Genomic DNA, 71,105 nt, shown 5'->3' on the forward strand with positions numbered 1-71,105 from the left:
TCGATTTTTTAATTAATTTTTAATTAACTCAGTTGAATAGGCCAATTTGATTACATTATCAAAACCATACCTAAATTAATATAATTAGTCGAATTTGAGAGAATTTATTCCCATATTCCATTCTTAGATGAAAAAGAAATGAAAATTAATGGTGGCCCTACAGGAGGCAATGGTGATATTGGTAAGGTAGGAAGTAGGAACCTCGAACTTGCATTTGGAGGGAGGCTGGAAGGGTGCTATGATTAGTTGATTACAATTTATTTATGGAAAGTTGGTAATTTAAAAATAAGGAATGTTAAGAAGATAATAAAAGATCACAGTTAAATCATTCTAATTTTAAAAATTAATAAATATTAAATAAAATAAATTTAAATATTTTTTATTGTCTTTAAAATATTACCGTTTGAAAATACCTTTTGATTATTGCCCTTTATTCCAAGTTTTCTTTTTTATCTTTTAGGCATTGGATAAGCATCAGCTCGGTTGATAAAATTTGTCCACTGGCATTTGCCATCTGGCAGCGGTGGGAATTAATAATGTTGAAGCTTGGCTCGTCTTTTATTGTGTGCATCCCATCCATCATTTCACTCTCCTTTATCTTCGGTCAAAAGGATTAAAGAGAAAACCAAAAGAAGTAACGCTAATTAAATATTGATTAGCGAACTTAGTGACATAATAAGGAATTGATGATTGATGACCCACCAAAAAGCATATTTAAAGTAATTGAATCCATTGCATTTGCGCAGGTTTTTCGTTACTTTCACATGTGTGTTTTGCTACTATCTAGTTCAGTTCTAGTTTCCAACTCTTCCCAAGTTAGATTCAACTTTCACATTCACATTATTTTCCCCGTAAAACAAAGTGGTGCTTTTGAATATTGCCCAAAGGCCATTGAAAGTATGTGTGTACATAGTTTCTGAAACAAAATCATTGACGTCTTTGAAAGTTAGGTGAATATCATGTACTGAAACGTGGACACGGCTGAAATTCTAAAACAATATGGGGCCTCCCACATGAAACTTTCTCCAAACACCTGGTGTTCAACCTGCAAGTAAACATTCTCGTCTAGTTCTCTCGTTAGGCTTTCAGATCAGTTCACTTCGATTCTTTACTTTACTCCGAAGAAAATAAAGAGCTAGCGCTTTTTACGTTAAATCTTAAATTTTAAATTCTAAATTTTAAATCTTAAATATTAAACACTAAATTTTATAATATTAAATTTTAAATTTTAAATCTTAAACTTTAAATTTTTAATTTAAGTTATTAATATAAATATAATAAATAAAAAATTAAAATTTATTTAATTAACAAAAACTATTTAAAGATGACCATGATTCAAGTCCTCAAATTCATAGTTAATACTCAAATTTGTTCATAATTAATTTTTTGAATTTGTGTTTTAAGATTTTTTTTAATCATATTAGTCCTTTAAAAATATAATTATTAATCATTTTTTCAGTTAAACAATAATATATCATGTTAAGTATTACATATTACAGATATTACAGAATAATTAATTGATATATCATATCTTAAATTTTTATAACATATTATTTTATGACACGTAATATTAATAATATATCATTATATTATGTGACACTTAACATAACATGTTATTAATTAATTAACGAAAGAAGCAATTTGACTTACAATTATATTTTGTAGGGACTAATTCGATTAATAAATTTTTTCAAACACCAATTTAAAAAATAATTAATTTTTTAGAGACAAATTTGAGTATTAATACTTAATGAGTTTAATTAGTTAATATGTGTTTTAGAGATAGATGTTAAATTTACAAATTAAAAAAGTTTTTATTAAAAATATAAAAAATTTAAATTTTTAATATAGTTGTTTTGCATTCATTAAATAAAAATATTTAAAATATTTTACTAATAATAAACTTAAAACACATGTTAGCTAAACTCGTTAAATTTGAATAAAGCTCTACGTCCAAGTAAAATACTTAACAAAATCTAATCTTAAAATTACGAGCTTTTTTCTCCTTCTCTTTTCTGTTTTCTTTTCTTTCTCCTTCTCTTTTCTATTTACTTTTCCTTCTCCTTCTCTTTCTCCTTCTTCTTCTCCTTCTCCTTCTCTTTCTTCTCCTTTTTCTTCTAAATTTGCGCATCGCAGGTTCTTCTTCTTCTTTTTCTTTTTCATTATTGTCATCACCAATAATACAAACATTTTGCGAATATCTTTATTAGTTCGGATTTTCTCTGTTGCCATTATTAAATAATTTCGGTTCATTTCTTAATTTATTTCGGTTGATTTGTGTGTTAATTGAAGTTCACTTGATGTAGCTGATAAGTGTGGACCAGATTTTTTATTTATTAAGTAATTTCGGTTTATTTCTTAGTTTAATTGAGATTCATTTGGATCTAAAAATGAATTCGATGTGTTTTTGTTTAATGATTGAATTTTTTTTAGCAAAAAAGAATAAAATTATTTATCATCACTTTATTCAATTGTATTAGATTTCATTCCATTCCATTTATTTGTCTTGAAAGACATTCCAACTATTGGGACAAATTATTCATCGACAACACACTTGAACTGCAAATAAACCGAAAATATTATTAAAGTGAAACCATTGTATAATACTAAATGAACTGAACATTTGTTCATTATATAAATTTGAATTCAGAAACACCTGCGTTTAGAATGAACCGAAAATATTATCAAAGCGAAATCACTGTATAATACTAAATGAACCGAATATTGTCCATTATATAAATTTAAATTCAATTCAAAATGTTGGTTTTTATTAATAAAATGTTGGTATTATTGATGACTACCATAAAGAAAAAGAAAAAACCTACGTGTGCAAATTTAAAAGGAGGAGGAGGAGGAGAAAACGAAAAAATAAAAAAAAAAAGACGAAGATGAAGGAATTGCATTATTAAAACATGTGTGTGATACACGCTGGTGTGATGAAAGTAATTTTTGTCAAGTTTAGACCAATTTAATTAAATTTAGATACAAAATTATTTGTATGTATAATTAGGCTGATTTAATTTATACTTGATGTTACTTTTTACCTAATGAAAAGTAATAATAACTAAAATCGTATTCGTGAACCGAAAAAAAAAAATCGTATTCAACAGTTTTTATTTTAAAAATATTTTTAACATTGTAATAAGTTTTTGAAAGTCAATCCAATTTGTCCAACTACAAAATAAAAAAAAAGAAAATAATAAACCCTTCATTCCACCCTAACCATCACGCTATTACTATCACCCCTTCAAACTCATTGCAATTTGCGACCCACCCCTTCGTATGACTTTAGTGACTAGATATAATCTCGCGAAAAGTGTTTCTGTCGGTAAGATGTACACAAAAGAATTAGTGAAAAAAATATTTTTTTAGTCACACTTTCACATAACTTTGTCTTTTTTTTCTGTTGTTAATTTAATTGACTATAAAATTTTATATAACTGATTTGCAAGTTTCAACTCCCACCGAAAGCCATAACATTTTTAACTTTATAATTATCATTGTCCTTTTCTGTTTCATGACTAACTTTTATTAGGAATAATTTTGACCTAAAACTCATATTTTTAACAGGAAAAATGACTGAGAGGACTAATTAGTAGGCCTAATTATCCTTCTAATTCTACAAAATTAATACTTATCAAAATTATATCCAAATGTGTATTTTTTCTTATTATTATTAATTTTTTATGCCTATTTTTCCCACAATTATCAATTACAATATTATTAAATAATCAATTTTAATAAAATATTAAAAATAATAATATTCATTTTTTTAAATAATCAGGTTCAAAATCTTAATATAAGGTATGAGCGAGAAGAGTTCAACATTTGAAAATGTTGTGTTTAATTTCTTAGTATTTTTGATATGGGCCTTCTTTGTAATTTATTGTTTTTATTGCGTCTGATATTCTTGATGGCGAGATCATAAGGTCATTTGAGTTTGTCTTGTTAAATTAGGAGGTGATCCGCTAGTTATAAAGAGGAACCTATAAACTTGAAATCCAAACAAAGTCAAATAACAAGGCGCTAACCCTATGTCACCACAAAAATTTTTCTGCAAATCTCTCTAAACAAACTCAAACGGAATCACTAAAAGGCAGTTACTGGATGATTAGCTAAAGCTTCCTAAAACAGCCTCGAATATACTAATAACCGCCCCAAACAAAACACAAACAACTTTATAAATACAAGTGACTGTCACAGGTACGCTACTTACTTTGAATAATATTATATTCACCTTCTATTCTCATTAACTTGAGCGTCGGAGTATTTTACAGGTGTCCGCCCCTGCCATTTCTCTTGAAACCCGCGTATACTTCTTTCGCCTCAGGCAAAAGAGAACTCAATCTTTGAACAAGACGAATTATACCTCAAGCCCGGCTTACTATGCAGGAACAGGAGGTATTTTGCTTCTGTTTTGTTTTGTGATGTGGTGTTAGTTTTGTTTGTATGATGTAAGTCGTCGTCGTTGTTTTGTAAGCTCAAGTTGAGTTCTTGAACTCTTCTCCTATTTTCTGGTGGAGAGCTTTAATCAATGATCGAAAAAAAATTCAAAATTTCAATTCATCCTAGATGTATAAAAGAAGGATAAAGTAATAATCTAATGTATAGAACAAAATTAAAATGGCCAAATCAATGATAAGGTGATAACATAATAAAAATCTTCGCCATGTCCATTTTAACATTCTAATAATTCAGAGAATCGTGTTTTCATAATTTTCTTGTAAAACATGCAGATGTATAAACTAAATATCATACTCAATAAAGTTTCATTAAAACAAGTTTTTCTACATTTGATGATTTAATAATATTGTAATTGATAGTTGTGGGTAAAATAGGAATACAATTGATGTTAAAGAGTGAAAAATACGTATTAATGAATTGGATAAAATTTTAACAAGGGTCAATTTTATAAAGTTAGAAAGATAATTAAACTTATCAATTTATCATTTCTCATTAAATAGAATGATTATTTCAAAAATTTATTGAAACATTAAAAATATTTCTCAAATTAAAAGATACTTGAGACGATTTTGTTTTCAAACATAAACCCTAAAAGACCAAAGTCCTTTACCCTAGCAATTTGTTTGTATTCCTTTAAATTGCATATATATTAAGAGTTTTTACTGCGAACTGAATCTCTCTGGTATTACTAGCAATAATTTAGGAAGCACGGACACTTCGCTGAGTTGCTGTGTCTGCGTGTCAGACACATTTCGGACGTGTCTTAATAAAAAGTAAAAAAAATTTTTGAACACGCTTGAACACACCTAAATACCATCATGTGTCAGCGTGTTCAATCTTATTTTTAACATATATTCTTGAAATAAATTTAGATATAGTATATATTATTATTTATTAAAATAAAAAATATTTCAAATACTTGATATAATTAAAATAAGACATTAAAAATAATTAAAAAATTCATTTATATTTTAATATCAATAAAATATCAAAATATCACTACGATTTATCTAAAAAATACTTTATACTTTATATGTATGCATGTTTCCGTATTTTATAATATTTTAAAATTCGCGTGTCGGCGTGTCCCATATCCGTGTATCATAGGCAATAACGGATCTAGCTTAGCCGTGTAGTTACAACTTACAACTTACAAGGTATCTTAATCTTTGATGGCAAAGTCATGTAGAATGTTCCAAGATTTGTGACGCAGATTTTTCGTGCAATTTAATGCAACCAAGGATCACCACTATACGGTGATCACCATACGATTTTTCGTAAACAAAATGTAGAAGATACGTTCTACAAACGTGCACCACTACAAAAAGAAGCTCAATTAATGCGCTAATAATGCCAAATCAAACTTTACATACACAAACGACTAACCTATCCAAAAGCCACAAGTTTACACTCATACAAACAAACATAATGATACAAATATAATATGCTACATTAAGCACCAATCTTTTTCATCCATTTTTAAGTAGAATTGAGGATGGCGAGGAACTACAGCTTACTTAAGAGATTGAGCGATAGAAGATGTGGTGACTAAACTCGATAACAGGCCAACTATTACAGCACTGTTATATGTGCTTGGTTCTGTTTGCATAGAATTGTTCCTGGAATCAATAAAAGTCTCATTCAAGAATGGTCCACCAACAAGTGCTCCAGTAGCAACATTGGGATTAGGATCAGCTGAGTCGAGCCACTGGAAGCCATCTTTGCAGCCAGTTTTTGCATCAGCAGGAATCGAAGCACCCCTGTGATGTACAAATTGCGGGTATTTATCTCCATATCCCACTAGAAAACTCATATGCATAGGGTTCTTCCCCAGTACGTAGTCAGCCTGCAAGTGTCATGAGATTTTCAATATGGACACGCATCAACTACTCTGGGATGGATATCTGTGCAAATAATAATGGATATGTACCTGAGATTTGGCAAAGTCTCGAAGATCTAATGGGCTATAGGAACTGGAATCACATTTTAGTTTTGCGGTCTGTGATGTAAGCATGTAGTCACTGTAAATAGCAGCCAAGAATGCAGAAGCAACAGGATGCTGCAGAGCGTTCCACTCACTGACCCATATGAGGCCCTCTGTATTGAAGAGAAATTAAATCACATGAAACGGGGATTAGAGAAGACATAGCAGCAGAAAAAGAAAGAGAGAAAAAAAGAAGTATTTCAATAGTTTCCTCTAATGGTAGTGTCGCTTCCTTGCTACTACCATCAAGTATCCAATAATATAGCATTAGAGATGGAAATTACTATCTGTTCTGCTTTGTGTGGCTGTTGGAGAATCTGGAAGAAGGCCACACATTACAGCCTCAGCTGATTTCCTGTAATTTTGTAGGCCAGAGCCGTATGAGCTTGAAATGTCCTTTGCCTTAAAGAAGCTTAATCTGGATAACAAAACCTGCACCAAGATCATAGAGTTATTGCTCAAGCATAATCCTTTTTCTATAGCAACATATATAACATCTAGTGATTGTATTCAGTTATTAAAAATCAAAATATTCCTTATTAGTGATTTAGTGAAAGATACTTGAGTTCCAGCAAGCTTGTTGTCCCAACTGAACCAGGTTGGACTTCCCCATTGTGCATAATCTTCTCCATTTTGACCAGTCACATACTTAAGGTAAGAATCATCATCCGTAGCATGATAGAGCCAGCTAGCTGCCCATAAAAGTTCATCACCGTATCCAGTTGAGTTATAGTATGTTGCAACATCAGGTATAGTCTCGCTATATATTCCTCTATTTTTATCTGCAAAAGTAAACAATTCCTTTGCATGCTTGAGGAGAGTGCTTGAATATGTAGAATCACTCTTTTTGAAGACCAAAGATGCCGAGGCCATTGCTGCTGCAGTTTCAGCTGCAACATCTGATCCAGGGCTAGATGCATTAATCTGTGTGAGAGGCCGTGGTTCAGTCATGGATTCAGGCCTATCCCAACATTTGTGATCTGAAACAGGATTTCCCACCTGTACCACCAATGATTTTGGGGAACTGAAACTAGTTAGGAAAGGGTTTAGCAGAAGCTAGTTGTGTATTAAAATCCTGAGAGTCCTAATTACAGAAGACAATGGTTGAAGGGGCAAAACATAACAGGGACAAAGAATTCTCCAAATTTATTCATAAAAGAATTCTCCAAAATTTATTCATAAAAGAATTCTCCAAATTTATTCATAACCATATGCCTATCCAACAGTCTAGAAATCAAGGGATATACAGTACACAGTCTCGCAAATCCCAAATCAATAGACTGTCATGAACAAGATCTCTTACCAAATCTCATGGCCTGTCCTGGCATTGGATCTGGTTCTTCTAAAGTTATATTGTCACTTTAGAGAAAAAAGTACATTATTAATCACCTTTGGATTAAGATAGTGGGGCTCACAAATAATAAATGTTGCAAATTTAAAGGTAATTAAAGTATCACTTTACTATTTTACTAGCATTGTTACTTTAGAGGATCTTTTTCCCCTGGCATTAGTACCACAAACAACAATTATGTTGGAAACTGAAAACCATAATGAAAAAACAATCTAGTTTTCATTTGAAAGTTGATCAATGTTTTTAAACTATAGGAAAACACGAATGTAGCTACATCATTGTTGTACTAAGAAAGATTTACACTTCCAGGTGAAGCTTGTAACTGTTTTCCAAATCAGTGGCTCCATATGAATTATTGACACTTTAAAATGTTTTCACCATGGATGAATTAAAATCGAATTCTAATGGACCAATGATACAGTCCAAGAACCACGAGGTATCCAGTGTGCTCATATCATTTTTAAGCATAGAAGATAGATAAATATAATAATTAAATTATGCGGGTAAACCAGATAACTAGCATATAAAGCCAGGGCATCAAATGGGGTTTGTTGAGCACAGTAGTAACCTGAATATAAAGAACATTGGGAGAAGGATGAGCATTGATAAGGTAATCAGTGATCCACTTGAGGGAATCTTTGGCCGGTTCCAACTGGCCAACAGCATCCATTTGATCTCCATATTCGAGAATAGCCCAAGATAACACAGTAGCAGTAAAAGCCATTGGAAACCCAAACTTCATGTGATCCCCAGCATCATACATTCCTTTTGACAGATCCAAATTTGCTTGGCTTCCATCCTTTAGAGCCGAATCCCCTCTCCAAGATATTTTGTTGTCAGTTAACTTTCCAGCTGCATCACGAAATATGATTGTTAACTCAAACATATAGAAAATCCAAGATAGTAGGAAAATAAGATCAGCAATACACCCAATAAAACAAGTAAACAAAATATGAAGCTTGTTACATTCTAGATCTCATAGTGATATATACATGCAACGCAAGATGCAACAAGTAAAACAAAACAAACAACATCAGCTACTATTACCAGTCTTTTCCCATCGATTTAGATAAGAGTAAGACGATAATATTTAACACATTAAAATCTAGGTACTTTTTAATAATTGCATCTCTTTCTCTTGTCGGTCTCCACCTCTTAACTACTTTCAATAATTTAAGCCGAGTCAAGAGTCAAGATGAGCAAAAAAAAAAAAAAAAAAGATATAAATAATCTGCAACATGATAAATCTGATAGAAAAGAAACAATAAATTGATTACGACGCATCGCAAACAAACAGCATTGTAAAATCCAAATACGAAAAGAGCATACATTTTTGTATATCAAAGAATTGCATGGAAGTTTTGAGTGCAGAGGAATATTTCTGGTCGATGGCGCCGGGAGGACCAGGTACCGGAAGTGGCTTATCGGAATGGGAGTGACCGATCTTCTTCTTAACGGTGTAAACGATAGCACCGACCACCAGAGCGAGAATCAAAAAGGCTATAAACCAGCCACAGCACCCTCCTGACTTCGATTTCTCTCCCATTCTGCAAAATGCGCTTCACAATGCTGAAAAATGAGAACTCCACCGCAGAGTTTGGGGGGAAAAAGGAAAACTTGGATCTGTACGGAACAAAACCACCCCCAAACTCAAGGCATTGCCATTTTGCTAACTACAATGCCGGTTGTTCCCTCTTCTTCAAAGAGAGAAACAGAATCCAAATTTTACTATGACCAATAACAATGGCAATGCCTATCTTCGGTAACAATTCAGTTTCAGATTAACAAATAACAAATTAATTAACAGAAAGGGGGAAAAGAAGTAACAGCCTGTAATAATACAGTGTGGAAACAGCGTAGCTGAATGGATGGAAACAATGCAGAAAATTGGGAACGTTGATTGAATTGGAATGGAATAGAATAGTCTACGACGACCAATGTTCCCGCTAGAGGATCTCGTTGGAGGTAGGCGTAGTTGAGATCTTGTGGTTTTGGGTGGTAAATGACGATTGTGCCCTTGCTGCTGCGTCGGTGGGTATTGGCCTATTGAGGGGCATAAGAGTCAATAAAGAGTCAAAACCATGTGACTGATGCGAGCTTCGTCGGTGGAGTTGTTATTGAATTTGGACCGTCGAGTGGTTATAATGAGAAGGACCCTTCATCTTAAGCAACCACATTAAAGCTTAAACCATTCATTTTACTTAAACCTTAATCAAACACTTAATGCAATTCCTTTTTTTTTTTTTCATTTTTTCGTTTATTTCTGCAAACGGTGGGTAGAAGATGCATCATTTGTTTTATGGTAGTAGACACTAGTATTAGGACATACTTGTTTCCCGTGTTGCTACTTATCTTATGGCATTTTTTGCACTTTCTATTTGTAGTTTTGATGAGTGGTGGTCTTCACGTTAATCTCATATTTGCCTTGTGGATACCACAAGAACTATTCTTAGGGGGAGGGGTTCGTGTCAATTTTCAATTCCACATTATAAATTAGTGTTGTTGAGTTGTTCCTATTGTACTCATCATCAATCCTTTTCCTTTTGAAAAAAGTAAAGCATCACAGAAGTCAGATCTGTAGCATGAAAAAGGATAACATATCCATTTTAACTAGGGTGTTCAAATCCAAATCGATCCAAATTAAACTGCTCATCTAATTCAATTCAAACCGAAAACTGATTAAAATCGCACTAATTCGGATTTGATTGGATTCTATTTTTTGCAAACCGATGGATTGGATCGGATTTCGGATCTACTTTTTATCCGATCCAATCCAATCCAAACCGCACAATGTGCTATAATATTATTATTTTATTATATATTTACAATTATATTTATAACATGTTCAATTTGTTATACATTTTTCTATTATTCATGTATTATTATTATTTAATAAATATTTTATGTTTAAAATATTATGGAAAAGTATACGTTACCAAGAGAGAGTCTGCCAATTATTACCAACACGTGATAAATTAGAATTAAACCATGATTAACTTAGATGTGGCTTTATTTAGTAGATGGGCTTCATGTCCAGCCCAACTCAAGTTGGCAGATTTTGGCAGATAAAAAATTGGTAACGTAGCACTACTGAAATATTATTTATTTATTTATTTTAACTAACCTATAATTTTATTTCTATTGTTATGTTATCATTGGCTTTTTAAGATATGTTAAGAGTTGTTATGTCATTGTTGATTATTTAAAAATTTGATGTTAAGATTTGTTATATGTATTTAATTTTTTTATTTAAAAAATCGCAAGTCCAAACCGATCTAAACTGCTTGTAATCGGATCGGATCGGATCGGATTTTCAAAAAAAGTTCATCCAATCTAAACCGCACTGCACATAAATTAAATGTTCGAATCAGATGACTTTTTCCTTGAAACCGAACCAAACCGCACCGCGAACACCCCTAATTTTAACAACTTTCATAATAGTGATTTATCAAATCAATGTATGCGAGATCTATGGAGTCGGCGGCTTGGCGCTAATTGCATATGGCTTTTGTGGTTCACGAATCTGGGTTCATTATCTAGGCCCAATAATGTATTTTTGGGCTTATTGTCCTTCGCTGTTCAATAAAAGTTGACCCAAACCAAAAACAATTAAAAGAATAAATGATACAAATTGAGTAGTGAGAAACTGAGAATGGGGGACGCTAGGGCAAAATTCTGTTTTGTTCTAGTTCTAGACTTGTAAGAAAACTGTTTTATTTCCCGTGCTTTAAATTATAATTTTAAATAATAAATATTATTTAATAAGAATATAAATTAAATTATTTTAAAATAGTTGATAATATATATATATATATATATTATATTATATAAATAATAATATTTAATATGTAATTTATTAAGAGTTAATTTATTTTTTAATTCTTTTTTAAAAATATAGTATGAGAAGATAATAATTTTATTTTTTTGGTTAAAGAATTTTTTGTATTTTTTATTATCTAATTAATTTAATTAATAATTTTTACTATTACTTTTCTACTAAAAAAATATATATTAACTTATATTGTTTTTATATTTGAATTGAGGTCAATTATTATAATTTTTATTTTAAATTTTACATTTTAATTGGTGAATTCTAAACTTGATATGATTAAGCTAACCATAGTAAACATTAATCATATAACAATTTTTTTAATTTTTTAATATGTGATTCATTACTTATATTCTATATGAATATTAGTGCACTCTAAAAAAATGCTAATTTAAATATTAAGATCAATTAACTTATCAGTTATATTCATTTTATATGAGTAAGTTAATAACCGTAAACATTAATCAGATAACGAGTCTTTTATTTCTTTATATGCGGTTCATAATCTATATTCTATATATATCATGAATATTGGTACACTCTTAAAAAATTTTAATTTAAAGATGAAGGTCAATCAATCTAACACTTATGTTCATTATAAACCGTCTTAATTAGTGAACCCTAAAATTTACATGAGTAAACTATCATAAATACTAATCGCACAATAACTTTTTTATATCTTGATACGCAATTTATCACCTACAATTTATAAATACTATGAATATTGGTAAAGTATAAAGAAATACAAATTTAAACGTTGAAGTTAAATATAATAGTGGCTTAATGTTGTTTGAATTATTAAATCTACATATATCCTAATTGATTAAATTATTTTTCTTAATCAATTATTAAATGTGAACATTTTACTGTCTGAATTCAAAATTTAAAATATTAAATTTTAGAGGTAAAGGCTAAATTATTCAAAAATAACTTTAAAAGATAAATTTACAATAAAAATAATATAGCTTGTGAACACCATGTGGAATTTAAGAAAAAAAATATTTAAAAACAACTACCATACGTCTTAATTGATGAATTCTAAAATTTACATGAGTAAATTAAATTACTGTAAATACTAATTACATAACGATTCTTTTATTTTTTTATATGCGATTCATCACTTGTATTCTATATATATAATGAATATTACTACACTTTAAAAAAATGCTGATTTAAACATTGAGGTCAATTAAGGCAACATTTATGTTCATTATAAATCTTACGTCTCAATTGACAAATTTTAAAATTTATATGAGTAAGTTAACAACTATAAGTACTATTTTCTATATGGTGATTCTTTTATTTTTTTATATGCAATTCATCACCTATATTCTATTGATACTATAAATATTAGTGAATTATAAAAGATGCTAATTTAAACGTTGAGGTCAAATATAATAATGGTTTAATGTTGTTTGAATTATTAATCTACATATATCATAATTAAATTATTTTTCTTAACTAATTATTTAATGTGAATATTAAATCCTTGAGTTTGGATAATACAATTATCCAAAGATACTTTAAAGGATAAATTTATAATACAAATAGTAAAACTTATAAATAGCATGTTGAGCTTAAGAAAAAAATCGCTTAAAAACAAAACTGATAATGGCAAACATAAGAAAAAAGTTTATACTGATAATGTCTAACAAAATAAAGCATCAAAGTAAAAATTAAAAAATTACTAACAAATATTTTTGTATTATTTAAGATATATTAAATTATAATATAGAATTAAATACTATGTAATTTAAATTAATAGATACAACTCTAAAAATAAATGTAAAAATTTAAAATTTGTTAGTTTGAATTTAGATTCATTTAAATAAATTAAAAAATTTAACATCATATTTAAAATTTAAAATTAAAAGAAATTATTTTATTTAAAGTTGTCAAAATTTAATAATCAAAATGAATAATGTAACATTTGAAATGCAAGGTATAATAATATTTTATTTTAAATATTAAATCTTAATTTAAAAATTTAATATAACTTTAATTTTTTTTTTGGGACTTGGTGCCAATAAAGCTGACCCAAAACGAAAAAATCATAACATGCATCGAAATCCAATCCACTTGAGACATAAGCTACCTTAAAATCTACCCACCAGTGATTCTGCATCTTAAGTTCTTAACTAAACTCCCTGCTGGGAGAGATGCAACAAACTCAGATCCAGACGACCCAATAGTCTCGACCATCGAGTCTCTCCGTCTCGAGCATCGCCACCTTCGCCTGGACAGCGTCGCCGCCCACCCACCATCCTCTTCTCAAAGCCACCTTATGAATAGCTATGTTATGTTCTGTGTCATTAGATTTATATTTTCGTTGAGACTTATGTTATTGTTGATGGATGGAATTGCTATGTATGTTGAAATGCTGGATTGTTGATGAGATTGTTATAAATTTATGTTTTCTTTCTTGAACTGCAGCATTACAACACTTTGTTTGCATGTACTTTTAAATTTATGTTTTCAATCTAATGGTTCTTACTTCAATAGATTCAGTAATGTTATTTACATATTACATTTTTCTTTGCTCCACCATGTTGTGTTGAACTTGTTGCTTAAAAAAAACATATTACATTCTGTTACTGCGTTGTGATGTACTTAATGTCATTTAGAGAGTGCTTATTCTTTATTTTTTTGTTTCTTTTTTTTCCTTTTATTCTCGGACACCAAAAAATACATTACATATTACATATTCAGATTAATTTAGGTTTTTATACTTTGGATATTGTAGTTAGATTTTTGATAAGTTATCCTTGTTAAAGTTTCTGACATAATCCTTGAAGATAGGTGATTTCTAGCCATTCATGGTTTTTACAAAAAAATAAATAAATAATAAAAAAAAATGTAATGCATTGTTGTTTTGGACTATTGCAGTGAGCTTGTTCTATTTTAATCATGCTTACTTGGCTCAAGTAAAAAAATAAATAAATATCAAAGGACATGTGATATCTTATTTTTTGTTTAAATCACATATTTACTAATAACTTGGGGAGGGAGAATTTGATAATGAGAACGAATGGAGACTTCAGTCAAGGGGGGAGAAGGAGAGAGGAACGGCAGCTCCATGATTCATTCATGTAAAACTTTTGATGACACACCAACCTTAAAAGACAGCAACCACATATTCAAAATCAAAGATAATCTTTTATGTATACTCAATATATGTTGTGACTGTCTGAATGATAATGAAGTAATTGTGTGTGATAATAGTGATGCTTGGACAAATAAAAAATTTGTAATGCATAGAAAATAGGTAATAAAAAAGAGGGATTGGATGAATTAGGTTCTTTTGCTTAAAAAGATTTTGCCTTTCTGATTAATGAATTATTTCTTTTTATAGGTAAAATTTACATCAATGATATGTTACAGAGTAGATTTTTAGAACATATTGGCCAAATTTTAAACACACTTGTTTGATGCTTTGAATTTATATTTATTATTTTTTTGAATTAACAGGTACTTTAATTAGGTATTGAAACTTTCATCCATGACCAGCATGTGGTAAGACTTTGGCTGGTAAGACTTTGGAGACTTCTATCTTTCATAGTTTCATCACATTTGATGACTTTTCAACGCCAATAGGAAAAAACAAACAAAACCTTCATGAAGAAGGATATGACACGTGGAGCTACAAAATCGAATTTTAAGATATTAATAACTAAGGATAGGACCTTTCTCTCTTAGGAGAGCAGCTTTCTCTCTTAGGAAGAGCGAAGTAGAACTCTAGTTCTAATCCTTGTGAGTTTAGCCTCATCAAAAAATCTATTCCAAATCCAACATTTCTATTTTACCCATGTGCGCACACCCACATGATCCATTTTATGTTAAAATTTTTTTTGCCTTTTTGTGCGTACGCACACACCTGTATGTAGGCACACTTTCAATTTACGTCCCTACCCGGAGCATTCGCACACATAAGTGCGTACATACATTTTTTTTCAAACATGCCTATCACGCGTACGCGTGCGTGCCTTCCATTCTCTCCCTATCACGCGTACGCCTGCCAGACGCGTATGCATCGCTCTCCATTTTCCTCGAGTCCCAAGTACGTGTGACTCACGTGTACGCGTGACCCTCCCCTGTTTCACATACTTCTTTTCTTCTCTTCTCTCTATTTCTTTTCTTCTTTTCTCTTCCCTTCCTTTCTTTCTTTCCTTCAACCATCATCCGTCATTATCCTTCACCCCCTACCATACTCTCCTTTAGTTAGTTAGTTAGTTGGTTTAATTTTCTATTTTAGTGATAAGTATTGCTTTATTGATTTGATTTGCTAATTCTGTTGAGATATTGCTACTGCATTATTGTTGCTATTTATTGTTGGCTATCTTTATTGAGGATATACTTTGTTGCTTGGCATTGAATTCTTCATGGTTAATTTTGTGCATACCAAGTACTTATGACATTGACTTCATAAATCTTGTTGGATTTCTAAATTGCATGTTGTAGCTAGCCACCATGTAATTTGAATTCACTATCTATTATTAGAAAATTGTATGTAGTTGATGCATTTTTTGTTAGGTGATGCTTGTTTAAGATTGATTTTTATTTAAGTCACCTAGTAGCATTGAAATTAAGAAATCATGAAATCGGATCATAAGCTTACCTAGTGACATTTTTTGTGTTTTTTAAGCTTTGTGGACTATGCTTGCTATGTTTACCACTTCATGTCAATTAGGTATTGCAAATAAACTTTAAGGTGTGTCATTGCTTGATGTGCAAGTTTTATATTTTATTTGGATGATTCACCATAGGCAACAAAGAAAACAGGAAGAAGAACACGCAGCAGCCGGTTGATCCACCAGCTGAAGGTGGCAATCCATATAGTCACCATACCCCCTTGCTCATCTTTCAATGCACCAAGGACGGTGCAAACTTTTAAATGTGGGGAGGTCATCCAACCGATCGACAATCTTGGGTGAAAAGTTCTAATCCCAAACACTTTTACATTCTCTTTGAATTCTTAATTGCATTTTCTTTCTTGGTTTGTATATATTTTTTGAGATCTATTTGCATTTTTCCTAGTTTTTTGCATTTCTTTTCATATATACATATATAATAAGCTTAGTTAAAATAATGAAATTTTCTAAGAAAAACATTCTTAATAGGGCATAGATATCCTAATTGATTTGAGTTGATATATATTTCATTGAAACTTGCTTGAAATATATTGTGAAACATGTTTTTGAGCTAAGAACACAAAAGCATGTGAGTTTTGAGTCTAATTGTGTGGTTGCATCATATAGCCACTATTTTCATTCTTGTGTGTGTTATTCTCTTCCTATGATTATAATCTTGGATTGGTTTAATTCTTTATGTCTATTGTATGAATGCACTTATATGATTGAGGCCTTTATTTCATTTGATATCACTTACCAAAATTGGCCTTACCCTTTTATCCATCTTTGTTAACTAATTTTATGCCTATTTAAATTTCCTTTTGTTCTTAATTTTAACACATCACTACCCTTAAGTGAAAAACAATAAATGTCCTTCATTTAGATCTTTGATTAGCTTAGACTAGTAAGAGTGTGTATCATCTAAGTGTGGAGAAGTTTGGAAATACTGGTAGACATAAAAGTGTATTTTTGTATTTTCATTGAAATCTTGGGAATTGGGTACATACTCATGCATTAAATGTTGAACCCTATGCATTAGTCTATCTTGTATATATTATGCTTAAAAAATAAAAAAAAAGAGAGAAAAAAAAAGAAAAAAAGCAATAAAAAGGGGACAAATGTTAACCCCAAAGTTTGAGAAATAAAAATAATGCATATGGGACATGAATTGAAAGAATGCATGAGTAGGGGTGGCAACACTACCCAAACCCGCTCCTACCCGCTCGGGGCGGGTAATTATCCGCCCCCGCACCGGGGCGGGTTTTAACGGGACGGGTTCTTGGGCGGGGCGGGGCGGAGTCGGGTTTAGGTTGAACCCGCCCCTACCCGCCCCGGTATATATAATATATATGTAAATATATATATTTTTAATATATAATATATGTAACATATATAAAATAATTAGTAAAATGATTAATAATATTATATCATATATAAATTTTTACTTTAATTTATACTATGTATGTAAATGGTGGTTATATAATTTTTAAAATTTAATTTTATTTGTTGGATTTAATAATTATAGGGGCGGGTAGGGGCGGGGCGGGTACCCGCAGGAGCGGGTTAGGGTTTAACATTTTACAACCCGCGGGTAGGACGGGGCGGGTTTGATGCGAGTTTTTTGTAGGGCGGGGCGGGGTCGGGTAGAGCAAAAATCCGCCCCTACGCGCCCCGTTGCCACCCCTATGCATGAGTGTGTGAAAAAGTGAAGAATTGGTAGTTAGGTTTGCATTTGAATTGTATAAGTTGTTATGTGTTAGGTGAGAGTTTAAGTTAATCAAAGATTCAAATTTCAAACTCACTTGACCATATATATAACCTTACCTTGACCCTAGCCCCATTACAATCTATGAAAAGTCCTCGTGATATTTGTATGAATGCATTAAATAAATGTCAATTGTTAGATGAAAAGAAAATCTTCGAAAGCATGATTAGAGGAGAATTGAGTGGATCAACCCTAAACACTTGAGCGATTAGAGCGTATACACATCCGGTGAAGGGTTCGATTGCTCAATTCTATGCTTCCATCTATTATTATTACTTATCTTGCAAGTTTGTAAATTTTTTTGTAAAACTCAGTTCAATTGTGGATTTGATTTGATTATTATTGCCTTATCCCTTATGTTCATATATGTATTTTTGAAAATTGATTTATTCTGACTAAGTAGTTGCATGTATTTAGGTAATTTGCATAGAGGTAGTTTACTATTTTGAATAAATGTAATACCTTTTTTTGTTTTTTTCTTGAGTTTAGCATCAGGACATGCTATTGTTTAAGTGTGGGAATATAATGAATCTATATTTTATGGTATTTATTTGCTTTAATTGAGTGGATTTTATTGACTTTTTTCATATTTATTCACCAAATTAGCATGATTTTGTCAATTCCTCCTAATTTGTGCTTAATAGTAAAAATATGCTTTTTAGGTCTTATAATTGCTAAATTTTATTCACTTTAATCCAATTCAATGCCTTGATGTGTTTGATGAGTGATATTAGGTTTAGAAGACAAAGATTGGAATGAAGGAATGAAGAAAAAACATGTAAAAGTGGAGAATTCATGAAGAAATGAAGTTTGGAAATCTGCCCAATCCCGCGTACGCGTAACCCACGCTTACACGTGACCAGAGACTTCATCAAGCAATGTGTACGCGTGACACTCAACACATGACTTCATTTAATGCAATACACTGGGGGAATTGTGGGCTTCCAGAGCCCAATCCAACTCATTTTTGAAGTTATTTGAGGCCGAATTCAAGAAGGACCAAGGCGAGAGTAATTAGGTTTAGATAGAATCATGCTTTAGGTTATATTCTAGAGAGAGAATCTTTCCATTCTCTCTAGAATTAGGTTAATTTCTCTTATATTTAGGTTTTATTTCTTGTCTTAATCTAGTTTCCTTTACTTTTTCTTGTTCTATTGCTTTAATTTTCTTAGTTATTCTTGTTAATTTCTTATTTTGATCACTTTAATATTTATGAACTCTTAATGAACTCTTAACCAACTTGAGTTGGTCGAGTGGTCAGCTCACTCGTCTGCTTAAGCAAGTGTCGGGGGTTCGAATCCCACCTTGTGCATGCAGCAATTCATTGGCTAGCAGCAGACCCTTAAATGAAGCTCAGATCTACGATGGATTAGTTTTTGAGCTGTCAGGTTGGGGGATACCGTGGGCAACCAAAAAAAATATTTATGAACTCTTTGTTGATTTTAATTTCCATTAATGTAATTTGATGTTTTTATGTTTATTGATGTTTAATTGAGTTGTTATTATTAATTTGTTGCATTTGGTAGCTTTAGATTTTATTTTTATTGCAATTTAACATGTTTTTATTTTCATGCACATCAAGTGTTTGATAAAATGCTTGGGTTAGTTTTAGTGTAATTTTTCACACTCTTGGATTGAAATTGAAGACTTTGGTGATCTTGAGTCATTGATGTCCATTCTTGATTGATATATTAGGGTAGTTAGTTGATTTGGTTTCCACTAATGCTAGTCTTTGACTAAGCTAATTGGTGAGTAGGCTAGACTTGTGGATTGAGATCAATTATGCCTATTTGACTTATCCTCGATGTCAGGGTTGACTAAGTAGGATTAACTCTTCATAATCATCATCTATTTGTGGTCAATGGCTAGGATAGGTAACCTTAACTCTCAATCCTTACCAATAGGTTTCTTAGCATTTGAATTTTCCTTTCTCTTGATTAATTGCCTTGAGTTTGATTCCTCTTGATATTTAGTTATTGTTTGTTTCTTTAATTTCTTGCTATTTATATTACTTGCTTCTTGCTATCAAACCCCATTCTCTTCATAGCCAATAATGGAGTACTCTATTACAATTCCTAGAGAGAATGACCCGGGATTTAAAACTCCCAGATAATTTGATTTGAATTGTAACAATTCTTTGAATTAAATTTTGATTGAGGGTCAATTGTCGGTTTGGAACTATACTTGCAACGAAGAAATTCTATTTTGTGAATTCCGAACCCACCTTTGGCCTTCATCAATGCTACGAACAGAATCATGGCAAGCTCATCCTTAACAGTAGAGGCAACATCGATTAGAAATACAGTAATCTTAGCCAGAAACCTTAACTTAAATAAAATTTTAATTGAATCGGATAGTCTTCTCATGGTACAAGCACTCAAATCAAACAATATAGAAGGTGAAGCAGAACCATTCTAAGACATATTCTAGATTGGATGAAAGAAGTGGAGAATGGTGGACTTACCTGGACTCCAGGGAGGGGAACCAATTGGCACACATGGCGGCAGTAATAGAAGCTGAGCGAAAGCTGGATAAGAATTGACCAGGGAACCCTCCTAATCCGTTACAAGACATACTTGAGAAGGAGGCTTGTCTAGCGAGCAGGATTGGATCAAATCCATTTGCAGGTTGGGCACAGGCTCCAACCAAAGTTGAGCATCAAACAAATCAAGGAAAGCAGCTTACATTGGGACTTCGGGGTAGAAGCTCATAAACCTACTTGGGATGCACAATCAACATTGGTTTCAACCACCCAACCTTAACCATTCAAGAAAGCTCCGCGAGATATCAAATTAAGGAAAATAGAACAAAGAAGGAGCAACAGATCCACATGGAGAATTAGAGACAAGATGCAGGCCAGCTCGCATTAGAAATTGGAGAAGCAGGGATATCCGTCCTCGAAATTGCTCTCTTTGCCTTGGATTTAAGGGGCAGGTCCACAACACAAGGCGATGAGTTTAAAAGAACCGTTCCGAGCTACGACAAAGGGGAAGCAAAGACGAATCATCACTGAACGTCTATGGTCGCAATTGAGGTTCCAAAGCATTTCCATGAGCTGTGAAAATGGCTTCAGATACCATGAAAGAGAGGTCACCATGGGTCGTCAACCGTTTCATCATCTTCGTTTAGAGCATGACTTCAACGTTGTTGTAAAATCAGAAAAGGTCTTTTCAATTCGTTTTTTTAGTGGTCTTAAGCCCAAACAAAAAAATGAGTAGTGAGAATAAATCTTTAAATTTTTTTCGATTAAAAAAATAAAATATAATTTCTAACTCTTTAATTTTTTTTTATATTTTTTTTATTCCACTAATATAATATATGATAAAAATTTACACTTTACTCAAAATTAAGTCCCGTGAGATAACTGATAAAATTTTTGGTAAGTGTGAGTAGGAATGGAAGGAGAGAGGAGCACAGAGAACCCTTGAGCGTGTGATTTTGCGTGTTTGCTCTTCGAAATAAAATTTCGATACATGGTTGCTTACTGCAATTCAGCAATTCCACTCCTTATGCAACCCTCTCACTCCCACACCGCCAAATTCCAAAGGTAAACCCAATCTCACTTCGCTGCTCTTCCTCTTCGATTATTCTGGTTTTGGAATTTGAATCGCTAGCCCCCGCAGGTTTCACTTTCATTCATCATTCATTTTCGCCTCAAACCTCCAACTATATTTGATATTCCTGCCTTGCAATACTTCTCTTCCTACTCTCACGCGTAAATTGATTGATGATTGAGATCCTAACTACAAACATTACTTGATAATTTAGGATTATTCGGCTCTTCTTCCATTATTTTTTAACAACATTTTAGTTGGTTATAGGCTTGCATTTGTCACGTACTCACGTTAACATGAATATGTTTTTGCACTGTTTCTGATCTAATAGGCAAGAATAGCAATTTCAGGTTAAAAGGTTTCCTTATTCACCGGTTCATCTATCGTTATTCGATTTGCTTTTGCTGTAAATCATTACAATTTTCTATAAATCAAAGTATACATGGCATTCATTTCAAAAAGATGTAAGCAATTATCAAAGTGCAAGTCGATTTTTTTAGGTTCTGTTGCACATGGTCTGTTCTACTTTTTAATTCATTTTTTTTGCTTGTGTTTGTAGGAGTAAACAGAATGATCATAGATTCATAGTAACATTTAGTGCCAACTCCATTTTTATTGAACTTATGTTACATTTCTCATTAAAATGCTCTTCCAAGATGATTATGCCTAACAATGAAATTGTTCATTGAAACTTGTGCAAGCTTTCAAGAAAGGGTGTTTTCCATAAGAATTTTATTAAATTAAGTGTTGATTTATGAACATTTCAATAGGTGTAGATGGACGTTGAAGTCGGTAATCAACCCAAGCAAGAGCGTTCAAGGACGAGATGGACTGCATCTCTTGACAAGATATTTGCAGATTTGGTTGTCGAGCAGATTCAACTCGGGAATAGACCAAACAATGTTTTTGACAAGAAAACATGGAATCACATTCGTGATGAATTTAATAAGCAAACAGATCTCAACTTCAATAATAATCAGTTGAGGAAGCATCTAGATGTTCTTCGGACACGCTTCTACAATTTGAGATCTGCATATGATCAAAATAATGACTACGTGATAGATGATTCCTGTTGCATTGGCTTTGAACTATGGGATGACATTGGGGTAAAATAGTCTATTAAAAATAGCATTGGTGTTATCTATCTCTATTTTCATTATGAAATTTTTATAGGTTTTGTCTGCAGGAACAACCTAGGCCTGAAACAGTTAAAGTGAAAGATTGTCCAATATACGAGCAACTCTGCACAATATTCACAGATTCAGCTGCAGATGGGAAATATGCCCAATCTAGTCACTACCAAGAGTTCAACAAGTCTGTTGGGATCGATGCTGCCGGCTCAATTTCATGTCCGGAAGCTGGGGTTTCACATTATCGGAACCCATCATCAATGAAGTCCTTACAAGGTAACACCTCAACTGCAGAGAAAGTAACAAAGAACTCGTTAGATAGGAAGAAGAAACGTCCATCTCAGACGCTAATTCCTAGTCTGGATCAAGATAGCTGCGATGTTATAGCAGAAGCCTTGCTAGAGATGGTTGCTGCTTCAAGGTTAAGGACAATTGTTCCAACTGAAAATGATGATAAATTCTCCATAACTAACTGTATTAGGGCTCTGGATGAGATACAAGGCATTGATCAACTTCTCTACTTTTCTGCATTGGACCTTTTTGAAGACCCTAATTTAAGGGAGACCTTCATTTCTTTAAAATGTGATAAGATACGTCTGACATGGTTACAAGGGAAGTGTGGTAAGAGTGCCTTCCGTTAGATTTAGGCCAGCTTTAGCTGTATTTAAGCATATTAACATTGTCCATATCTTGCGGATATGATTCCATTATTATTCTTTCCAATGTGATTATAGCTAGCTATTTATACCTGACCTATTGTGTTAAATACTTACATTTGCTTATAAATTAATGCTTGAGCGTTGAAGTGTGATCAGTAATCAGTTAATTTTGACTTGAATGTATGTGAGTTTCAACATTTCGATAAACCAACGAAATCTGCAATCATTTTTGTTTCAAATGAATTTTGATTCTAATGCATTCTAATGATAGAAAAATTGAAATAACTATTTGATTTCTTCGATAGGAAATTGATCAATGACAAAGTTTCAATCTGTCAATATTGATATGAGATTTATGCTATATAAAAAGGTGAATTCTAATATGATTATATTACAGTAGCTATGCAAGTGTTGTTGACATTAAAGTCACACTTATTAAAAAAACATTGTTTAACAATAAAAAGAATTACTTTAACTTTAACAACACTTTTTTAAATATCATAATTACCGTAACAACCGTAGAATAACCTCAAGTCAATTCAGCTTTTAAACCCTGGACAGCTGGACTTGAAAACAATTCAACTAAACCATCTCTGATTCTTTAGCCATGCGTTCATTCTAAAGCATAAAGTGAGAAAAAAACAAAAATCCAAGTGTCTAATTCTTTAGCCTGTAATGAATTCAAATTCCACATAAACTTCGACTGTAGAAACTAGAAACTCCACACTAACAAAAATTCAAAATTTGCAAAATTCAAATGTTCCTGCAACCTTGTAAGTGGTAACTAGGTCCTACATCTGTAAAACTCGAGCATTTCTTCCTCTAATGGATGGGTATTGCCTGTTATGACAAGGCAGTGTAAAGGGGCTCCAAAATCAACCATCTGCAGCTGCTTCATTGTTCCAGCTATAATCATCTGATCGTCACTTCCTAGCCGAGCAAACCCAACACACTGGGTATCTTCAGTGTAGGCTGCATGCCAAAGGGAGGGAAAAGTTGTATTTAGCTTGTTAATAATATTTCTTATGAGGGTATCAAAGGGAATTCTACAACTATGATAGTAAAGAAGATTTGTTCTTAACCAGCACGTAACAACATATCAAAATCAATTAAAAACATTTTAGCATGCCAAAGTGAAGAAGCATAGCATTTATGATTGAGGAGAATATTGAACTGACCAGGTTGTTGGCGCTCTTGCACAACCTCCAAGAGCTGCTCAATGGCTGTGTTTATGGTCATATATCTGGGGGGTTCATAGGTTTTTCTTCCTCTGAAAAAAAAATGCATCAATAATGAATAAAACCAAGAGGAAGAAGTTGAGTAAACCAAACCAAACCAAACCAAACCCAACCTTGCCAGAGATTCGAGGGTGGGCTCCTTCACACGAATATCTGCAGTGAACCCATCGAATTTGAAAACCGAAGTAGAATTTGTCAACACAGAGAAATAGCAGAGAAAGTAAGAGAGTAGGTGAGTGAGTGAGCGAGTGAGTGAGACCTAACAAGCAAAGTGTGTGGAGTCCCATGGTTCGATTACTGTGAATCTTTTCATAGAAGCTATCGGGCCTCCAAGAGTCAGTGAAGAACGGAATGGAAACAGTTTCGCCATAGCGATACAGTTGGAGACCGCAGATGCCAATAGCATTCATGACAGAGGCATTGTGCACACTCTGGACATGAATCCCCATCTTCTTAGCTCTAACAACAAGGTCAGTGTGGGTTGTGGCCCCAAAAGGGTCCCCAACAACGAGGAAGGCGACATGGGAGTGGCGAGCTTCTTCAAGAATGTGATGGGCTTTCTCTTCCACCATCTCTCTGTCTGCTAGAGTTATAGTTTTCCCATACAGCTTTTCCAGGTTGGAGAGGCCATGAGAGTCGAGCCCAAATGAGAGGAGGGAAGTGTAGGATTCCATGTAAACTTTTTCGCAGCTCTTCACTGCTTCCAACCCCCTCAACGTTATGTCTCTCTCATCTCCCAATCCTAATCCAATTATGAACAGCATTTCTTCTTCTTCCTGTCTCTACTTTTTTCCCAACTGTCCACCCTCACTTCCTAGTTTAGTCTCAACTTGTCTTTAAGCCATAAAACCCCTAAACGCCATTATCCAAACCTCCATTAAAACTGAACAAATCAAGTATATAAAATTACTCAAGAACAAATGCTATGCCTAAAAAAGTGATATTCTCGAATCAAGTAAGACAAAACTTCAGGTCCTAAAGAAGGATTAAATATGATATTAAAAACTTATATCCTTAAAAAAACATGACGGTGGATATTTCTTAAAATGATTTCGCTTAGTGAAAAAAATTGAAAGCTCACCTACACTCACTGCAGAAGCAGACGCAAAGTCAGGGACGGACTGGGTACCTGGGGTTGCAGCACCGTTGCAGAGGCAGGCCACCGGCGAGGAGGGTTGGCCGCACGCAGAGCTTCGGACGACACAGAACAGCGGACGACAGGCACACAGTCGAGGCACAGGGCACGGCGGAGTGAGGTAGAGAGGTGAGACTTGAGAGTGAGTGAAGCTGTGCTCAGTTGGGAGACTTGGGAGAGAGTGACTTCAGGTTGGGGATCAGGGTGTCGTTAGGAGACGAGGGTTTTTGATTTTTTTTGTTCTGTTTTCAAATTCATAAACCAAACCACATTGTAGTGTAGGATTTTTTTTTTAAAAATAAATAAAAAACACTATCATTTTTACCCACAAAAGTTTTAAATGCTAACAAATTTACTTGTGAAAAAAAAAGAAAATTATAGTTATACTCGTAAAAAAGAGTTCTATACGATAAAATTATCCACATATTAAAAAATCATCTAAAAATTTTAAATTATCATTTTTCTAATCCTAATGTTAACATCTTTCTTTTAAATCTCAACATTTCTTTTTTTTTATGAATTTTTTTACTTTTATTGTCAAGACTACTACCATCACCGTTGTTACTAATTATCAATCTCACATTCCTCCTCCTTCATTGTCACAAGAACACCACCACCACTACCACCACCAAAGCTATGGTATGCTCTATGCGAGTGAGAACATTCTTGAGTCTATGACATCTAAATTCTTACATAACTTCACTCGACGTCCCAATTTATTATGAGTCTCTCTCTCGCTACTGACGCATCCAAGTTTCTTTCTCTCCCCCATCCTGTTCTCTCTTTGTGAAACACTCAAACAACGACCACTTTTTTCTCTGACTTCACTATCCTCTCTTTTTGTAATTTCTAGTTTGTGTTCTATTTCTGCTGTTGCTCTGTAATCTCTCTCCGGCGTGACTGTGATATCTGTACTCATAGTCATCACTACTACCTCCAAGATCGATGATGGAACAGTGGTGATGATTGTAGTTTCTCAAGAGGTGGTGGATTTGGATTTTGACATGGCTGATTTTGGAAAATTCTAACCCTCTAGCTCATGATTTGAAAAAGAAAATGATTGCAGAACAAGATGAAGAAGAAGAAGAAGAAGCTAAGATCAAGTGAAACAGGTGCTGCTTTGCTATTGCCATGCTCGATCATCGTTGTCGTTGTTGTGACAGTGGAGAAGGAGGAAGGTGAGGATGACGGTTGGTGGCAGCAGCAGCGGTGGTGTTGGTGAAGGAGGTGATGAAATCCATGAAAAGAAGATTTGGAAGAGAAGTATTGAGATTAGGGTTAGGAAAAGGGTAATCTGAATATTTTAGGTGATTTTTTAGTTTTGGTTAATTTTGTCATACGAAACCTATCTTTCCTGAGTATAACTATAGTTTCTTTTCTTTCGTGGGTAAAAATGGTAGTTTACTCAAAAATAAATAAAGCACATTTATCATAACTGAACCGGTAATTAATTCGGTCATACGACCGAATCACTGGTTCAATCGATGGGTCATTGGTTCACTTGATTATCAAAAATTAAAATGCATGTCTTCACAAACATTTTAATAACAATCAAATATCAATTCTTAGACATAACTAATAATACAAAAATAGATAATAAACTAGTCACTAGTACAAAATACCTTCTCAATTTAAATGAACAAGAAAAATAAATCAATAAATTGATGATTAACAAACTAACCAAATTCAAATCTATTCCTATAGCAACAAATTCATCTCATCGATAATTTTCAACAACAAATTCAACTATGATAATTTTCAGCGATAAAAAAATTGAGCTAAGTGATTATTTCAGTAAGACAACAATAAATTCAAGGTTCCGTGATAATAATTAGTAACAAATTCAACTCAGTGATAATTTTTAGTAACAAAAAAATCAATTAAGTGATTATTCAACAATACAGCAACAAATTCAAGGTTCAATTAGTAACAAATTCAACTCAATGATAATTTTTAACAACAAAAAAATCAATTAAATGATCATTCAGCAAGATAGCAACAAATTCAAGGTTCAATTAATAAAAAATTCAATTCAATGATGATTTTCAGCAACAATCAAATTTAGGTTAAGTGATTATTTCAGCAAGACAGCAACAATTATAACATTTGGAAGCATCAAGCATGGCTTATGATCCAAAGTCCAAACTCTCGAAATGGAGCACCATCTAGATCCATCTAAAACACCTGTAAGATATGTAACACTCTACGACACAGAACTTTATACCTAGGACGTAAATCAAAGGTGGTGAGGCGCCACGACCTCTAAAACAAAATACGTAAATAGATATATACAAATAATAGTTTAACGAGGAGTCTTGAAAAAAAAGTTAAACGAAACACCAATAGAAAAGCACATCACTCTCAATCGGGTCAACGCAGAAATAGCAAAAGCCCACCTAACCCGCACCGCTTAAACCCAGGATTGCCTCTAGCATTCCCAGGACTTTATATCTGAGTGACGGCGTTCTAGGATTGCCTCTGACATTTCCAGGACTTTATATCTTATGTGCGTGACACCTTTACCATACTGAGAACCTTTGGTTCTCACCCCATACTGTATTGTTGTTTTTCAGATGCAGGTCGAGAGGCTCCTCGGTAGGCGTCTGGACTTCTATAGTAGAGTAGTTTCTGGGTTTTATAGTTTATATTTATATCTGTACTTAACTCTTCGACCAACTACTTTATTTTGTACCTCTTAGAGGTTTATGGAGAATTAGGGTTTATCTTTGTATTTTGGATTCTTTTTAGGGTATGTATATATGTATGTAAATAACTAAATATCCTCCGGCCAGCCTTAGCTTCGCAGGCTGAGTCAGGAACTTGTTATTTTGTACTTTTGGTCCTCTATTCCCACTTTTTGTTTATTTATACTTAAGAATTTTAGATTTCTTCGCACGCAAGTAACCCGATTTTCTGAGTGTTGCGCTTTTCGTCTTGCGAATTTGTTTTACCCGTTTTTCAAGACTCCCCGTTTATTGTATTCTTTTCAATATTATTATATATATATTTTGTTTTAGAGGTCGTAATATTACACCACCTCTACTTTACGGCTTAAGCATAAAGCTCTGTATGGTAGGGTGTTACATGTTGGCACCTTAAACTTTCTCATTTGATTTTACATAATAAAATTGATTATTAACTAGTTAAAAACTTTAAAATTCAGTTAGTTTTAACTGGTTATAAAAGTAAAAATTAATTTTAAAATAAAAATACGATTTTATATCAAAAGATTAGTTTTTACACTAAAATGTCGACTTTTATACTAAAAAATTGGTTTTTACACAAAAATTATTTTTTTTACATAGTAAAATCGATTTTTACACACCAAGCCAAATTTTTACCTTCTTTTTAAATTGAATTTTTTAATCTAAAAATTATATTTTTTTAATTTTAAATAATATACAGCAACCAAAAGATTTTAATTTTTTAATAAAAACCAAATAGTTTTAGAATATAACGAATAACAGGATAAAAAAAACTGAAATAAAAACAAAAATAAATAGTTAAATTCTACCAAGTTATTTGAAACATCTGTCCATTATGTCTAATATCTAGAATGTTTAGAACATGACTAAAGAAAATATAAACAATCATTAGCTAGATTTTATAGTCATCCTCAAGCGCAATTAAACTTTAAATCCATAGAACAAGTAATGTCTTCTGATAAAATTAAATTTGCACAAAAGCACTATATATATCAAGCTAACTAACAGAGAAAAACTATAAAATAGATATTTGGAATCAATAAATTATCATATGATATATTTAAGAGACATTTAATACTCAATTTATCTTATTCAACCTTTTCAAGCTCTTTGAAATTTTCAGGTTTAAAAGAAGAGAAAAAGTCTTCATTAAGACAATCTTCGGTGCATATAAGTACTTCTACTATTTTGGGAGTCAATGAACTACGATATTGATTAATGATTCTTCCTCCCATATTATAAACAGACTCAAAAGCTACTGTTGAAACTATTATAGCCAATATGTCCCGTGCCATATGCATATTTGTCAGGACAGAAAATCGATTCAAGTTAGCCTTCCACCACCCTAAAATATTCAAAGGCTTATTATCTAGCTCACAATCTTCATTCAAATAACGATCAAGTTCAGATTTAAGATTAAATTTGTGATCGGTTGATTGGTGATACAACCCCATATCATAAATGTCTTTGGTTTTATCACTTGTACTCGGTTGGAAGAGCGTATCATCTTGATTTTTTTCAACTGCACCTTGATATAAATTATAAAGTGAATGAAGACAAAAAGATAACTTTGTCTTCAATTCACTGCCCACTTCTGCACTAGACACCACTTAACATAATTCAATTTATGACAAGAATCTAGAACTACAGCAATTAACAACATGTTAATAGTTTTTATATTTTTCAATACTTATTGTGTTTTGCTTCCATCTTACTTGCCATAAGATTTATGCTCAAATCATCATCATTAAGATATTGTTAAATCCTCCTTTCAAGAACAAATATATTTTTTATGTACAAATTATTGGTGACATAAGAGGATCCAAAAATACAAAAATAGCATCATAAAATATCTCCAAAAATAGTAAGATAGACTTGGCACGCATAATCCCAATCTTAAATTGAAGATGTCCCTCTTCTCTTGTTTAATTTTACAACAAATTTTTTTGTCTTGCATTTCTAATAGTTCAAATGCCTTCTGATGTTTTAATGCTGCTACTAACATCAAGTATGTAGAATTTCATCGCGTTTTAACATCTAGGTAAACAAGATTTTTATATGGAATATTCTCTTGTGCAATGCATGCCTTCAACCTAGTTAATCTTGAATTTGAAGATCTAACATACTTCACAGCATCTCAATTTTCGGTATCCGAATTATTAATCTCCTTCCGTCCATCCTTCACAATTAGATTTAAAATATCCACACAGCACTGCATATGAAGATGCTCTCCATTCAAAATTGAACTCTTCCAAGAAATCAGCCTTCTTTTTAAATACATAACTCCTACATCATTAGACAATACATTATCAACTGTGAAACTCAAAATCTTGTTTGAGCCATAATCTCTCCAGTGTGGTTGGCGACTTGGCAAAAATTTAGTATTTTCTTCTGCAACTTTCAATCCACATCAATTAAATGAGGAGTCAAACACATATCCGCCATATTCTGATATGAACTCCAATTATCAGTCTTAAGATAAATACTTCCACTGCATTTGAAAAAGTATTTTTGAAGTTGAATCCTCTTTGTTTCATAGAGCATCAAGATGTCACGTGCCAATATAATACATGAAAGAGTATTGAATCCTGGTTACAAGGCTGCCGAATATTCCTTAAAACTTTCACTTTTTACAAATAAAAAAGAAAGTTTCTCGCGAGCAAACATTAATATCATTTTTTTCCTAGCATATTCTACATCAAACCTACCCATTTGTGCTTTTGGGCTAGATGTGTGCTAGCTTTCTATCGTTTGCCTCTATCTGATTCAGAGTTACTTATGCAAATCTTTAAATGTAATTTCATGGTTTTTTTCTGAAATAAATAAAAAAAATATTATTTCCAAAAACACGTTATTTTAACTTTAATTTTTAATTTTTGGAATGCGCCTTTTTTTTATTTTCGGAATGCGCTTTTTTTTGTTTAGGATGAGTTTGCCCAACCCCCAACGAACTTCTATAATTTTATAGAGTTAGCCGCACTCCTTGGCGAACTTCACCCAAATTCTCTCGGTTGAGAACGAAATTCAAATTTTTAAGCCATTATTATCGTCTCCAAAGTACACAAACTACAAGCATGACTTTTTCAATATCGTCGGCGCCAATGACAACCATTATCATCATTTCTAGAAATACACAAATACACTAGAATAAACCATATTTAACAAGAATTTTTTATTATAAATTAAAAAATCACTGTTTTTAAAAAAAATACGACTTATTCCTGTGTACTCTTGTGTACTCCTATGTACCCTGGAGACGATGATAATAGTTACCATTGTTAACTTTCCAATTTTTTTTCTTACCCAATCTGAAATTTATGAAGATACATGTTCGCCGAGGTGCAGCGAACTTGACCTAAATCCCAAAAAAAATACGTATCTGGGAATTTAAAGTTGGAATAACGGATTTGTGGAAATATTTTTTTTAATTTATTTAAAAAAAATATGATCTCATTATACTTGTTCTATTCTTACACTTGATCACTTTCGAACAAGATTGGCATTGAGTCTTATTTTTATCATCAGGGATTTTCTTACAGTGGTCCTAAATTATTGATCGATCTCTTTGCTCAAATGATGTGGTTGGAAGAAAAAGTAATTTAAAAGTCGAATACTCTATAGAAATTTCGACATGAAAACATCACGATTGACTATCTTATTTTAAATAAAAAATCATAATATCTAATTATTAAAAACTTCAACAATATTAAATCTATAAATATATATAAATTAAAATGTAAATATCCATATAGCATGCTAATTTCAAAAGCATCATTTTACATTCTTTTGCTTTAGAACCATAACTACATGCCATTCTAGTCTAACTCATTGGTAAATATAGCAAAATTATTTCCAGTTAATGATGAGAAATATGCATAGTAGCAGAGAAACTATATTTTCACTATAGTTCTGATGTAAATTCTAATTCAGTTTTATCACTTCTAATTATAGTTGTGTTTGTAATGTTATAGTCGTATAGAGTATATTTTGTTGGTTTGTAGATTACTCCTTATCTCTACCAAAAATACAATACTATAGTATTTTAAATTATAATATGTGATCCTTTAATTCTAAATCTGAGGCCTATTTTGTGGGGCATGAGTGCTTGACTATGCAGCATTATATTTAGGACCAAGTAAATAAGCACTCAAAGAAAAATAGTCCAATTCTTAAAACTAAGAGTGCAAGAAATTGAACAACTATGCTTATATTTTCTCCAACAATTCAATAAAAAATGACATTAACATTAACATTGGTGTTCCCCTGTGATTGCAGGACATAAATATTTTTGAATCAGCAAGTATATATGAACTACTCAGGAAGTATATTCTTTTTTTTTTAGACTTGGCCTTGGGCCAGAGAACTAACCCGACCTAACAACCAGAACCCGAATTTACCCAACGACCCAATTCCCTAATGCCTGATCCTAATCGAACCTCAACTCTTCTTCCTCGAGGTCAATCTCTCACCGCTCTCCCATTGTCATCGGAACTTCTAACAGAATCCCGGGGACTTGATGCATGAAGCTGATGCCTTAATTGGTCCTCCTCATTGATGTCACCAGTCCGAATTCGCAGCTTTTTCACTTGGGTTCTACCGCAGCCGCTCCGCGCCAAAGACATGTCTCGCTGAAGCTCCTGGTGGTGCACTTGGCTCCGCCATAGAGCTCCTGATGTCACAGTCGTCCTATGGCTGCTGCTGCTCCTCTGCCGTCTAACCTTCCGCCAAGCAATAAGTCCCTCGGCGTCCCCTCCGCGGTCCTTTCTCCCTGTGTTGATAATGTCGTTGCTGGTGTCGTCAGTAGGCCGTTGCAATGCCGTGGGTTGAAACCGCTCTTCCCCTTCAGCTTCGTGCCTGTCGCAGATTTCCGTTTTCACCCTCCCAGGTAACCCCTCTTTTCTTTGGAATCCTTGAGGACTAGTTGAAACTAAAACATGGTTGACTTGATTTCGATTATATTAATTATGCTGAAGAATTGCGAATTCTGCTTCTGTTCTTATTGTATTTTTGACCTGAAAAGGCGGACTAAGTGTTTGTTTGGATTTCATTATTTTAATAAAAAGTTTTTTTAATAAAAAAGATTTTCTTTTATTTTTTAGTATGTTTGGCAAATTTCACGTAGTAAAAGTAAAAGTACTAGAAAAATTAAAAAACATCTTTTTTTAAAAGCTGTAATTTACATATTTTTTTAAAAATTTTTTTTCTTAAAAAAAGATGTTTTTCAAGTAATAAATAAATAAAAAAATACTTTTATATAGTTATATCCAAACATAATTGATAGATAAAAAAACTTTTTACATGAGATATCCAAATATAAAATTACTTTTATTTTTTCATAAGATCTTTTAAAAAAAGATAACTTAAAAAAAAAATCTTTTCTTAGAAACTCACCCAAACAATCCACTCAAGAAGTATATTCTAATAGCCAATAGGTCATACTTTTTTTTTTGGGTTCAGGATGACATACTCTTGTTTGGTATGTTGGGGCGGAAATAAAAAAAAAAAAGAGCAGTATAATAGGCCAAGAGTATGAATGGAGGCGAAGCCCAAATATAGAGAGAGAGAACAAAAGGCGGGTGGCGTGATCATTCGAACTGAAGTCACTCTTTCACTCGGTCACCGCTTCTTTCTTTCTTTCTCTCTCTAACAGAAACACATAACACCAGGCGCAACACTGACCAGTGATGTCAACTTTGGGGAAGGATAAAAAATCCCAATTAAAGCATCGATTCCATCCACATTCTCATTCTCTTTCTCAATCCTTTTCCCATTCCATACTCCCTAACCCACCCGTGAGTTCTTTCTTGTTTATATTCCATTTCTTTTTCTTTTACAATCGAAAACTAATTAATACTCAATATTATCACGCTTAATTGTTGCTTAATTGTTATGTTATGTTATGTTAATTCTGCAATTTACGCTTGAGGGGATTCCGCTTGAACACTTTATTATGAGGGAAGTGATGGTGATGGATAATATAATTAGCTGAGTTTGCTTATAAGTTTTAAATACTAACTATCATTAATTTATTTATTAATTTATTTTGTAGAATGTCCACTTGCTCACACTTGAACTACCTATGTATATATAGCAGTTGACTCAAACATGTGCAATCAATAGTTTCAACTTCAATAATCATAATCACAATCACACAAGTAATCATCGTCAACTACCTCCTACTTTCTACAATCAAACTCAGCCTCCCATTAGGGCAGAGAATCAAACCACCAAGTCAAAACTTTCCAGATATACAAAACATGCCACTCACGAACCTAATGCTACTAGTAACAACTTTCTCAATCTTATTTTTTTTCTTTTAAAACTCTTGAGTTAATTTTTTGTTCGCTTTTTCACATTGTTATTTTTACTTTCTTTGAATAAATTATGTGGGGGTTAAATTTTCATACCAGAAGCTCCTCATTTGGCTGCAGTTAACAACTGTCGTTATGACAGTTCCTTAGGTATGTCCATAATCAATTATTCTTCCATCTGTAATGCTAAATGTCAATGATGATATTTTGAAGAGATTTATTCATTAATGTGGTGCTCTCTTGTAATGGCAGGGTTGTTAACCAAGAAATTTGTCTGCTTGATTGAAGCGGCTGACTATGGTACCTTGGATTTAAATAAAACTGCTGAGACCTTGGAGGTTCACACAATGATTTTTCCTCCCTCTAATTTCCCTAGCAAAATATATTAATGCATGCTACCCTAATATTTTTTTCTATGGGCAGGTTCAAAAACGAAGAATTTATGATATTACAAATGTTCTTGAAGGAATAGGATTGATAGAGAAGACTTCAAAGAATCATATACGGTGGAAGTAAACATCTATTCTTTTGTTTGCTACTTTGTTGTTGCTTATCATGAATATATGACATGATTATTCCTAACTTGCCTTGTGAACAGGGGATGTAATGGACATGGACCCCAAGAACTGAATTATCAACTCAAAAGACTTAAGGTTGTTTGATCATTTTTATTTGTTGATTAACTTGTATGCAAATTACTCGGGGAACTCTATGACATTGATTTGTTTAATTGCAGACTGAAGTTGAAAGTCTGTATGCTGAAGAATCTGCACTTGATGATTGTATAAGGTTTTCCACTAATATCATTGTTTATTCTGATGATTAACCTTTCTGTTATTTAAACATCTATCATTCTAAATTCTCAGGCAAAAGCAAGAGCTAATAAAAAACTTGGAGGAAAATGAAAATTCTCAAAGGTATATACTTTCTGATGTCTGTGTTATATTAAGTTGCGAATTTGTTATTGTTTTTCTTACCTGAATGTGATCTTGCTTGATTATTAGGTACCTTTTCTTGACAAATGAAGATATTCTTAACCTTCCATGCTTCCAGGTCAATTTCCTTTCCTTAAACATAAAAAATTATCAAACTTTGTTTATATATTACAAGTGCTTACACTTATTAACTATCTGTATAGAACCAAGAGCTTATTGCAATCAAGGCTCCGAAAGTTAGCGTTGTCGAGGTTCCCGATCCTGATCAGGTGGGTTCTACCGATAGATTTTATGATATTAAAGTTTATTGGAATAATAAATGGCTAATTCACAAATATGCAGGAGTTAGGTTTCTGGCATTACAAAATGACTGTTAGAAGTGCAACTGGACCAATATATATATACCTATTGAGGTATTGTGTTCTGTAATATTGCTCCCAAAAGTTGCTTCCACTTTATTGAAGTTCTCTTTATGTGCTTATTTATGTGTTCCATGCACCTTGTTGGTTTTATTCTTAGATTTTTGTTTTTTTAATACGGTCTTTTAACTGATGTTTTCTCATTTTAATGCTTGAAGCAATAAAGGCCTTAAGTGTAAGGGTGATACTATCGAGCAGGTGAAGCTAATAGATCCATCATGGAATGGTAATCACTGCAAAATGAGGGACATGATATTATCAGAAAGCGAGGCTGATCTAAAAAATCCTTGTGAGGTTTTAACATCCCCAGGCTCAGAGGCATTTGGAATCCAAGAAATTACTCCTATGGAATTTAAAGTATGAATAACTTGTTACTTTGAATATTGAAAACCAAAACCTAGAAAAATAAAATAAAATAAGACCATAGTGATTAATCTATTGATTTATTTGCAGATGGATGATGACTATTGGTTTGAATCAGATGCTGGAGTGACCCTAACAGATTTGTGGGTTAACAATAACTTCTAACAGAAGCAATCATCAATATGTAAATACAAGCTGCTGCTAACTTTTGAGATGACACAAACGGCAATAGCTAGCAATTTAATCTGTAAATGTTAGGCCTTTTATGTTACTCCCTCCCTTTCTCAGCTGTTGCCTTGGCAGTATAAGTATGCAGATCGAAGAGATAAGCTGTTTGGTTGATTTTTTGCATAGATGTGGCAGAGTTTAGCCATAAAGTATAAACCAACTCCGGTTTTGGATATTAGATATTTTTGCAGAAGCTATACTAATGATGTTGATGTATGGAAATAACACCCTTTGTGCATGAAAGCAAGACCAAATTGGTAGGTAGAGTATTGCATCCGACATGTATTGAGTAGAAATGTTTTTTGTTTTTGGGCATGGAGCAGAAATGAGTTAACTCGTGGAAATTATCAAATTCCACTATTGATGAGGTATTTTTTGCGGCCCAGGATCTGGGTGACCTTTCTATCCAATAGTGAAATTCTATGCAGACTTAGTTATGTGACATTTTTCACGTTAAATATCTATTTTACTACTATGCAACTGCAAGTTATGTATTGTGTGTTTCATATTTTTGTTTTCAGTCAAGTAAGAAGACAAATTCATGCGGCGAAAGCTGCTGTGCCAAATTATTCAATTCATATAGCGAGTTCTTATATATTTGTGGTATTATATTCGAGGTAGTTAATGATTATTGAAACTGATAACACGCTCGAATATTGATATTCACGACAAAATAACTTAGTATGCAAACCTGGTATTCTATAAATGTTTTCCTATTACTGGCTCTCGTTGTTTTATAATAGAAAGAAATGGTAAATAAATGTGCTTTTTTTTTATCATTTACACAGACACATTTAAGAGTCCGTTCCACCACTTTGCCATTACCAAGTCCGAATCTGGATACAGCATATCAAGAGACATCATATATTGCCACTCAACCAAAACCCTAGCTGCAATAAAGGCCCTTTAACATCTTAAAATTGTCATGCTTGGGCACAACAATGTTGCGAATTTGTGCTATTAGTAATGTTAAGGTTAATTTTAAAACATATCAAAATTGTTGGATGGTAAAATATATTGACACATGTTTTTCGTTTAAGCATATATTGGACAAACAAACTGAACTCATTTGGGTGTAATTTTTGCAGTCCAATATCTTCGGAGCAATATATATATATATATATAAAGAGAGAGAGAGAGAGAGAGAGAACAACCAACCTTGTGTGGTTAAGATTGACTTCCCATGTTAATGTCAATCAGTCAATCAAAGTATCATATCTGTACAATCAAACAATTAAAATATGAATCTATGTTCTTCCCCGATATTCTTTTGGGCGTCATCTACTCTCAAGTATTTCCACCCCACACATTCAGCTATCTAAGGTGAAATACATCTATTCAAAAATGTCAAACTGCCATGGGACAAATTATCCTTCATCAAATGTGCCTTCCATGTAAGTGTTAACATATTCCCCCTCTTAAGGATAAGGTCAACTATTCAAAGCAGCTGATGCAATATTCCTTGGGATTGGGAATCTGAGTTCATATGAAGTGGCATCAAGTTACCAAGTCTTTCATGCCAAAACAAAATGAAAAATAAAGCAAGAAATGAAATTTTAATCTAAGTATGCCTTTTTACAGAGTTTTTTACAAGAAGTTGACGCCAATCTTTGTCCACCAACCCTGACAATTGAAATTTTACTGACTTAAGGCATTGCAGTTGATCGATTTTTTCTCAATCTGCCACGTGTAACCCTAATGCTTTCTTCCATTACTGTCTCTTCTGTAGAGGGGTTCTCACTTTCATTTGCTGCATTAATCTGCATTGGCTCTGTCTCTGCAGGTGCTGCTGATTGGTTGATCAACTGGGGCGTAGGATTCTGGGTACTTATGCCTGCTGCAGATAAAACGGCTTTAGGCACTTGTGAAGAACTCATCTCTGCTACTTCCTTCTGTTGCTGACTTAAAGATGATCGGGAAGTAGGAGAAGGAGGATCCTCAGCCTGTATTTCTGTTGCAGCAGCTGGTTGATGATTAGCTGGTGCAGTTTGACGGACCCTTGCACCTGGTCGTTGCTATGATTTGAAGAGACAGTTTTTCAGAATAAAGCAGAAGATTGAAACCCTTGAAGATGGCAATTTATGCAGTAAAGAAGCATGAAAACAAAATACGTATTGATGACCAATCAAATATTTGCTAACAAAGAAAGCTAATTGATCAATATGCCAACATCAAATGGAGTAGTGACCTTACAGTTAAGTCACATTCCCGTAAAAAAAAAAAAACAGTATTCAAAGCAATACATAGACATCAACTACCTGAGCAGGGGGAGGTGCTGGCGTTGATTGCGCAGCAACATACTGCAAAATGTCAACTATTCTAGTCTGGCCGTAACTAGCAGCTCTTTGCCAATACAAAACTGCTACATCTCCAGCCCTTGTCTTTAGTTCTGACAAGTTGCGATCGATTTCTGACTCATGCTTTGCAACATATGGTCTAAAGAAGGAATCATATACATATGTTGTCCCCTAACACACGTAAAAGTCATATAGTATAGCGTTACAGGTCAATCTAACTTGAAAGCAAAGAACAAAGTAATATCAGATTTACAACAGTGAATAATGTAATACCTTTGTTTTAGGGTACCACAGGTATATGAAAAACGCCAACTTAGCTTCACTGTACATTGGGACCCTACAAGAAGAACACTCTAAAGACAAGAACAAAATACGAAAGCAAAACAGTTTCCTTATTTGTTCAACTGAAAGCAGTGGATGTATGTTGTACCATGATATAAAAGTATCACCAATTCTCTCAAAAACTGTCAAAAGAGCGACCAAAATCCTGCATCACAAGGGAGAAAAGAAAGTTGGTATTGGTATTCACCACCAGGTAAGCTTCGGTCAAATGAAAAATCAATATTATACCAATATTGGCACCAAAAGCGAAGTTGCTCAATTTCTGGTTTATTCTTCTCAACTGCTTTATAGCATTCATAGGCTGGGTAGGCATAGCCAAAAGCCATTCTGCAAGCACATAAATGGAACTCTTATCCTCAAAATTAAAAGATTATGACAAAAACCAAAAATATAATACACAGTAAGAGGTTAGGACATACACAAGTGCCCGGGTAATAAACGATCCTATCATTTTGTTAGTATACCTGAAATGGAAATTATGAACAAAATTAGGGTCACTACAAAATTTTGATGATTTGATTATGCTTAGCTTCTTACGGAAGAAACGCGGGGAAAGCCAGTTCCCTCACTAGTCCAATGCGAGTTTGAAACCACAATCAAATCAAATAAATTGAATACAATGCTTTCATATATTATTGATGAGATAGAAAATCGCGATTCGTTTTTGGGTGTTCTGTCTAAACAAGTGAGTAACGATTGAGTTTAGAATATAAAGGGCGAACCTATAGCAAATAAAACAAAGATCAGTTTCAAAATTTGAAGCTCAAATGTCAACACACACCAAAATAATGCAGCAATTAAGTTTAATTTAATCTGATAGTATATGCTAATGGCAAAATCAAGCAAATAGAGAGAGCGAGAGAGGAAGATAAAACCTATTGAGTTTTCGGGGGCAGAATAAGCGGAAGAAGCAAGTATGATAGAAATCGACGATGAGACTTTACGGCTTGATATCGCCGGCGCGGAAATTATACCCTGAAAGAGAGAAAGAGAAAGAGAGAAGAGTATTGAGTTGAGTAGAGAATACAAAGAGAGAAGGAAGCCGAGAAAACTGAAAAAAGGTATTTGGAAACTGGAACCGTTTCAAAATAAGCATTTACTTATAAGGGTCTATAAAAAATTACAGAGCAATTATTCGAATTCATCCTAAAGTTTTTATAATTAGATATTTTAGTTTTTTAACTTTTAAAATATATAAAATATTTTTTAGTTTTTATTTTTGTTAGATAATAAAATTTTTTATTAATCATTAATGATAATTGTTGATGTGAAATGTTAATTTATACGAATAGTAGTTAAATGTATATGTGTTTCGATACAAACAGATCAATATTTAAGATAAAGTATAAAATAATTTTGAATAATTTTTAAAAATTTTAAAATAGCTACTAAAAAATTTTAAAATTTTAAAATAATCTTTTCAAATTAATTATATATAATTATTTTTAAATTATTAAATTTTAGCGTCTAAAATTTTTATCTATTTATCTCAAATTTAATTATTTAAATATAAAAAAATTATAAATTATTTTTAAAAAGACATTATTTTTAAAAAAAATTAAACTAAAATAAATTCATATTTATTTTTTACCATGCCAGATATTAATTTAATTTAATTTATAAGTACCACATTCTATAAATTTAAAAAAAAAATTTTAAACAAAAAATTCAACGCAATCAAGTGGAACAACAATGCAAAGAGTACTAAACAAGTAAATAAAATGTTGCTTACAAGTACAAATGATAGGGAAAAAAACCAATCAACCACATGTTAACTTCTTCTTTTCTTACAAGTACAAATGTCCAATTTTTAAAATGTTGCTTAATTGTTCCTGAAATAGACCATGGTTTATCATAAGCAAACAACCAAGCATATCATACCTGCCAAGTAAATTCACAACCAATAAATAAGTAATAATCATTCTCATTATCCTTTTTACATAGAACACAAATACTATCATTTTGATTAATAACGCTAAATCTATTTAATCTCTTCTTAGTATTGACCCTGTCCACTAACACAAATTAGGTGAATAATCAACTCGTGGTGGTACCAAACCCCTCCAAGTAGAACTAGTAAAACTGTAACTTGTAATATCTTTCAGTATTAATTTAGATTGCAAAACCTACACAAAAAGTTAGTAGGATAAACACCTAATTTATCAAATTTTTACACTAGGGAGTCCTCTCTCTTATTTGTTAATTTGACTGAGTGAAGGACTCTATGGAGTTGGTTAACTAAATTCAACTCCTATTGAAATAATTATCTTCTCTATTAAAAATTTCATATCCACTCTACTCTATCCCAGAACCCACAATCTTCTATTACCGATCTGCTTTGGTTTAAGACCAAAAAAAATCTTGAAAAGACGATCTTCAATATACCACATGGTAGCCAATTATCCTCCTAAAATCAAATTCTTCTATCATCCCCTACCTCCAAAGATAGTCATTTGATCATATTGTCTCTCACCTGTTGCTCTTTTATCTGTAACTGCCATATATCCTTCTATGGACCTCCTCTTTTAGGCACAGGATGACAACAGAATACTATGTTTGGATTCAAATCATTTCAAGAGCATTCAATTTTCTTTCATAATGGACAATCTTCTTTCGAAAATCGCTACCACCACTTGAACAAGAAAATTGTATTCTGAATAACTACATCACCCACTCCCAGACCTCCTAACTTTTTTGGAGCTTGAACAATTTTTTGTATCTTAAAACTCTGATCTTAATATATATATATATATATATATATATATATATATAATCTTATCTACTTTTTTGCGTTGACCCGATTGAGAGTGATGCGCTTTTCTGTTGGTGTTTTGTTTAACTTTTCTTTCAAGACTCCTCGTTAAACTATTATTTGTATATATCTATTTACGTATTTTTTTTTAGAGATTGTGGCGCCTCACCACCTTTAATTTACATCCTAGGCGTAAAATTCTGTATAGTAGAATGTTACATATCTTACAAATGTTTTGGATGGATTTAGATGGTGCTCCATTTTGAGAGTTTGGACTTTGGATCATAAGCCATGCTTTGATGATTTCAAATGTTATAATTGTTGTTGTCTTGCTGAAATAATCACTTAGCCTAAATTTATTTGTTTTCGAAAATCATCATTGAATTGAATTTTTTATTAATTGAACTTTGAATTTGTTGCTATCTTGCTGAATGATCACTTAATTGATTTTTTTTGTTGTAAAAAATTATCATTGAGTTGAATTTGTTACTAATTGAACCTTAAATTTGTTGCTGTATCGTTGAATAATCACTTAATTGTTTTTTTTGTTACTAAAAATCATCACTGAGTTGAATTTGTTACTAATTATCATCACTGAACCTTAAATTTATTGTTGTCTTAATGAAATAATCACTTAGCTAAATTTTTTTATTGCTGAAAATGATCATAATTGAATTTGTTGTTGAAAATTATCGATGAGATGAATTTGTTGCTATAGGAATCGATTTGAATTTGGTTAGTTTGTTAATCATCAATTTATTGATTTATTTTTCTTGTTCATTTAAATTGAGAAGGTATTTTGTACTAGTGACTAGTTTATTATCTACTTTTGTAATATTAGTTATGTCTAAGAATTAATATTTGATTGTTATTAAAATGTTTGTGAAGACATGCATTTTAATTTTTGATAATCAAGTGAACCAATGACCCATTGATTGAACCAGTGATTCGATCGTATGACCGAATTAATTACCGGTTCAGTTATGATAAATGTGCTTTATTTATTTTTGAGTAAATTACCATTTCTACCGACGAAAGAAAAGAAATTATAGTTGTACTCAGGAAAGATAGGTTTCGTATGACAAAATTAACCAAAACTAAAAAATCACCTAAAAATTTCAAATTACCCTTTTGCTAACCCTAATCTCAATACTTCTCTTCCAAATCTTCTTTTCATGGATTTCACCACCTCCTTCACTAACATCACCGCCGCTGTCGCCACCAACCGTCAGCCTCACCTTCCTCCTTCTCCACTGTCACAACAACGACAACGATGATCGAGCATGGCAATGGCAAAGCAGCACCTATTTCACTTGACCTTAGCTTTTTCTTCTTCTTCTTCATCTTGTTCTGCAAATCGTGAGCTAAAGGGTTAGGATTTTTCAAAACCAGCCATGTCAAAATCCAAATCCACCATCTCTTGAGAAACCGCAATCATCACCACTGTTCCATCGTCGATCTTAGAAGTAGTAGTGATGACTATGAGTACAGATATTACAGTCACGCCGGAGAGAGATTACAGAGCAACAGTAGAGATAGAACACAAACTCGAAATTGCAAAAAGAGAGTGTAGTGAAGTCAGAGAAAAAAGTGGTCGTTGTTTGAGTATTTCACAGAGAGAGAGAACGGGACGGGAGAGAGAAAGAAACTTGGGTGCGTCAGTAGCGAGAGAGAAACTCATAATAAAGTGGGACGCCGAGTGAAGTTATGTAAGAATTCAGATGTCATAGACTCAAGAATATTCTCACTCTGCATCAAGCATAACATAACTTTGGTGGTGGTAATGGTGGTGGTGTTATTGTGACAATAAAGGAAGAAGAAGGTGAGACTGATAATTAGTGACAACGGTGATGGTAGTAGTCTTGACGATAAAAGTGAAGAAATTCTTAACAAAAAATAAAAAAATGTTGAGATTTAAAAGAAAGATATTAAAATTAGGATTAGAAAAATGATAATTTAGAGTTTTTAGATAATTTTTTAGTATGTGAATAATTTTATTGTATGAAACTCTTTTTTACGAGTATAACTATAATTTTCTTTTTTTCACAAATAAATTTATTAACGTTTAAAATTTTTGTGAATAAAAATAATAGTTTTTTTATTTATTTTCTAAAAAAAAAATCCTACAGTACGATGTGTTTTGGTTTATGAATTAAAAAATAAAAAACCCTCGTCTCCTAATCACACCCTAATTTCCAACCTGAAGTGATCCTAACACTCCTCAAATCAATTTAGTTAATTAACTTAAATTAAATTTTTGATTATATCAAAAATAAATTTAATTTTTAGATTAACCATAATCATATACAGCTCTAAGGACCATCGACTGACACAAAAAAAATTACTACCGCGCTATAATTTGGTGCTACTTTTATATAGATGTTTTCGTAAAAATTATATTTTGAACTATTAAATAATTTAATCAATTATATTTAATCAATCATGTTAAATTATTTAATATTTTATAATATTATTTTTACATAAAAATATTTATCTTATAATTTGACTTATGTATAAGATGATTATCTACATAAAAATATCTTTATACAAAAATAATAATTAAGATATTAACACATATTATATTAAATAATTTATTAAAATATATTAAATTATCTAATAATTTTTAAATATCATTTACACGTAAAATCATTTTAATACAAATAGTCACCTATAAATAATATTACAAAATAATTTTATATTTGTGGTATACTTCACTCATACTAATTGATTACTTCAACGTAACAGAACAAGGACAATAATGCTGGATGTTTCCAGAGACGTAAATATATTGCGTATTCTTTTAAAGAAAAAGTTTAGAGAGTTAGTAATTTTATTAAATTTTGGCCAACATGTAATCGGTAAAGAAAAGTGAATCATTGAATAAAATTCTATACCAATCTCTTACCATTAAATCATTATTGATAGCTATTTGATGATGGTTATTGATGAGCGGATAATTTATACGCTTTTTGGCATTGTTTTTAGGTAGTTTTTAGTAAATTCAAGCTATTTTTAGGGATGTTTTCATTAGTTTTTATGTTAAATTCACATTTCTGGACTTTACTATGAGTTTGTATGTTTTTCTATGATTTCAGGTAATTTCTGGCTGAAATTGAGGGACTTGAGCCAAACTCTGAAAAGGGCTGACAAAAGGACTGCTGATACTGTTGGAATCTGACCTCCCTGCACTCAAAATGGATTTTTTGGAGCTATAGAACTCCAAATGGCGCGCTCTCAACGGTGTTGGAAAGTAGACATCCAGAGCTTTCCAGCAATATATAATAGTCCATACTTTATTCGGAAATTAACGACGTAACTTGGCGTTGAACGCCAAGTACATGCTGCTGTCTGGAGTTAAACGCCAGAAAAACGTCATGATCCGGAGTTGAACGCCCAAAACACGTCATAACTTGGAGTTCAACTCCAAGAAAAGCCTCAGCTCGTGGATAGATCAAGCTCAGCCCAAACATACACCAAGTGGGCCCCGGAAGTGGATTTATGCATCAATTACTTACTTCTGTAAACCCTAGTAGCTAGTTTATTATAAATAGAACTCTTTACTATCATATTATCATCTTGGTTTTTGATCCTGGATTGTATTTTGATCCAGTGACCACGTTTTGGGGGCTGGCCATTCGGCCATGCCTGAACCTCTTTCACTTATGTATTTTCAACGGTGGAGTTTCTGCACACCATAGATTAAGGGTGTGGAGCTCTGCTGTACCTCAAGTTTCAATGCAATTACTATTATTTTCTATCCAAATCAATTTTATTCTTAATCCAAGATATACGTTGCACTTCACCTTGATGAATGTGATGATCCGTGACACTCATCATCATTCTCACCTATGAACGCGCGTGACTGACAACCACTTCCGTTCTACTCTTGGCCGGGCGCATATCTCTTAGATTCCCCAACAGAATCTTCGTGGTATAAGCTAGATAGATGGCGGCATTCATGAGGATTCGGAAAGTCTAAACCTTGTCTGTGGTATTCCGAGTAGGATTCTGGGATTGAATGACTGTGACGAGCTTCAAACTCCTGAAGGCTGGGCGTGATGACAAACGCAAAAGAATCAAGGGATTCTATTCCAATCTGATTGAGAACCAACAAATGATTAGCCGTGCTGTGACAGAGCATAGGAACGTTTTCACTGAGAGGATGGGATGTAGCCATTGACAACGGTGATGCCCTACATACAGCTTGCCATGGAAAGTAGTAAGAAGGATTGGATGAATGTAATAAGAAAGTAGAGATTTAAGAGGAGCACAACATCTCCATACGCCTATCTGAAATTTCCACTATTGATTTACATAAGTATCTCTATCCATTTTATTTTCTGTTTATTTTTATTAATCATATTTGATTTTCTAAATTCCATAATTTTATCCTCCTGACTGGGATTTGCAAGATGACCATAGCTTGCTTCATACCAACAATCTCCGTGGGATCGACCCTTACTCACGTAAGGTATTACTTGGACGACCCAGTGCACTTGCTGGTTAGTTGTGCGAAGTTGTGAACCATGGCATTGACACCAAGTTTTTGGAGCCATTACCTGGGATTGTTGAAGTGAAAAGAATGAATCACAATTTCGTCCACCAGTTATAAATCACAAAAATTACTAGCACTCCTCCCTCCTCTGCTACAATTTCAACTGACTTATAAATTTATGGCATTGATGCTCACTAATGAATGCTCGCTAGGTACAGATTTGGAGTTGAACAATCCTAAACTTGGTTATCATGATGTAAACAGGAAAAAAGTTGTAGAAAGTATGATTCGCTTAATTTTTTTAATTATCTGATAAGATGTGATCTTTTATCTTACATTCTTTAAATAGGTTAAAAAATATATAAAAATAAATAAATAATAAAAAATCACACTTTAGTAAAATAATTGAAAGATCCACTGCTCTCAACTAATTAGGCAAAAATCATTTGGTTCAATGTTGGACATCTTAAGATACATGCATTCCAAGGATAGTTATTAGTTTTGCTCTTATTTTGAAGTGGACCAATAATAGATAATAGTATTAATCATATATTCTCATCTCAATTTTACATAATATATAGGATAATGTATTATTATTGCTGAAATTAAAAAGAAAAGCAAGCATTAAAACAAAATGTAATTAACTATTAGTTTGGTAATTATTTATGTAAAGGCGAAAAAGATGTTAATGTTGGGTTGGGTTTTTCCTTGAAAAGATAGCACCAATGAGTGGAATGAAGGACTTCTTCTTCGTGTTCCTCCTAAGAGAAGGATGCCTTTCCAACTTTTCAGGAGGAGGCTGCAGCATCACATGATGATGATGATGATGATGAGACTCTGAGGGTGGATTGGCGAAGGTGACGTACCTCTTCTTCTGGAACTCATCCTCGAATCTCGAACTCTTAACTTGAAAAGTGGTTAAGTTCTCAACAAACTTGACGTCTTCTTCAATCTCATCATCTGCTGGTGGATGAACATCAACATGCTTTTCTGTTTCACTCATTTGCTTCAGTTGTTGCAGCTCTCGCTTGGTGCGTTCTAGCTCTTCCTGAAGAGAAGAAAGACAATGCGCCATTAACATGCTTTCCTCTCTTGCTCTCTCCAAGTTTTCTCGCGTTTCCTTTAGCTCTGCCGCAACCTCCCCGATCTTCCAATAACTTTCCTTCTCTCCACTCTGAACATATGCAAGTGATATATGAATAAGCTTAACTGATTAATATAACGAAGCTATATTATATTGTATATGGTTTGTCCAAGCTAAGAGTAAATTAAAAGTTTAAAACACACAAAAGCATATATTAATGTTATTTCCACAGTCTGTTACTCATTGAATGATAACCATTTCTATTTGCCCTTTGTACCCTGCTGCAAGCAAAGCATAGTACTCATCTTACATAATATCATAGCAAAGGTTAGAGATTATTATTAAATATATATTTGGAATTAAGATTTTAATATATACACAGTTAGTTGGTTTTGTCACACGCCAATGCAAGAAAGGTATTGATTCTCAAAGTTACACGTAACACGAATTTAACTAAGAAGAATGGTAGGGGCAGCAAAATTATTATTTTGGTTAGTAATTAATTATTATTATTTAAAAATATAAGTTAAAATATAATATTAGATTGTTAGACTAAAAAAATTAGATAAATAATTAAAAATATTGGCCAAAAATAATAAATTTTACTAATCCTTAAGCTTTTTTCTTTAACTAGTGAACCAATATTTTTTGGCTAACTTTTTTTATGTCTAAATTTTAAATTTTAAATTCTAGAACCTAAATTTAATATTGGATCTTTCAAAAATAAGAATTAAAAATAATTTCATAAAAAATAATTAATATCAACTATTTAAAAATTAATTCCTATACTTCTTCATATAATATGTAATTAACAAAATATTTAGTTACTCTATTGACTTTTATAACTTTATCAAATTTTAAATTAAATACTTATAATTAAAAAATTTATAATTAAATTTTTATATTATACAAAAATTTTCAATTAAATATCTCAAATTATTTTTTTGTTAAAAAAATATTTTTAAAATTTTTATTTTTGTATTTAATGTAGAATAAATTATAGAATATTCTAAAAAAATATTTTAAAATTATTATTTTCTTTTAGAAATAATAACTAATAAAAACTTGATTATGATTTTTTATATAATATAAAAAACTCAATTACAAGCTTTTAAATCGTAAAGACCTAATAACCTTAACAAAATATATAATACTTGGTGGTACTGCTACAACACTCTTGAACCAGAGAGACCCCAGTGGCATCTACCCAAATAGGCCAAGATAAAAAGATTATTAGCTGAGAAAATTAAGTGGCATCAATTCAATTGGTGACTATGAATGAGTGTTGGAATACTCGAATTGATGAAATATGATATACTCACATACACATAGTTTGATAATCATTGAGGTGCATGAAATGGTGCATATGCATAAATATATAGAAGGAACCTGGTGTTTAAGGTAGGTTGTATTAGCATAGACGTGTCCAGCAAGAACTTTGTCACCGAACAATGAGACAGCTTCCTTGACAGACGTGAAAGGCGCCCTTGTATCTATCTCTGCATTTCTCACCGCCGTTACACCCTCTTCCCTATTCTTCATCATCTTCGCCTGAGACAGAGAAACAGAGAGAGATTGAGAGAACAATAATAAGAGGTGTTGTGTTGGTTACAATTAAGTACTACGAGTAGTGATGTGAAAAATGGAAGCTTCTTTTCTTCGCGTCCACTTCACATGTTTGAGGGCTTAGGCGGTGGGGTGCGCAATATATGTTGCTCCTAAATTAATATGGCCCAAAGTTTTAGTATTATTATACTCTTCACCCATACCCAACTTCATGAATCAAGTCTCTTTTTCCCACTAAGACTCCTCTTAATATAAAAAGTACTTGGAATTAAAGAAACTTGTGCTTAAGATGTTCGCACAAGTGCTCAATTTGGTGCCTTCTGTCCCACACTACTTGGCCTTTAATTTTACTAAATCTCGTACTAAGGTAGCGTTTGTTTTGAGATAAGGAGACAAATATTAAAAGATTGAGACTCAGTATCATATTTATTGATTCAGAGATTGATACTAAAATTATTGTCTCTATCCCTAAAAGTTCAGTATTCAGTACTTTCAAAAAGTAGAGACACAAAGTACTAAAATTTTTAGAAATAGAGACCGAAACTTTAATAACATTTTATACTTAAAATACCTTCATTTTAATTAATTAATTTCAATTTTACCTTTTGTACAAATTAAATTAGAATTTCATTCTTATTTCAATTTCTGTTTCCCATTTTGCATCAAACAGAATACTAAGATTTATTTCAATCTATGTCTCTTAATTTTTATTTCTCAGTCTCAATCTTTCCGTCTCTATCTCTCTACCAAACGCTACCTAAATTAACAGTGAAAAGAACATTTTATCAATATATCACCTTTTTTAAAATTTATGATAATATTTTTAAATTTTTTATTTATATGCTACTATTTGTCATAATAGTATTTTTTATTTTGTCTATTAAAATATTAATTTTATCCTTACATTATTCATATATATTATTGATTAGTGATTACTACTTCAAGTAAAATAATACTACTTCTTAATAATCATAGTACCTGCCTTAACCTCCTGATTTTCGAATATTACATAACTACTCACTCCTTCAACCAAATATCTCTCATACTCATTTAGCTAAACTTGCTCTCATCTCCTTTATTCATCAATATATCTCACTCACCCAATAACTGTGCATCTAACCCCATTTACTCTGTTCTGTCTCATTTTATATAACATTGTCTTTACCCGTCAAATAAAAGCATGACACCTGTGTATAAGTATCAACATTACTAACATTATCCACTTATCATTTGTACTTTAAATCCCAAGTAAACCCATCCTTACTAATAAGTTAAACTCTTTTCTAACTTTATCATCTGTTCACCATGGCCAGACCAAACATGGGCACTGATCCCATTAGGATTAGCTGGACCAACTTAAATCTATTTGGTACTACGTGCGAAAGAGTTAAAACTATAAAAATAATGAGAAAAAGATATAGAATACAAATTCAGATACTTATATTAAAAATTTTGGCTTAAGATAGAGCCAAATAGACCAAAAATTACCAAACAGACTCAAAGTCTAAGCTCATAATATAAATTAATAACCAATTCAGTACACTTTCGTTACATTTGAGTGAAGGAGAAGTTAAAGAAAAGAAAAAGAGAGGTGAGAAAATAAACCCTTTTGACATTATTCATCATAAACTTTAAATTCTCATAACTTTCAATCTGTAATTCTGATTGGCGAGTCGTTTGTGGCCACGCGTTACTCTTCTGATATTCTTCAATTCTATGTTAATATTGTGGTGATTAAATCTGAAATCCTCGCTCCATTTTTGAATTCTTTTCTATTTCATATTTTTAGGATACATGGTGTTGAAATCTTATGATTTTGGTTTTTTTAGTGGTACTTTAGCATGGATTCCAAGTGAATTTCATCCCAAATTCGAGTAGGTTATAGTAAAGAAGTTTTTTCACTTTGAATTTTTCAAATTCTATAAGCCCTAGGTTGAAAAAATTGTGAATCTTGTCGTGAATAGCTTAATTGTTGAGTTGATTGTTGCGGGTTGATGCCTCGTTGATTGGTAGAAGCTTGAGTTAGCTTGTATTTGGTGCGGGATTGAATTCAAGGATCGCTTTGGTGTAGATTTTGGTAGAGCTTGGATCGGTGTGGAGGTTAGAATTACCGAAGAAGAGTTCTCCCGAGGTTGAGACTGCCGTCAACGAAGCTACAGATCTTAATTTCGAATAGACATTGTGTAACACTATGTGAAAACTTAGGTTAATTGCTCCTAGGATAGCGTTGAATGAAAATAATTGTTGTTGTGAATGATTGGTGCTTCATGTAAATTTTGTGTTAGTTGATGATTGAAATGATGATGTGTGTTAGCATGAATTTAAGTAATAATGCATATATATGGTTAAATTGAAAATTATTGTGGTATGTTCGCCTATAAAAGGCTAAGTGATGAGAATTGGGTCGAAGGTTGTGCTAGGGTGAGGTGTTCCCTATTTGGTAAGTTATGGCAAGTTAGTGGAATTGATTGAGTGAATTGTTTCCCTTGCAATGTTTATGATATTGGATTGCTTGTAAATGATGGTGAACTTTGGATTTTTTTTTGAATGATTAAATGTATTAATTTGAAAGATTGATTGAGGATGAAAATTGATGGATGAAGAGGAATTTAGTATATAAAGTATGGTTTAAATTTGGGTATTGAAAGGAAAGAATGGTTATTGGTTTGAAAAGTAAGGGAGTTACGAAATTGTAATTTTAAAGGTGTAGAATTTTGTGTAAAAAGTGAATTTTGACCAATTTCGATGGGTCATAACTTGGTGCTTGGAGTTTGAATTTGGGTGAAAATTGAATTTTGTAGCAAAAGTTATGCATGCTTGAAATTTGGTGTCAAAAACTAAATTCTGCAGATTTTGCAGAATGTTGGGGCCATGCGTACGCACGACCCATGCGTACACATGAGGTGGCTTCCCGAATCGAAACCATCCATGCGTATGCATGACATCTTGTTTTTTGAAAATGATGATTTTGGACTATTTAGCCCTCTTAATCTGTTTATAAACCCTTCTAACCTCTGTATTGAGTGAAATAACCGATAATTAAGCTTTGAATACATTAGAAAGTGATATAATGAAATGAACTGATTAATTTCAAAATAACCACATGATAAATAAGATAAAATTGTTGCGAGAATGGTGGTTTTATCCCACCTGCGATGAGGATGGAGGTTCCATCGACTTACATGTTAATGAAATTGGAAAACTAACATATAATTCGGAGTTTATGAAATTCAAATTGATGAAATAGATAAGTAATGTCATTTAATGAGCTAAATCATTTATGAATTACTAAAAGACACTAATAATAACTGAGTATGGCCTGATTGGTTGGATTGGCAATATTTGGGTAATATCCCGCTTATATATTGATTAGATATCTGCTAGTGACAAGGTTTGGGTGTTATCCCCCCTTGCGTACCGATTTCATTTTTCTTTGGCACCTGCACTGCACTGCACTAGTGCGCTCGAGATTTTGTCCTCTACCCTTTATCGTGTTTTTGTCTTTGCTTTCATATGTGTTAATGGCTACTTTCAAATTGTAATCATAGTACAGAGGAGGAAAAGAGGAGTATCGGGGTTAGTTAGAGTGGATAGAATTAAGAGTATTTGTTGTGTGAGTTTTGGGTTGGATCTTGGTGCGGTTGGGTTAACCAACTTGGGCCTCGTTCAAAAACATAAAATAAAAAGAAGAACGCAAACAAATAAAATAATACCACAAAAGTATATAAATAATAATAATAATAATAATAATAATAATAATAATAATAATAATAATAACACGAAAGAGTTTTCAACTCTAAAAGCATAACAATTTAGTAGTAAATTAAAAAAAAGATTATATTTTGTTAAAATATAAATATAAAAAATTAATTTTTAATTAGTTAATATTAATTAATTTTAAATTTTAAATTTATAATTTATAATTAAATATTTATTATTTAAAATATAAAGATTAAAATAAATAAAAATAATTAAAAAAAGTTAGTTATTAGTTGAAAAAAGGATTATTATTTTAAGTTAAAATAGCGTTGCATAAGTTGCATTAAAGTCAGCAACTTTGTTCCTCGCCAAATAGCATTAGTACTACTGTCTTGTCAAACAAAAACTCCTGGTTGATCCCATGTCATGCGTTTCTCAACTGCCTTTTCAGTTTACAAACGTAAATACGAGAATACGCTTGCAATCTGATTGGGAAGTCGTACAAATCTTTAGTATTTTACTCAAATGGAAATGATTACATAGGTAACAAAAAGGTCTCCCTATTCTTAATTGATAACCATATATTATTGGTTAAAACTCACAGAAATATTCATGAATCGGATTGTATCTGCGGATTTGCGATAAATATTCGTATTCAATTCAAAAATTGTGGATAATTAATCTGTACATTAATCGGATTGGATAGGATCCGATCTGCACATTGCAAATATCTGCTCTACATACGTATATTAAATCTGTAGATCTGCAAATTCACACAATAATAAATATATATATATATATATATATATTTAGTATTATATTTACTTGTTTGTATGTTTTTTAGTTAATAATTATTATTCATATATTGTATTATTTTATTTTTATTATTTAAGAAAAATTTAATTAAAAATATTTTAGAAATAAATAAGTTTAAAAATGTGAAAGAAAATAAGAAATATTTTTATTGAATTTTTTTATATAGAAATATGATTAAATAGAGAAGATTCAATTATGCGGATATATCCAATATCCGATCCGATCCGCACATTTACGGATCAGATCCGACACTAAAAAACGCGGATATCATATTCGATCCGATTCGTGTATACCCCTAAGCACTCAGGTATAGTTGTTATTATGTAAAGTTAATAATTGAAAATTATTTAATAATAATTTAGTTAAATCTGTTAAATTATATATATATATATATATATATATATATATATATATATATATATGTATTACTAATTTTACAACTAAAATATATTACATGTCACTCTATTTTTTATTATAATTAAAATTAAATTTTTTTTAATTAATGAGTTATCTCCTCCTTTTTTTTATCTTTTATCCTTCATTCTTTCCCCCATTCTATCTCTTTTATATATCATTATCAAAGACTAATTATAAAATTCAAAATCAAATTGTGCAAAATGATATTTTCTAATTACATTCAAATTAAATTAAAATTGAAATATAGTTATAGGATTTTTTATTTTAATAAATAAAATAAATATAATAATTATCGAATTAAATAATTTTAAAAAAATTTATCGAAATTTGCGTCCCTTAGCTTGCTTATCTCGTTTAGACTGTAAACGAGATAATTTTGCACGTATCTCATTTACAGTGTGAGAAGTCGATCGTCCTATATATAGGTCGAGTGTACAGAACCACCACGACCAATATATCCAACCTCGGCAGAAAACTCCATCATCTGTTCTACCACATGATCCTCCTATGGATGTTGAACATGAGTCGCACATGCTCGTCCCCTAGAAGGCGAAATAGTCGAAACCGAAAAACACCATTACCTATGGGTGCTAGTAACCTATAACTCACCCTTCCGACCTCCCTCGCTTCTATAATACCGAAGTCACTCAATATCAAACTCTTCAACCCCGACAACGTACTTACACACTGAGTGCGCAACAGTTTCAGATTCTCACACTCAAATGTCACCTCGTTGTCGCCATTTATCATACGACAATTAGGATAAACACACACAACTATGTATACGCTGTTACTGGCCATTATTGTTGCCTTGTTTTTGTGAAAAAAACGAGACAAAAAAAGATATGAAATGTGTGTGGAGAATACCAAGGATTACACATCCTTTTATAACTGCTGAAAATTTGTCTTCTCATATCTCGTTTATACTGTAAACGAGATAATTTTCTACGTATCTCGTTTACAGTGTAAACGAGATATACACGTGTTAGATTGACGTGTCTTATCTCGTTTACAGTCGTTTACACTGTAAACGAGATAAACCAGGATCGCGGATTTCGATAATTTTTTTAAAATATTTAATTTAATAATGATTATATTTATTTTATTTATTAAAATAAAAAATTTATTTTTTGTACCATAATTTATAATGTCAAGATAAAGTAATCTGACATAATTTTAAAGAATTTATATTGCCGTAATATTATTACAGATAAAAAGATTAGTTATTATATATATACAGGGTGTTAAAAAATTCTTTAAAATTCAGTTTCTATAGAAATTGAGTTCAACTTCGGTGTTTGAAACAAAAATAATATTAAAATTGTTTAGATCAAATTAAATTCAATTTCATTATTTTTTTTAAATCAATTCCAACTCAAATATATCTAATTTAAAATTTAATTTTATTTGAATTTCACTTAAAACTTAAAAGGTGTAAAATATGTTTATAATTTAATTAGTTTTCATTAATTTTTTTCATTCATCTTTTCTCAACATCTCCCACCTTTCAACACACACTCTCTCTTTTCTCGTCGCCTTCGTTTTTTTCTTTCTCTTTCCTTCAACTCATTTAGTATAATATATATATATATATATATATATATATATATATTAAAAAGTATACTATGTAGATCAAAAAAATTATCCACACATATAGATTTTATGTGTTTAATTTAGATTAACGATACCAAACGTTTGTCAATATATCTAAATATTTTAAGTAAAGTTGTATCAATTATGACACTAATAAAAAATAGTATAATTTTGTTTTATTTTAATAACATGAATTAATTACTATAATTTACTATTAATAACTAATTTTTTTACTTGCTATATCATTAGATCACATAGCAAGTTGGTTCTTGATAGTTCATATTTATTTTTTATTGTTAATTTATCATTAGAATTAACCATGAAGAACCATTTAATTTTTTAATTAATAACAATAATTTTAAATTTAATATTTTTAGATTAATCTAATTTTTATTTCTTTAAAAGAGGTGAACAAATTTTGATTGAATAAAATTTTAGTTAAAAAATACAAATGTTTAATTATTTTATATAATTTAATAAATAACTATATTTATTATTTAAATATAATGTTATATTAATAAAAGATAAAGTTATTTATTATAAAATTTTAATTTATTTGATAAATATTTTAAATATTATAATAATTCAATTTAATTCTATAATTTTATTAATTTATTCTAAACACTAGAATTCAATTTAATTCTAACTGGAATTCAATTCTTATGATAAAATTCAATTCAATATTATACTATTAAAAATTTTCACAGGCTGATAAAAATAAAAATGAAGTGGTAATCAAGGACATTGGTGTTGGCATAAATATGGGAATTGTTACTGCTAGTCCCAGAAGGCACACAATTGCAACGATCACAGCATGTTCCACAAGCTCTTTTGCATAAATTGAATATTCCCAATAATAACTTGCACCTGATCCTATCACAATCTACCTTCTACCATCGCTCATTAACAAAATTAATTCATTCCAACACTTCTTCCTTATTTTTACTTTACATCTAAATCAAAACTCACTCTTTTTTTAAGCTGAATGTGTTGGCCCTCTGATCTAGTCTTTTCCTCGGACCCAAAGTAAAACAACAATACAATCTAGGAAACGGTTGATTTCAAGAAATATTAAATATATAGCATATATTATATATTATTGTCGTGGATATTCATATCAACTAGTACAATATGCTAAGTTTTTATTTAAATATTTATGAGTTTATCATTCTCCTTGTATCTGGCATATTGTATATCAAACAAAATAAATATAATCTCAATTATGAAATAACCTATAACCTATATATCTATTGTGACACAGATATAGAATTGTAATTAAGTTGTTGATGTGATTAAGGGCACTTGCGTTTGCCACCATGGGTGATTTGGTTGTAATAACAAGGACACGCTCGTTGGTTGCCGGAATAGCCCGGTGGAACGCAGTTGCATCGTTGGCAGCATGTTCCGCATGCTCTCTTGCATAGGTCCGGCCGTGATGATTTGCTGCATCTTACGTCACATGCTTCATTGCAATCTGAAATTAATTCACTCATTCAATAAAAATATCATGGATAGGTCGAAATTTCAATTATACTGTGTTTAATTAAATCAAATTGTACCTATCTTCTCAACGTTAAGAGAACCATGTAGTCCCTCTGAAGATACCTATATGTATTACACAAATTTTTAACACAAAAAGAAAAGGTTATATATACATATATAAATAGAACGAAATGCTAATAATTGATGAGAAATAACATAGCATCCATATATGGTTATTACCAATTGATTGTCTTCAATAAGGTGCTGGAGAAGGAGAAAAGAGAGAATAAGGGAAACAGGTAAAAGCTTAGAGAGAGCCATGGCGGTGCTTGTAGATAGATAACTAAAGAAACGAAAAGAGCATGAACAAGTACAACTTTCTTTGGTAAGTGTACATATGTGCTGAATAATGAAGAAAACAAGGACCCTTTTATTTATACTCGATCAAAAGAGTAGAGCAGGTTATAAACGAAACATATATGGCACATTTTGTGTGGGAAAGAACCGTTTTTCTTTTTTTTTTAAGTAAAGTATCATTTTTGTCTCTAATATTTGGAGTAAGTTTTAAAGTTGTCTTTAACATTTGAATCGTCTTATTTAAGTTTTTAATATTTCAAAATCGTATCAATGTTGTTCTGCCGTTAGTGATCTGTTAACAAAATAATTAACGGTAGAACAAAATCGAGATGATTTGAAACTTTAGGAACTTAAATAGGACAAAAACGTTGAAAACAAAAACGATACATTACTCTTAGAAGAATTACCAAATCAAGTAAAATGATAATAAATTTTAACCAAAAAATTGCATTATAAATTCAAGATTTTTACTCGTATATACAATAAAGAGCATAAACATATACAATAATATAAATTATATCTTTTTGTCTCTAATATACTGAAGTTCTTTAATGTTTAATTATTTAATTAAATTTATTCTTAATTTTAAATAAATTTTACTTTTTCCAAATTATTTTACAACGGAAAATTGTTTTTTTTTTTTTTTTTAATTTTTCTTTTAAACCTAAATAAATTTATTTAGAATAAAAATAATGTGATTAAGAGTAAAATTAAAAAAATAAATTTATTTAAAATGAAAGTAATGTGACTAAGAGTATTTTACTTAGATGTAATTAAAAAAATTGAATAATTATCTATCGTAAAAAATATTGATATTATTGAAGGATAAAATTAAAATTTATTTTAAAATTAAAAATAAAGGTTAACTAAATTAAACATTAAATGAATAAAGAATTTCGGTATATTAGAGATAAAAAGTATAATTTATACTTTGTTATATATGTACCATGCTCTTTTTTTCTTTTCGCAAACTTATATACTAGTCATTATACAAAGTTTCATGATGAGTAAAAATTTTTAGGAGTAAAATTAAAAAAAAATCAATTTAAGAGTAACGTGATTAAGAGTAATTTACTCAGATGTGATTAAAAAATAATTGAATAATTATGTACTGTAAAAAAATTGATATTATTAAAAGATAAAATTAAAACTTAGTTCTAAATTAAAAAAAATTATTTAAATTAAATATTAAAAAAATTTGATATTTTAGAGACAAAAATATATCATTTATACTTTATTATATAGATGTAACATACTCATTTTTTTCTTTTCTGCAAGTTTATCTGTATGATGGGTAACAATATTGAATTAGTAAGTAATTCATTCCATTAAAAGTTACTTTTATTATACTTGATTTAGTAATTCTTCTAAGAATAATATATTGTTTTTGTAACGACTCAACTTTCAGTATGTTATGATCGTACTAAAAGCAAGCTGTTATTAACCTAATTCCTTTATTATTTATTTAATATTGAGCCTTTACGCAATAATTTGCCGACAATTTTTCTAAAAATTTAAAACTTCTCCGTCAAGAACAAATATCGCAGATTCACATACTTAATATTAATATACATTGTAATATTACATACAAAACCAACTATAAAAGCTACCCTTCTGAATAAAATTTCAACTAACAATGCGAGGGAAAAATTCAATAATTACAATATAATCAATCACCAATTATCAAAGTTCCACAAAAATTCAACATAATCTCAAGTAATTTGGTGTTTCTATTATTTCAGGTGAAATTTGGAGCAATTTGGCGGAGTTTTAAGCAAAAAGAAAGAAATGTTGCAGCACCCTCCCTAGGCGTTAAACGCTCATCTGATGTTTAGCGCCAGCAGGAGACTCAGACGTGCACAACTCTACTCCCCAATGGGTGTTATACGCCCATCTATGGCATGAAACGCCAAGAGCAGGCCGAAGACACCTTCTCTTTGGGCTTCCAATTGGACTTAGCACTTCTTAGTTTTATTTTATTTTCTTTTTGTAATTTTTATTTACAAACAATATCTTTTTAGGTCTAGCATTTATTATTAGGTTAGTATTTAAAACAAAAGATCACTTAGGTTTAGGATCTTCTTCCTTCCGCACTTTTCAAAACCTTATTTTCTCTGTAAGTATGAGTAACTAAGCCTCCTGGTTAAGGTTATGAGCTCTATTTATTTCTATGGATTAGAACTATTATTCTTCTATTTTAATTTATGTTTGATTCAATTCTAAGGATTGTTTTCATTCTTAATCTTATGAACTGGGTGGAATGAGAGTATGACCTTTTCTACATGAGTTCTTGTAATTCTCGAGAGAGAGAGAGTTATCTTGCTTGAACTACATCTTGGAAACAAATTCATCTTAAATCGCTAATTGCATGAACTAATTTGGATATGTGACATATAATCCTATTTGTCTTAGGTAATTAGGGTTTTCGTGGAGCTGAACTAGTTTTTTGAACTTAGCCCTCTAATCCAAATTAAGTGACCACGAGAGTGGCAGTTAATGAAGGTTAGAGAAAGCTAAATCACTAAGAGATTAGGGTTTAGACATTTATGGTTTGCCATAGAATGAATCACTCATTGTTAAAATAGTTGGTAAGAAATTTTAATCCGGAAAGATAAACATTTCCGAGACCTTAACTGTTTTCTCACACTGCCTTCACACCAAACTATTTATTGCTTTCTTTATTTTATTGTTTATTGTTTATGCGAATTACTACTCACCAAACCCCTTTTTGATTCATCTAAATAAGTCTAACAAGACAACTATTACTTGCTCAGTCCGACAATCCTTATGGGATCGACCTTCATTCACCTGAGGTATTACTTGGATGACCCGCGGCCGGTGCACTTGTCGGTTAAACTGTGAAAAATTCGATTTCCCGCACCACTGTGTGATGGATAAGTATGTTATGTTATCCCATTACTTTTGATAATTTGAATTTTGAAAAGATTATTGGACTTGAATATAGTAAAATCTGCTCAAAATCTATGAGTGATCATTCTACAATAACATATGCTGAAAATTAAAAATTAAACATAATAACCAAAAGCAACACTACAATAATAAACTAAACATAATAAACTACACTATTATTCACGTTCATGTTGGCCACCATGTGGTGTAGCTCATCGTCAAAGAGGTTGTACATCAAGACATCCACCTATTTCACAAAGAGGAGGACAAGGCTCCCTCTATCTTCTACCAAGAGGTGGCTCAATTGTAGGTGGATCGATGACCCCACCAAAAGCGAATGTCGTCAACTCGCCCCAAAGTTTCCTTTGTGATGCTGTTGATGATGAACTGGTAAATGGATCATCCATGTGTCATAGGGCATAGGAAGACAGTGGTGGAGACATGTGCATTTATCCGAATAGATGTGTCTGGGCTCTCCTGGTCATATCACCTTAAAAACCCATTGCATCCGTGTCAAGCAAAGTATGAATCCACTTTGGCCAACTACCAAAAACTACATCCAATTCATGTGTATGCAAAGTGGGACAAAAAGGCTAATAATCTACATTAAAATCTGTCTGTCTGAACAGCGGATCAAATGGAATCTCCCACTACTGATTGGTCCCTACCCCTGCCGCATACCCCTGATGACTAGGCCTAACCTCTGATGAATGTTAAGTGATGGGTGGCTTGAGTGTCAGGTAATCTCCAGGGACGGGTCCTGATATATGACCAACGACCTGCTCCACAGGCTCTGCTACACTCGAGGAAGGTACATATGCCTGGTGTCTACCTTTGGGTGAGCTAACAGATGTTCTATCATGATTAGCTATAGCAGTCCCACGCCTAGGATGAGATCTACCTCGTCTCTTTCCTTAAGGTCGCACTGGTAGAAGCTCTCCATCCTCAGGCTGATGCAACTGTAGAGCCTTCAAGTGATGAATCAGGAGATCCTCGGGTATATATTGTCCTACCGCTAAGCGCTGGTTACCCTGACCAACTAACTCAATGTACACACACTAGAAGTATCATCTTAAATATGGTTGTGATGAGTGCAGATTAAAGGCATGATGTATCTAAAGTTGATGGTCACCCGAGTTGCCCATATCTCATACCAAACCCGAAGAATTTAGCGTACCACTAGCTTCTGCCGAATCAACCATCGTACCTGTGCATCTCGTCGATATTCAGTGGCCTCGTTGGGATGTGTTGTAGGCCACAGAACTATCTAACCAGGCAGTTTACTTGGTGCCACTCAACAATAGCAAAGTACAAAAGCGGGCACACTACAGTAGTATAGGCTTCTGTAACACCCTATTATACTAAGCTTTATCCTATAGTTGTAAAGTAAATGTGATAAAGCATCACGATAGTCCTAAGGCTCATACAATAGTATATAGTCAAAGAAATATTATAAATTAGAAGCCTTCTAAGAAGAACAGGAGATCAAAGGGTAAAAACAGAAGAAACAAAGCGCAAAGCGTTCACACAAAAATAACTAAGGCGCGACGGCACAAAAAATAAACAAAGTATATAAAACCTTGCAAAAGATCAAAGATATACAAGGTAATAGATATAAGATAAACAAGTCATATATATATATATATACACATACAATAGTCAAAGGAGGAAACTAGTCATTGCCCGCGGAGTTTAGGCCGACTAATTAAACAAAAGATACAACAGAGTTTTTAAGTTGAAATAGCTGCATCCTATCTCTTAAAGTTTTCAAAATAAAATTCTCTAAGGCATATACACAAAAAGGAGAGAGATAACAACAACAAAAGAAACAAAAGTAAAACTAGAGCCATCCTCTGCTCTGTCACCATCCATAAAACTCACCAAGGTAGGTTGCGACATATATGAAAAACAACAACAATATATGGTATGAGAATCGGGGGTTCTTAGTATGATAACAGTGACCAATAGATAAGATATAAGGTTTCGAAAAGCCAAAGGCAATCCTAGAACTTTCCAAAATATAACATTACAATACATTTTTAATTCTATAAAGGGGGATCTAACTTAAGGAATTTCTACTCTAACAAATCACCAATGTCCCACAGCCTTTGCCAACCTATCCTCTATGTGATCCCATTGCCACCGCCTATCGAACCTCTTCAATGCCAGAAGAAAACACAAGTAAATGCAAACAAGTAAAACACAAGTAGGTTGCATATACAGCAAGTAACTCGACTAGCAACTAAGCATGTTATACATAAGATGCACATGATGAATGTCTGTCCTATTGGCCGTGATATCACTTATCGGTTCAACTGCCAACCCGACACATCCCCTCGGGATGTCGCCTTCTATCACGTATATATATATAAATAAGCGCCTTGCGATATAATACTCTAGCACACTCTAACGAGATATAGTGCACGAGCACACTCTTGTGACACGAAAGGATGTAGGTGGGAGATTGCCTTAGACCCCACATCTGAATGTAGGCGAGATTAATCACCATCCCTACGACGGCGCCGCAACCTCGACAAGCGAGATTGACCAACCGTCCTTACTAGGCTCATAGTGATTACCAATAATCTCATGAGTCTCAACCTCGACAGGCTGGATTAACCACCATCCTTGACGGGTACATAACGATTTATCAATAATCTCATGAGTCTCAACCTCGACAAGCGGGATTAACCACTGTCCTTGCGAGGTACTGGTGCACGAAATTGCAATCACACTTTTGCAATCCCGCACAACTAACCAGCAAGTGCACTGGGTCGTCCAAGTAATACCTTACGTGAGTAAGGGTCGATCCCACGGAGATTGTCGGATTGAAGCAAGCTATGGTTATCTTGTAAATCTTAGTCAGGATATCAGAAATTATCAGGATTGATAGTGAAAAGTAAAAGAACATGAAATAAGTACTTGTTTTGCAGTAATGGGGAATATATTGAGGTTTTGGAGATGCTCCATCTTCTGAATCTCTGCTTTCCTACTGTCTTCTTCTTCAAGCACGCAAGGCTCCTTCCATGGCAAGCTGTATGCAAGGGTTTCACTGTTGTCAGTGGCTACCTCCCATCCTCTCAGTGGAAATGTTCAACGCACCCTGTCACGGCACGGCTATCCATCTGTCGGTTCTCAATCAGGCCGGAATAGAATCCAGTGATTCTTTTGCGTCTGTCACTAACGCCCTGCCTTCAGGAGTTTGAAGCTCGTCACAGTCATTCAGTCATTGAATCCTACTCAGAATACCACAAACAAGGTTTAGACTTCCGGATTCTCTTGAATGCCGCCATCAGTTCTAGCTTATACCACGAAAATTCCGGTTAAAGAATCCAAGAGATATCTACTTAATCTAAGGTAGAACGGAGGTGGTTGTCAGGCACACGTTCATAGTTGAGAATGATGATGATTGTCACGGATCATCACATTCATCCGATTTAAGAACAAGTGATATCTTAGAATGGAAGCAAGCATGATTGAATGAAAAACAGTAGTAATTGCATTAATCCATCAAGACACAGCAGAGCTCCTCACCCCCAACCATGCGGTTTAGAGACTCATGCCGTGGAGAGTACACAAAGAAATGTGTAAAGTGTCATGAGGTACAGATACAATGTCAAAAGATCCTATTAATAGTGAGCTAGTAACCTAGGGTATACAGAAATGAGTAAATGACGTAAAAATCCACTCCTGGGTCCACTTAGTGTGTGCTTGGGCTGAGTATTGAATCTTTCATGTGTAGAGACTAATTCTGGAGTTAAACGCCAGCTTTCATGCCAGTTTGGGCGTTTAACTCCAATTTTTATGCCAGTTCCAGCGTTAAACGCTGGAATTTCTGAGGCTGTTTTGCCACGCCGGTTTGGGCCATCAAATCTCGGGCAAAGTATGGACTATTACATATTGCTGGAAAGCCCAGGATGTCTACTTTCCAATGCCGTTGAGAGCGCGCCAATTGGGCTTCTGTATCTCCAAAAAATCCACTTCGAGTGCAGGGAGGTCAGAATCCAACAGCATCTGCAGTCCTTTTCAGTCTCTGAATCAGATTTTTGCTCAGGACCCTCAATTTCAGCCAGAAAATACCTGAAATCACAGAAAAATACAAAAACTCATAGTAAAGTCCAGAAAAGTGAATTTTAACTAAAAACTAATAAAAATATACTAAAAACTAACTAGATCATACTAAAAACATACTAAAAACAATGCCAAAAAGCGTATAAATTATCCGCTCATCACAACACCAAACTTAAATTGTTGCTTGTCCCCAAGCAACTGAAAATCAAAATAGGATAAAAAGAAGAGAATATACTAAAGACTCCAAAATATCAAGGAAACTTAGCTCCAATTAGATGAGCGGGACTAGTAACTTTTTGCTTCCGAACAGTTTTGGCATCTCACTCTATCCTTTGAAGTTCAGAATGATTGGCATCTATAAGAACTCAGAACTCAGATAATGTTATTGATTCTCCTAGTTAAGTATAATGATTCTTGAACATAGCTAGTGTATGAGCCTTGGCTGTGGCCCAAAGCACTCTGTCTTCCAGTATTACCACCGGATACATACATGCCACAGACACATAATTGGGTGAACCTTTTCAGATTGTGACTCAGCTTTGCTAGAGTCCCCAATTAGAGGTGTCCAGGGTTCTTAAGCACACTCTTTTTGCCTTGGATCACAACTTTATTTCTTTTGTTTTCTTTCTTTCTCTCTTTTTTTTTCGAATTTTTTTTTTTGCTTTTTCTTGCTTCAAGAATCAATTTGATGATTTTTTTCAGATCCTCAATAACAGTTCTCTTTTTCCTTCATTCTTTCAAGAGCCAACAATTTTAACATTCTCAAAACAGCAAATTCAAAACACATATGCACTGTTCAAGCATTCATTCGGAAAAACAAAAATCATTGTCACCACATCAAACTAATTCAACTAGTTTCAAGGATAATTTCGAAATCCTGTACTTCTTGTTCTTTTGTGATTAGAGCATTTTTCATTTAAGAGAGGTGATGGATTCATAGGGCATTCATAGCTTTAAGACATGAATTTTAAATTTTATTAATTATGAATTAAGAACAAGACTCAAAAATAGATATAAGATGAGACTAAAAAAAATAGAAAACAAAAAAATTCAGATAGGCTCCTAATGATAGAGGTTTTCACAGAGTTAGGACTCAACAACCTTGATTTTGAGAAGTGGATGCTCCCTCAACTTGAGAGGAGAGCTTTTGGCGTTTTAACTCTTGGAGTTCACGCCCCTGCTTTTCTTGTTCCTTCAGCAATTTGCAGAGCATGCAGTTCTTATTCTGCTGTTCTTCCTTCAGTTGCTCCATAGTCTCTTGCAACTTGGTGATAGATGCTTCTAGGCTGGCCCAGTAGCCAATTTCAAGGAATTCAGGGAGGAACTCCTGCGCCCTCCTTTTGATAGAGTTGTCTTGCATTTGTCCTTCCATTGACTTCTTGGTAATTGGATGTTCAATGGGTATGAATTCATCTACTCCCATCTTTACCCCAGCCTCTTTACAGAGCAAGGAGATCAAGCTTGGGTAAGCTAGTTTGGCTTCAGTGGAATTCTTATTTGCAATTGTGTAGATCTCACAAGCAATCACATGATGAACCTCCACTTCTTTTCCAAGCATAATGCAATGAATCATCACTGCTCTCTTGATAGTGACCTCAGAACGGTTGCTAGTGGGTAGTATGGAATGCCCAATAAAGTCTAGCCAAGCTCTTGTAATTGGTTTGAGGTCTCCCCTCTTGAGTTGGTTTGGGACACCCTTAGAATTGGTTATCCACTTAGTTCCAGGGAGGCATATGTCCTCTAGAACTTGATCCAACCCTTTATCTGCTCTCACCATTCTCCTATTAAAGGATTCAGGATCATCTTGCAGTTGAGGCAATTTGAAGATTTCTCTTATTTTGTCCAGATGGAAGTACATAACTTTCCCTCTGACCATGGTTCTGTAGGTATGGTAAGCAGTTCCAGTCATTCTCTGCTTATCTGTTAGCCACAGATTTGAGTAGAATTCCTGAACCATATTCCTTCCAACCTTTATTTCAGGATTGGTTAGAACTTCCCATCCTCTGTTTCGAATTTGCTCTTGGATCCCCGGATATTCATCTTCTTTCAGATCAAATTTAACTTCCGGGATCACTGACCTCAGGCCCATTATTTTGTGATAATGGTCTTCATGTTCTTTGGTTAAGAACTTCTCTTGATTCCAAAGATTCTTTGGATTATTCTCTTTCTTTCCTCTTAAATTGGTTTGTTTTCCTTTAGGGGCCATGATCTTGATGAATCTTGGCTTAGTGATCACGGAAAAGCACACCAAACTTAGAGGTTTGCTTGTCCTCAAGCAAAAGAAAGGAAAAGAAGAGAAAGAGGAGAAGAGCAAATTCGAATGGTGTGGGGGAATGAAGGGCCGAACGTGTTTTTATAAAGGGGGGGAAAGGAGATTTCGAAAAAAAAATTGAAAGGAGATTTGAGAAGATATGGAGATAATTTGAGAGAAGGGTGAGTTTTTGAATAAGATTTGAGATTGATTTGAGAGAGATTTGAAGAATGATTTTAATTTTTTAAAGATTTGAAAGTGAATGATGAAAGGTTGAAATGTGTTTTTGTAGAAAAGTATGGGTAAGAAAAGGAAAGTTTGAAAAAATTTGATTTGAAAACAAAATCTTGGTCCCCCCACCTTTCTGGCGTTAAACGCCCAGAATGGCATCCATTCTGGCGTTTAACGCCCATTTGTTGCCCATTGTGGGCGTTTAACGCCCAGCCAGGTGCCCTGGCTGGCGTTAAACGCCAGAATTCCTTTATCACTTGGCGTTTTGCTAAACGCCCAGGATGCTGCACACCTGGCATTAAACGCCCAGAATGGTGCCCATTCTGGCGTTTAACGCCCAAAATGGCACCTATACTGGCGTTAAACGCCCAGAATGGTGCCCATTCTGGCGTTTAACGCCCAAAATGCCCCTTACTGGCGTTTTTTCGCCAGTAAGCTCTTTTTCTCTGCTTTTTGCATTGAATCCTTCTGTAACTCTGTGAACTCCTTCATTTTTGATACTTGCCTTTGTAAAATCAAAACATATAACCTGCTAATGACTGGGTTGCCTCCCAGCAAGCGCTTCTTTACTGTCTTTAGCTGGACCTTTACTGAGAATTACTCAAGTCTCAGTTTTGAGCATTCCTGCTCAAAATTGCTTTCAAGATAATGCTTGATTCTTTGTCCATTCACAATGAACTTTTTGTCAGAATCAATATCCTGAAGCTCAACATACCCGTATGGTGATACTCCTGTAATCACATATGGACCCCTCCATCGGGATTTAAGTTTTCCTGGAAACAATCTGAGCCTAGAGTTGAAGAGCAGAACTTTTTGTCCTGGCTCAAAGACTCTGGATGACAACTTCTTGTCATGCCACTTCTTTGCCTTTTCCTTATAAATTTTTGCATTTTCAAAGGCATTGAGTCTGAACTCCTCTAGCTCATTTAGCTGGAGCAATCTTTTTTCACCAGCTAACTAAGCATCCATGTTTAGGAATCTGGTTGCCCAGTAGGCTTTATGTTCCAGTTCCACGGGCAGATGACAGGCCTTCCCATACACCAGTTGGTATGGAGAGGTTCCTATAGGAGTCTTGAATGCTGTTCTGTATGCCCACAGAGCATCATCCAAGCTCTTTGCCCAATCCTTTCTTCGGGCTATCACAGTCCATTCTAGGATTCTTTTTAGCTCTCTGTTAGAGACTTCAGCTTGCCCATTTGTCTGTGGATGATACGGAGTTGCCACTTTGTGGCTAATTCCATATCTAACCATAGCAGAGTATAGCTGTCTATTGCAGAAATGAGTGCCCCCGTCACTGATTAGTACTCTGGGAACACCAAACCTGCTGAAAATGTGTTTCTGGAGGAATTTTAGCACGGTCTTGGTATCATTAGTGGGTGTAGCAATTGCTTCTACCCACTTAGATACATAGTCCACTGCCACCAGAATGTAAGTGTTTGAGTATGATGGTGGGAATGGCCCCATGAAGTCAATTCCCCATACATCAAACAATTCTATCTTTAATATCCCTTGTTGAGGCATGGCATATCCGTGAGGCAAGTTACCAGCTCTTTGGCAACTGTCACAGTTACGCACAAACTCTCGGGAATCTTTATAGAGAGTAGGCCAGTAGAAGCCACATTGGAGGACTTTAGTGGCTGTTCGCTCACTTCCAAAATGTCCTCCATACTGTGATCCATGGCAATGCCATAGGATCCTTTGTGCTTCTTCTCTGGGTACACATCTGCGGATCATTCCGTCTGCACATCTCTTAAAGAGATATGGTTCATCCCATAGGTAGTACTTGGCATCTGAAATTAATTTCTTTCTGTGCACTCTGCTGTACTCCTGGGTATGAACCTCACAGCTTTATAATTTGCAATATCTGCAAACCATGGAGCTTCCTGAATGGCAAAGAGTTGCTCATCTGGAAAAGTCTCAGAGATCTCAGTAGAAAGGAGGGACGTCCCAGCTACTGGTTCTATTCGGGACAGATGATCAGCTACTTGGTTCTCTGTCCCTTTTCTGTCTCTTATTTCTATATCAAACTCTTGCAGAAGCAACACCCATCTTATAAGCCTGGGTTTTGAATCCTGCTTTGTGAGTAAGTATTTAAGAGCAGCATGGTCAGTGTACACAACCACTTTGGATCCCACTAGATAGGATCTAAACTTGTCAATGGCATAGACCACTGCAAGTAACTCTTTTTCTGTGGTTGTGTAGTTCTTCTGTGCGTCATTTAGAACACGGCTGGCATAATAAATGACGTGCAGAAGCTTGTTATGCCTCTGTCCCAACACTGCACCAATGGCATGGTCACTGGCATCACACATTAGTTCAAATGGCAATGTCCAATCTGGTGCAGAGATGACTGGTGCTGTGACCAGCTTAGCTTTCAGGGTCTCAAATGCCTGCAGACACTGTGTGTCAAACACAAATGGTGTGTCAACAGCTAGCAGGTTACTCAAAGGTTTTGCAATTTTCGAAAAATCCTTTATAAACCTTCTGTAGAATCCTGCATACCCCAGAAAGCTTCTGATTGCCTTAACATTGGCAGGTGGTGGTAATTTTTCAATTACTTCTACCTTTGCTTTATCCACCTCTATTCCCTTGCTTGAAATTTTGTGCCCAAGGACAATTCCCTCAGTCACCATAAAGTGACATTTCTCCCAGTTTAAAACTAGGTTAGTCTCTTGGCACCTTTTCAGGACAAGTGCTAGGTGATTAAGACAGGAGCTGAATGAGTCTCCATATACTGAGAAGTCATCCATGAAGACTTCCAGAAATTTCTCTACCATATCTGAGAAGATAGAGAGCATGCACCTCTGAAAGGTTGCAGGTGCATTGCACAGACCAAAAGGCATCCTCCTGTAGGCAAACACGCCAGAAGGGCAAGTAAATGTTGTTTTCTCTTGGTCCTGAGGATCTACTGCAATTTGGTTGTAACCTGAATAGCCATCCAAAAAGCAGTAATAATCATGACCAGCTAGTCTTTCTAGCATTTGGTCTATGAATGGTAAAGGAAAATGATCCTTTCTGGTGGCTGTATTGAGCCTTCTGTAGTCAATACACATACGCCACCCTGTGACTGTTCTTGTAAGAACCAGTTCATTTTTTTCATTATGAACCACTGTCATGCCTCCCTTTTTGGGGACAACTTGGACAGGGCTCACCCAAGGGCTATCAGAAATAGGATAAATAATCCCAGCCTCTAGTAATTTAGTGACCTCTTTCTGCACCACCTCCTTCATGGCTGGATTTAGCCTCCTTTGTGGTTGGACCACTGGTTTGGCATTATCCTCCAACAGGATCTTGTGCATGCATCTAGCTGGGCTAATGCCCTTAAGATCACTTATGGACCACCCAAGAGCTGTCTTGTGTATCCTTAGCACTTGAATCAGTGCTTCCTCTTCCTGTGGATTTAAAGCAGAGCTTATAATCACTGGAAAAGTGTCACCCTCTCCCAGAAATGCATACTTCAGGGATGGTGGTAGTGGTTTGAGTTCAGGTTTGGGAGGCTTATCCTCCTCCTGAGGAATTTTCGAAAATTCCTTTGTTTCCTCCGGTTCTTCTTGATCAGGTTGAGTATCTTTGAAGATGTCCTCAAGCTCTGATTCTAGGCTTTCAGTCATATTGATCTCTTCTACCAGAGAGTCAATAATGTCAGCGCCCATGCAGTCATTTGGTGTGTCTGGATGCTGCATAGCTTTTACAGCATTCAACTTGAACTCATCTTCATTGACTCTCAGGGTTACTTCCCCTTTTTGTACATCAATGAGAGTTCGTCCAGTTGCTAGGAAAGGTCTTCCTAGAATGAGAGTTGCACTCTTGTGCTCCTCCATTTCCAGCACCACAAAGTCAGTTGGAAAGGCGAATGGTCCAACTTTGACAATCATATCCTCTATTATGCCAGATGGATATTTAATGGAGCCATCAGCAAGTTGGAGGCATATCCGGGTTGGTTTGACTTCTCCAGTCAACCCAAGCTTTCTGATAGTGGATGCAGGTATTAGATTGATGCTTGCTCCAAGATCACATAGGGTTGTCTTGGTGCAGGCACCTTCT

General features: G+C 33.1%; 6 protein-coding genes and 1 long non-coding RNA gene across 16 annotated transcripts; 3 read left to right on the top strand and 4 right to left on the bottom strand.

Moving 5' to 3' along the window:
- The first annotated feature begins 3,847 nt into the window (after positions 1 to 3,847).
- LOC140174567 (uncharacterized) lies at positions 3,848 to 4,661 on the top strand. The gene is made up of 2 exons (XR_011864299.1): positions 3,848 to 4,203; positions 4,278 to 4,661. It is a non-coding gene; the product is annotated as an uncharacterized lncRNA (long non-coding RNA).
- Positions 4,662 to 5,783: 1,122 nt separating this feature from the next.
- LOC112705637 (endoglucanase 2) lies at positions 5,784 to 10,168 on the bottom strand. Of its 2 annotated transcripts, none has more exons than XM_025756514.3 (6): positions 9,129 to 10,168; positions 8,368 to 8,651; positions 7,010 to 7,447; positions 6,733 to 6,880; positions 6,395 to 6,561; positions 5,784 to 6,310 (listed from the first exon to the last, which is right to left on the bottom strand). In XM_025756514.3, exons 1-6 carry the CDS (start codon positions 9,343 to 9,345, stop codon positions 5,978 to 5,980), a joined length of 1,587 nt encoding a protein of 528 aa, XP_025612299.1. In that variant the 5' UTR covers positions 9,346 to 10,168; the 3' UTR covers positions 5,784 to 5,977. The 2 variants fall into 2 exon arrangements, with proteins under 2 accessions (XP_025612299.1, XP_072056494.1); XM_072200393.1 differs by lacking the exon at positions 9,129 to 10,168 and adding an exon at positions 8,847 to 8,968.
- Positions 10,169 to 21,359: 11,191 nt separating this feature from the next.
- On the top strand, positions 21,360 to 23,510 carry LOC112705638 (L10-interacting MYB domain-containing protein). Its single transcript, XM_025756515.2, has 3 exons — positions 21,360 to 21,568; positions 22,346 to 22,681; positions 22,762 to 23,510. Exons 2-3 carry the CDS (start codon positions 22,352 to 22,354, stop codon positions 23,344 to 23,346), a joined length of 915 nt encoding a protein of 304 aa, XP_025612300.1. The 5' UTR covers positions 21,360 to 21,568; positions 22,346 to 22,351; the 3' UTR covers positions 23,347 to 23,510.
- Positions 23,511 to 23,830: 320 nt separating this feature from the next.
- On the bottom strand, positions 23,831 to 26,046 carry LOC112705640 (probable diphthine methyl ester synthase). 4 transcript variants are annotated; one of them, XM_025756517.3, is made up of 5 exons: positions 25,684 to 26,046; positions 24,862 to 25,454; positions 24,716 to 24,755; positions 24,543 to 24,634; positions 23,831 to 24,336 (listed from the first exon to the last, which is right to left on the bottom strand). In XM_025756517.3, exons 2-5 carry the CDS (start codon positions 25,364 to 25,366, stop codon positions 24,149 to 24,151), a joined length of 825 nt encoding a protein of 274 aa, XP_025612302.1. In that variant the 5' UTR covers positions 25,367 to 25,454; positions 25,684 to 26,046; the 3' UTR covers positions 23,831 to 24,148. The 4 variants fall into 4 exon arrangements, with proteins under 4 accessions (XP_025612302.1, XP_025612303.1, XP_025612306.1 ...); XM_025756518.3 differs by having other exon boundaries at positions 24,862 to 25,485; positions 25,684 to 25,996; XM_025756521.3 differs by having other exon boundaries at positions 25,732 to 25,981.
- A 7,936-nt stretch (positions 26,047 to 33,982) lies between these two features.
- Positions 33,983 to 37,142, top strand: LOC112705641 (transcription factor E2FC). 5 transcript variants are annotated; one of them, XM_025756525.3, is made up of 13 exons: positions 33,983 to 34,234; positions 34,534 to 34,726; positions 34,853 to 34,903; positions 35,006 to 35,091; positions 35,177 to 35,259; positions 35,352 to 35,406; positions 35,490 to 35,542; positions 35,620 to 35,670; positions 35,758 to 35,806; positions 35,892 to 35,957; positions 36,031 to 36,101; positions 36,266 to 36,464; positions 36,561 to 37,142. In XM_025756525.3, exons 1-13 carry the CDS (start codon positions 34,127 to 34,129, stop codon positions 36,633 to 36,635), a joined length of 1,140 nt encoding a protein of 379 aa, XP_025612310.1. In that variant the 5' UTR covers positions 33,983 to 34,126; the 3' UTR covers positions 36,636 to 37,142. The 5 variants fall into 5 exon arrangements, with proteins under 5 accessions (XP_025612310.1, XP_025612307.1, XP_025612309.1 ...); XM_025756522.3 differs by having other exon boundaries at positions 33,987 to 34,234; positions 35,177 to 35,265; XM_025756524.3 differs by having other exon boundaries at positions 33,987 to 34,234; positions 34,856 to 34,903; positions 35,177 to 35,265.
- A 699-nt stretch (positions 37,143 to 37,841) lies between these two features.
- LOC112705642 (putative HVA22-like protein g) lies at positions 37,842 to 40,423 on the bottom strand. Of its 2 annotated transcripts, XM_025756528.3 has the most exons (7): positions 40,213 to 40,423; positions 39,757 to 39,801; positions 39,566 to 39,664; positions 39,426 to 39,482; positions 39,269 to 39,332; positions 38,957 to 39,166; positions 37,842 to 38,713 (listed from the first exon to the last, which is right to left on the bottom strand). In XM_025756528.3, exons 2-7 carry the CDS (start codon positions 39,786 to 39,788, stop codon positions 38,345 to 38,347), a joined length of 831 nt encoding a protein of 276 aa, XP_025612313.1. In that variant the 5' UTR covers positions 39,789 to 39,801; positions 40,213 to 40,423; the 3' UTR covers positions 37,842 to 38,344. The 2 variants fall into 2 exon arrangements, with proteins under 2 accessions (XP_025612313.1, XP_072056495.1); XM_072200394.1 differs by having other exon boundaries at positions 39,269 to 39,482; positions 40,213 to 40,422.
- A 6,690-nt stretch (positions 40,424 to 47,113) lies between these two features.
- LOC112705643 (WEB family protein At1g75720) lies at positions 47,114 to 49,388 on the bottom strand. The gene is made up of 2 exons (XM_025756529.2): positions 49,058 to 49,388; positions 47,114 to 47,758 (listed from the first exon to the last, which is right to left on the bottom strand). Exons 1-2 carry the CDS (start codon positions 49,211 to 49,213, stop codon positions 47,270 to 47,272), a joined length of 645 nt encoding a protein of 214 aa, XP_025612314.1. The 5' UTR covers positions 49,214 to 49,388; the 3' UTR covers positions 47,114 to 47,269.
- Between the last annotated feature and the right edge of the window lie 21,717 nt (positions 49,389 to 71,105).

This window comes from Arachis hypogaea, chromosome 8 (genome assembly GCF_003086295.3).
Source record: "Arachis hypogaea cultivar Tifrunner chromosome 8, arahy.Tifrunner.gnm2.J5K5, whole genome shotgun sequence".
Taxonomy (NCBI): Eukaryota; Viridiplantae; Streptophyta; class Magnoliopsida; order Fabales; family Fabaceae; genus Arachis; species Arachis hypogaea.

What these genes read in the sequence shown, in the direction of transcription:
- LOC112705637 (XM_025756514.3), bottom strand. Translation starts at nt 9,345, where the DNA reads ATGGGAGAGAAATCGAAGTCAGGAGGGTGCTGTGGCTGGTTTATAGCC. An exon ending in CCAATGTTCTTTATATTCAG is followed by an intron (nt 7,448 to 8,367) that starts GTTACTACTGTG and finishes TTGGTGGTACAG; the next exon opens with GTGGGAAATCCTGTTTCAGA. An exon ending in ACAAGCTTGCTGGAACTCAA is followed by an intron (nt 6,881 to 7,009) that starts GTATCTTTCACT and finishes ATCTTGGTGCAG; the next exon opens with GTTTTGTTATCCAGATTAAG.
- LOC112705638 (XM_025756515.2), top strand. Translation starts at nt 22,352, where the DNA reads ATGGACGTTGAAGTCGGTAATCAACCCAAGCAAGAGCGTTCAAGGACG. An exon ending in AACTATGGGATGACATTGGG is followed by an intron (nt 22,682 to 22,761) that starts GTAAAATAGTCT and finishes TTTTGTCTGCAG; the next exon opens with GAACAACCTAGGCCTGAAAC.
- LOC112705640 (XM_025756517.3), bottom strand. Translation starts at nt 25,366, where the DNA reads ATGCTGTTCATAATTGGATTAGGATTGGGAGATGAGAGAGACATAACG. An exon ending in CCACACACTTTGCTTGTTAG is followed by an intron (nt 24,756 to 24,861) that starts GTCTCACTCACT and finishes GGTTCACTGCAG; the next exon opens with ATATTCGTGTGAAGGAGCCC. An exon ending in GCAAGAGCGCCAACAACCTG is followed by an intron (nt 24,337 to 24,542) that starts GTCAGTTCAATA and finishes TTTGGCATGCAG; the next exon opens with CCTACACTGAAGATACCCAG.
- LOC112705641 (XM_025756522.3), top strand. Translation starts at nt 34,127, where the DNA reads ATGTCAACTTTGGGGAAGGATAAAAAATCCCAATTAAAGCATCGATTC. An exon ending in GAAAATGAAAATTCTCAAAG is followed by an intron (nt 35,671 to 35,757) that starts GTATATACTTTC and finishes CTTGATTATTAG; the next exon opens with GTACCTTTTCTTGACAAATG. An exon ending in TTAACCTTCCATGCTTCCAG is followed by an intron (nt 35,807 to 35,891) that starts GTCAATTTCCTT and finishes CTATCTGTATAG; the next exon opens with AACCAAGAGCTTATTGCAAT.
- LOC112705642 (XM_072200394.1), bottom strand. Translation starts at nt 39,788, where the DNA reads ATGATAGGATCGTTTATTACCCGGGCACTTGT. An exon ending in TGTGGTACCCTAAAACAAAG is followed by an intron (nt 39,167 to 39,268) that starts GTATTACATTAT and finishes TACGTGTGTTAG; the next exon opens with GGGACAACATATGTATATGA. An exon ending in CAGCACCTCCCCCTGCTCAG is followed by an intron (nt 38,714 to 38,956) that starts GTAGTTGATGTC and finishes TTCAAATCATAG; the next exon opens with CAACGACCAGGTGCAAGGGT.
- LOC112705643 (XM_025756529.2), bottom strand. Translation starts at nt 49,213, where the DNA reads ATGATGAAGAATAGGGAAGAGGGTGTAACGGCGGTGAGAAATGCAGAG. An exon ending in CAACCTACCTTAAACACCAG is followed by an intron (nt 47,759 to 49,057) that starts GTTCCTTCTATA and finishes GCATATGTTCAG; the next exon opens with AGTGGAGAGAAGGAAAGTTA.